This window comes from Colletotrichum orchidophilum (genome assembly GCF_001831195.1).
Source record: "Colletotrichum orchidophilum strain IMI 309357 chromosome Unknown Scaffold_53.1, whole genome shotgun sequence".
Taxonomy (NCBI): Eukaryota; Fungi; Ascomycota; class Sordariomycetes; order Glomerellales; family Glomerellaceae; genus Colletotrichum; species Colletotrichum orchidophilum.
In genome coordinates this window covers 68,943-139,174 of record NW_019173009.1, presented here as the reverse complement: position 1 = coordinate 139,174, position 70,232 = coordinate 68,943, and the positions used below count along the sequence as shown (strand labels likewise).

The window sequence follows — 70,232 nt, the reverse complement described above, 5'->3', positions numbered from 1 at the left end:
AACGACTATTTATAAATAATATTAAAATACTATAACGATACTACTAGACTATAAGGTCTAATTTTAATGCTTTTAATATTTAAATCGTACCCTAAAACTACTATTTCGTTACCGCTATCGCTTAATATCGTTTAAAAAGCATAAGTAATCGAAAAGGTAATACGAGCTTTATAAAATCTAAGGGTAAAAAAGTAAATTAATAAAGCCTTAGCGGCACGTAATAGGCCCGATATATCGTAAAATCTTAATATCTTATTAAACTTAAATATATAGGTTTAAAAAGATATTATAAATAAATAAACCGGACTATATAAACTAATCTCTATTAATAAGCGCTCCTATATAATTATAAAAAATCGAGATTAACTATTTAAAATTGTAATAACGGCGATCCGACTATATAACTAAATAAATAAAAAAATAATCCATAAAGAAAAAAAAAAAGAGCTAAGGAAGGTCGAATAATTACTTCTTATCTAAAAAGGCAAAGACTAAATCGACTAATTAAAAATCGTTCTTAATAAAATCGTCGTAACTAATAAATTAAATAATTAATTATTAAATCCGCCGCGGCGGCGGCGAGGTCGGCTTTAAAAAAACTTAATTCCACAACTCTTTAACTATAGCGGATTAATTAATAATTATACCGATATTTTCTATTTAGCTAAAAAAAAAATAGACTTTAAACTAACTTTTAAATTATAAAAAAAAAGGATTATTACTGTAAAAAGTAAGCCCTATAAGGCCTTAAATATTGTTAAAATAAAAACCTTATAAAATTAAAGCGTATATCGCTTCGTTCTATATAATTTAAATAAATACGCTAATCTATAAATTTTTAAATTATATATAATTCAAAAAATTAAAAACAAAGGAACTAACGTACCGTATAAGAAATCTCATTACGTAATCTAAAAATATAACGACGTTAAAAAAATAGAATTATTTACGTAATCGCCGACGGTTTAAAAAAGTAATTAACGGTTAATATTAATTTTAATCCCTTCCCTTATTAGAAACGGATATTATATATAAAATAAAGATATTACGTAAACGTATATATAATCCGCTACTAATTTAATATAAAAGATCTTTACCTACCTTTTAAAAAAAATAATTAATAAATATCCAAAAGGTACGATTATTAAAATACTTAAACCACTATATAAGCTAGTAGAATTAGGAACTTATTAATAAACGACCTATTACGATTTCTATATTAAATAGCTAAATATAATTATATTAACTTACGATCTATACTTATTAATCTCTAATTACTTAAAAAGACCTTATAGGATCGTTAATATATAAACTAACGATACGTTAAGCATATTTAATATCGAATTTATATAAAAAGAAAATAAAAAGCTTAAAAAAGCCGGATTTACTGCTAAATTAAAAGAGATCCTTACCGCTAATTACTTACTAACGTTTAATAACGGGATCTTTATAATTAAAAATAATACCGTCGTTTTTTATTAAAAAAGATAAAAAAAAAAATTACTTTCGTTAACTCTATATTATATAACTAGTAGAAGAGATATTAAGTAAAATAAATAAAAGGATTGTATATTATTAATATTTATTAATTAAAAGTAATGTTTAATACCGTAAAAGCAACGCAAGCTACGGATCTAACTAAAAAAAACGTTATTATACTAAATAAACGGCTAAGCTAATAAATAGCAAACCTAAATCGTAAGCTAACTTATTATTTGTTAAATCTAGCCTTTATTAAGCTTTATATTTTTATTAACGGATCGTTCGCAAATAACGTAAATCTAACCTTTTAACTTAAATATATTATTATTTTAATAAACGAGGCCATAAAAAATAACTAATTCACGATTTACGGTAATATCGTCTATTATTTATTAATTAAAAATAAAAAAATAACTAGAAGCGTTTTAACCTTAGAGGTCTATAAGATAATTCACGGCGTCGACTTCGCCCATATAATCTCTATTACGTTTAAACGAATTATAAATCGATTAATTTTACTTATAATATTAACGATTGTTTATATAAATTCTTATTTATTATACGAATACCTTATTAAGTTAAGAATTACTAAAAAAAAAAGGCTAATAATAAATATTATAACCTTACGGTAATTATATAAGCGACGTAAAATTCTTAAAATCCGTTAGATTAACGGTAAAAATAATTTAATAAACGTTTTCACTAAATAAAACCTAAACCTAAGTCTAAAACGATTTATTAATAACGGAATAACTACGGTACGTATAAAAAAATAAGTTATATATTACGACCTAATACGTATTACTAAACCAGGGCCCTGCCCCACAGGACCTACGGCGGCTACTATACTATATATATAATAATAAGAACTTAAATAGCCTCCCTTAAGATAAAAAAATAATAAATAAATTATATAACTATAATTATATAATAAAATAAAAAACGGACGCCCGTAAATAAATAAAACAGGCGATTATAAAAATATAAAACGGACGACCGTTTAATAAACGGTTAGATAATAATAAATAAGTTATAATAAAGGATATATTTATAATTAAGACTTATATATAAGATAGCCCGAGCTAGGCTCGAGGATAAACTTCTATAGCTTTTTTAATAATTAATTCTTATATTAAATTTAATAATTGTTTTTAATTACCTTTATTAAAAACTTACTTAATAAAACTATAATTAATTACTAAAGCTTTATTTATTTTACGATTTATAAATAATAGTTTTATTAAAATTATTTTTATAACGATTATTATTTATAAATATTATAGCCCTGACTTTGATTAATATAAACCTTATTACGACTAACTAGCCATAATATTTTAATTACTCTTATTTAATAAGTCGACTTTATAAAAACTTATTAAATAATACGAATAATATTTATTTAACTTTTTTTTAATAAAAATAAAAAGCTTTAAGTTTTAAATACTAAGCTAGCTTAAGCCGAAAGAAATATAAAAATACTTAACGTTAAATATAATTTTAATAAAGACGCGGTCTTTAATAAAATAATATATATTTAAATACGCTACGTCGTTAATTAAAATATTTAATATAATAAAGAACTAATGGACCTCTTTATTATTATTATTACTTAATTAATAAAAGCTTAAGTTAAAAACGACCGCGATATTATCGAAATATAAAAAATACTTAACATTATATTTAAAAAATTTAAAAACAAACGTTAAAAAGTTTTAAACTTTACCAATTAAATAAATACATTTTAAAATACTATTAATATCGTTACTACCCCTTTTAATAAAAGATAATAAAAGTTTAAACTTAATATATTTATTATTTTTAATAAAACTTTTAAAACCTTAAAAAGATTTTTAATTTAAATTAAAAACTTTTAAAACTTTTATTAAAAAGATTTTAATAACGAAATTAAAAAAATCGTATATATCGTTAACTTTTTTAAAAAACGAGCTTTTAAATAATTTGAACTTTTTTAAAAAAAGTATTTTAAAAAAAAGACCTTTAATGAATATTTTATTAAAATATAAAATATTTATTATAACTTCGATAGGTTTAAAAAAGCTTTTAAATCGTTTTTTTAAAATCTAAATAAAAAATAATAAGCCGAGCGTAATATATTATAACTTTGATAAATTAAATTAATAAAGGACTACTTAGCCGAGTTTAAACGCCTTAATACTTAATTTAATCTTATTAATAATATTAAAATTTTTATATTTTATTAAGGATTAAAAGATAAATTTAAGAACGAATTTACTAAGATTAATAAATTAAACGATTTCTTTTAATATACTAAACTCGTAATTAAAATCGATAACTACTTTTATAAAAAAAAAAAAAAAAGAAAAAATAATAATAAAAACTTAATTTAAGACGTAAATATTAATAGTAATTTTAATATAATTTTAATTAAAAACATTACTATAATAAGAATAATAACCTTTAATAAATTACTATTTATAAATAATATAGCGGACTTATAGACTTTAATATAACAAAACGAAACTAATCTTATTAAAAAAAAAATTTAAATATTATAACTACAATAAGCTAAAATATATAATTAAAAACTATAAATAGCCTAAACGAATTTAATAATAACCTATCCCTAAAAAATAAATTAATATTACCTTTAAAAAAATACTTTATAAATCACTCTTTTAAATTATATATTATAATAATAATTACCTTACCTACCGAGATAATAAAAAATAATTAAAATAGTACTTTAAAAAACCCTTTAATAAAACCCTTATTATAATAAATAAATAAAAAATAATTTAACATTTTAAAACTATTGAAAACTATAATAAAAAGTATATTTAAATATTATTAATAATATATAAAATAGTTAAAATATAACTTATTAACTTTCCTAAATAAGCGTAAACCCTTACGATAATAAAAAATAAATTAAAAAAAAAGATAATAATTAAAAATAAAAACGACTTACTTTAGCTAAAAAATAAAATCCTAGCTTATAAAATATAAATTTTAAATAAATCTATTTATATAATATAACGAATACTTAATAAAATAATTTAATATTATAAATAACGCCTTTTAATAATAAAAAATTATAATAAAAATTATATTCGTATTTTAATTAATTATTATAAAGCCGGCCGATTATTAAAAAAAAAACGATTAGACGTAAAAATAATACTCGCCCTACTCTAATAACGATTTTAAAAATAATTAAAAGTTAAAATAAAAAAAAACCTTTTTTAATTAAAATACAAAATTAATAAAAAAATAAATATTATATATTTAATATACGGACCTTAGATGTTAAAAAAACATTATTATTAACGTATTAAGGAACTAAGCGAGGCTTATTATATAATAAACGTTTATATTCTTTAATATTTAATTATAAAAATAGTCTTTACTATTTTATAATAACGATTATATAAATAATTTAAAATAATAATAAAAAATAATATATTCTATTTAAAATAAAACTTTCCTATATTTAAAAAAAATATTAAGTTAAATAACTTAAGTAAAAAAATTATTAACGATATATCTATAGAATTTAATATTAAAGGACTAGACTACGACCCTTTTTTAAATAATATTAATATATTAAACTATAAATAGCTAATAAATTAATAATTACTTTATAATTTAAATAAACTTTACGACGTCGCTTAACGACGTACTTAATTAGAAATCGATTATAAAATACTACTCAATATTAATAATTTTATTATTAAAAAAGAAGCCGATTTAAATAGGTAATTAAAATAATAAAAATCTATAAGCTTTTAAAAAGAATTAAATTAACTCACTAAGGACTTAAAAAACTACCTATATAACCGATATATTTTAAATATATAATTTAATATTAAAACATTTAGAAATTATAAATTATTTCTTAAGGGGAGAAAACCTATTAATAAAGAAATAAACAACATCTATAATATTATTAACGTACTATATTTACTTATTAAAAGATAAAAGCGCCCCGATTTAATAATTAACTACAAACGGCTTATAAAAAAAAAATATTAACTTTTAAAATATTAAAAAACTAAGTACGCTAATTATAAAGGAATAACGAAAAGCGGCTAAAATAAACAAATTTTTATATTTTATAACACTCTTTAATAAAAAATATTTATAATTTAAATTTTAAATAAATAAATACGATATAAACGCTATTATTAATAGCGGCGTTTAAAAAATCTTTATTTTACTAAAAATAGTAAATAAATATAAATTATTATAAATATAAAAAATAAACCCGTATACCTTACGAATAATAGAAAAAAAATAAATTAATTATAATAATGGATATATTAATTAAAAGACTATATACCTTACGATATATATTAATAATTAACTAAAATAATTAAAATACGATATTATAGAGATTAAAAATACCGACGTTATCCTAAGAATTTCGTAATTATAAAAATATAATTTATAAATAAATTAGAAAACCGGCTAACTCTATTAAATAGACTTAATTATTAAATAATTTAAAAAAAAAGGTTTAAATAAGTCTTATATAATACTTAATAAACGAAAATAAATTAAATATATCGCTTTTATTAAAATAATAAAACTTATTAAGATATTTATACTTAGTACGGACGATTAAAGATCGGACCTATTTTAAACTATATTTAAAAAATATTAGATTTATATAAAACTATTCGCTTTAAAAAAAAAAACAGGACTACTAAAATATAATAATTAAAATATAAAAATCGAATTAAAAAAAGGAATATAATTTAAATTCTATTTACTATATTTTATAAATTAATTTAAATACGACGAATTTAACGAGTATATTAATAATAAATTTAAAAAGGGTTATATTAAACTATTATCTTTTTTAATAAAAATACTAATCTTCTTTATACTTAAGAAAAATAAAAAAAAGCTTAGATTTATAATTAACTATAAAAAACTTAACGAAATCACTAAAAAAAATTATTATTTATTACCTTTTATTATAAAACTTAAGGAAATATTATATAAAGCTTAATAGTTTACTATAATAAACCTTAAAAAGGTATTTAATTAAATTAAAATTAAAAAAAAAGACGAATAAAAAACGGTATTTTAAACTTATAAAAAACTTTATAAATACCTAATTATACTTTTTAAACTTATTAATATACCCGTTATATTTTAAATAATAATTAATTACGTATTTAAAGAATATATCGATATTTTTATAATTATTTATCTCGACGATATCTTTATTTTCTCCTTTAACTTCGAAATATATAAAAAACACGTCTATATAATATTTTAAAAATTTTAAAATATAAAACTTTTTATTAAGTTTAATAAATATAAATTTTATATATAAAAAATAGATTTCTTTAGCTATACGATTATAATAAAATAAATTTATATATAAGTATTTAAAATAATAATAATTAAGAATTAGTTTATATTTATTAATATTAAAAACGTATAATTATTCTTAGGATTTATTAATTTTTATTAGTAATTCTTTAAAAACTACGCTAACATTATTAAACCTTTTAATAATTTAATAAAGAAAAATATAACCTTTATTTAAAATAAAAAATATAAAAAAGCTTTTAATAAAGTTAAAAATTTAATTACTTCGGAACCGGTAATTATAATTCCGGATTTAAAAAAACCGTTTAAAATTAAAATTAACGCCTTAGACTTCGTTATAAAAGCTATTTTAAAATAATAAAATTAATAAAAAATACTTTACTTTTATATATTTTATTTTAAAGCGTTTTATAAAGTAGAATTAAATTAGTAAATTTATAATAAAAAATTAATAATTATAATTAAAACGTTTAAAAAATAGAAACTATAGTTTTTAAAAATTAAATACGAAGTTATTATTTATATAAACTATAAAAACCTTACGAACTTTATAATAAATAAAAATCTAAATAAATAATAAATTAAATAAAACGAATTTTTATTAAAATTTAATTTCCGAATTATTTACCGAAAAGGTTTAAAAAACGGTAAAATAAACGCTTTTAATAAACGACTTAATTACGAAGTTACGGTCCCTAAGGAAATATAAATAATCCTTAAATACGACGATAACGGTAATCTTATACCTATTATAAAACTTTTTATAATAACTAAAAAAGTTAATATTAACTTATTTAAAAAAATAACTCCTAAACTTATTATAAAAATTTATAATATTTAAATATATAATTATTAAAATATTATAAAGATATAAAAACGGATTTATTAATATTATAATAAAACCGTTATAAAAGTAAAAGTTATTAAAGCTATTAAGAACTATAATATTTATAAAAAAAATAAAAATAGCCTTTATAAGCCTTATAAAGAGCTATAACCTCTATCGGTATTATTAAAAGTATAGTATTTAATCTCTTAAGATTTTATTATTAAACTATTAAAATCTAAAAAACCACTTACGAATATATAATACAATAATATCTTAGTTATCGTTAACCGACTTATTAAATTTATTTATTTTATACTATATAAAAAAGTAAATAATATTAAGGAATTAATATATACCTTCTTTAAAATAATTATTATTAACTACGGTTTACCTAAAAAAATAGTTTTTAATAAAAATAAGCTATTTATTATTAAATTTTAAAGATTTTTAATTTCGTAACTCGGTATAGATTATAAATTATCGACTTTTTTCTATCCATAAACCGATAAATAAATAAAAAAAATTAATTAAATTTTTAAAATATACTTCCGTTATTATATAAATTACGACTAAAATAATTAAGTAATATTACTATTAATAGCCTAGTTCGTATATAATAACGTAGTTAGCGAAAATATAAAAAAATCCCTTTTTTATTTTAACTATAAATTTTAATTAATTATATATAAAAAAGTATATAAAAGACTATAAGCTATAAAAGCCGTAATAAACGTAAATAAACTTAAAAAGATTTAAAAAAAAGCCTTCCTAAACCTCGAGTTTATACGGCAATATATAAAAAAATATATTAATAAATTAAAAATTAATAAACTAATTTTAAAAAAAAGAGATAGTATATATTTCCTTCGCTATAATATTAAAATAAAACAATTAAATAATAAATTAAACTATAAAAAACTTAAACTTTTTAAAATTATTAAAAAAGTTTTATTAATTAATTTTAAATTAAAATTCTTAAATACGATACGATATCACCCGGTTTTTTATATCTTACTTTTAAAACTAATACCTAAAGGCTTATATACTAAAAATCGTATTATTATTAAACTTAACGAATTAAAATACGAAGTCGAACGAGTTATCGATTACCGAATTAAAAAAGGATATAAAAAGTATTTTATTAAATAAAAAGATTATAAATATAAGGATAATATATAAAAACCCGTTACAAACCTTTAGAACTCCTAATAGCTTCTTAAAAAATACTAAAATTAAATTTAAACCTAAAACTTTTAATTATTACGGTATCTTAATCGATAATACTAAAAGTATTATTAGCTTATACCTCCCAGGCTACTAAAAAAACACTCTCGGTATTTTTAAGAAATTCTTTTAATATAATACGATTTTTTTTAAATACTATTTGCTTTTAAAAACGAAAACGTTTTAACTTAAATAATAACTTATTTAATTTAGCTTAAGCCTTTTAATAGGCTTTAACTTTTCTTTATAATTTTATAACTTTTTTTTAAAACCGCGACTCTTTTATTTACTTTTTATAATTAAAATAATCGGACTTTATTATTAAACGATTTACTATATTTATTAATCGGGACCCGTAAAAAATAGTCCTTAAAAAACTCATAAATATAAATAATATTAATAAAAGTATTATATAAAATACTTAAATAATAGTATATTTTATAAACATCGGAATTAAAAAGAATTAAATAGCGAATACCCCGAGAATAATAATTTAAATACGGTATTATTTTTATATTTTTATTAAAAAAACGAATAATATATAATAAATAGCGATAAAACGTAATTATTTATAATTTCGATTTTTTAATTTAATTTAATATAGTGTTAATATATTTTAACGAAAATATTTAACGATTTTTTAATTTAAAAACGAATAACTTATTTATAAGCTTAAGGATTAAACCTTTAAGGGGAGGAGTTAATATTATGATTTAATACGTATTATTAAACTAAGGCCTTATTTTATAAGACTTATAGCGGCTATTATATTATATATATAATAATAAAAACTTAAACGACCTCCCTCAGGATAAAAAAATTATAAATAAATTATATAACTATAATCGTATAATAAAATAAAAAATAAACGCCCGTAAATAAATAAAATAAATAATTATAAAAATATAAAATAGACGACCGCTCGGTAAACGGTCGAATAATAATAAATAAGTTATTATAAAAAATATATTTATAATTAAGATTTATATATAAGATAACTTAAACTAAACTTAAGGATAGATTTTTATAACTTTTTTAATAATTAATTCTTATATTAAATCTAACGATCGCTTTTAATTACCTTTATTAAAAACTTATTTAATAAGACTATAATTAATTACCGAAGCCTTATTTATTTTACGATTTATAAATAATAACTTTACTAAAGCTATTTTTATAACGATTACTATTTATAAATATTATAGCCCCGACTTTTATTAATACAAACCTTATTACGACTAGCTGGCCGTAACATTATACGGAAAAGGCCTAAAAAAGAAACGGAAAAGGAACTATAAATACTACTTCTATCGATATATTATATATTATCGTAAGATCGTTAAATTACCTTTCTAATCGTACAAAATTAATAATAAAAAAAAAATAGTTAGTATCGGATTAAAAGCCTAATTTAACCTCGAGTTAGCGCCAGCGTAAGGGCTATCTAAAAGTCTTTATATTAGCGTTTAACTAGCGATTTAACCAACGGTTGGAACCTTTCTTTTCTACTTCACGCAGAGATTAATATAAGAGTAATTAACTTTTCGTCACTACGGTTCGATCGAATAAATCACCCTATAATTACGTAAACCAACAATAAGTATAATATAATCTAATATAAAATAATTTAAATAAATACGTTAAGATAAGAAAATATTAATAAAAGAGCCTTCACCGCCTTTAGGACGAAGTATTTATAATCTATATATTTTTTTAAGCTAATAACAGTGTGTAGCTGTTATGCCCGTGTAAGAGTCATACCCGTATATTAATTGTTCATGCCCGTATATCAATTCCCAATACAAAAAGCCGATTCTTAAAATATAGTAAATTATTATAAATCCCCTAATTCCTAAATAGTTTTTCGTTTTTTAACCGTAATTAAAGCCGTTTATATTCCTAATCGCTTTATTATAACGACCTAATAGTTTCTTTTAAAATTTTATTTATAAATAAGTTATAAACCTTTTTTATATCTAAAAGCTTTTAAGCTTAACTTCGTATTAAAGTTTAAATACAGACTCCTTTAACTTTTAACTAATTTATTTAATATTTTAAAAAAAAATAAACTTTTTTAATTATACTTAATAAAAGCTCTAAATCCGGTATAGCTTCGTTATAATAATTTAGCCTTTTAAACGGCCTATCGGTAAAATTTCTTTTCTTAAGCCGATATATAATAATAAAATTATAAAATATTAAATATATATACTAACGAGCTTATTTACTTATAATATAGGTCTAACTTATAAACGAGCTTAGGTTTTAATAATTAATTAAAACCTCTATAAAAATAATAAAACCTTTTATATAATATCGCTAAATTTTAAAAAACTCTATAATAATATATATCTCTTAATCTAAAATCCTTTAATTTAGTTTAATACCTTTAAACTTCCTAAATTAAAAAATAATAAAATACTACCTCTTATTAAATTATTTTTAAAAAAAGATCTTAAAAGCTATGTAATTTAAAACGTTTATTTTTATCCTTATTAATAACTTACTAACGAAATATTTTAATAAAAGCGCTAACTAAAAAACTTATTAAAAAATCTTAAAAACGAATACTGCTCTTCTATTTAACTAAATATTCTTAGCTTTCTTATTATCTTTATTCTTTTTTAAAAAGTTTATAAAAAGCTTAATAATTTATAAATACTTATAAATAAACCTTTAATAAAAATTATAAAATCTAAAAAATATTTATACTTTTTAAAAAGTTTAAAATATAAGTTATAAAAAGATCGCTTTTACCTAATTAAAGGCTATAAAAACGCCCTCGATTAATAAAATAAATCCTAAAAACTCCACCTCCTTTTAATAAAAAATATACTTTAATAAATTAGTATAAAACTAAGCTTTCCGTAACCTATTTATAACTTAAAACAAATAATTTATATAAATATCCCTATTTTCCAAAAAAAATAAAAAATATTATCTAAATATATAATACAAAACATATTAATAAACCCCTCTAAGGCCGTATTAATATAACTCTAAAAAATAATTAACGCATTTATTAAACCAAAAAGCATAACTAAATATTTATATAACCTATAATAAATATAAAAAACTATCTTCCATTCGTCTCTTTTATAAATACGGATCCAATAATAAGCCTCTTTTAAATCCAACTTAAAAAAATATTATAACCTAATAATCTAATCTAAAATCTCTAAAATAAAAAATAAAAAATAAAAAATAACGGTTCTTTACTATAACCCTATTTAATCCCTAATAATCTATATATAAATAAAAACTTCTATCCTTTTTAAAAATAAAAATAACTAAGGCGTTAGCAAAACGCTTAAAAAATCGGATTCTTCCCTTCTTAAGCTCGGCGTCGATATACTCCCAAAATATCTAAAACTCATGAAAAAATAAATAAATAAGACCTTAAAAAGGTTTCTTTCCCTCTATAATCTTAATATAATAATTAATAAACTTTAATAAAACAAGCATAATAACCTAAACTATATTAAAATTATTAAAAACAAAAAATAATTTTAAAAATAAAGGCGGAAGGTCTAAACCTCTCGCCTCATTTTTATCTAGTAATAAAAGCAATTTTAATAATATAATAATAATATAAATATAAATAACTTATTAAGCCTTCTTAATAAAACGGAAGGACCTAAGGGACTCTTAATACTTCTATTTTATTTTAAACTACTACTATCGCTTAACCCCGCTAAAATAAATATCCTAATCTATAATAATAATTATAAAAAAAAAAATAAGGTTTCTATCTAAGCGAAAGTCCCGATCTATAATAACGTAAACTTAAGTAAAAAACCTAATAATCCCTCTTAAATCTATAACGGTTAAAAAAATAATATATACCTTATACATAAAAATATAAAACTACCTAATAGCCTTTAATAAAAAAGAGGTTAACTTAACTTAATTAAATCTAAATTCCTTTATAAAATAATATAAAACTAAATTACACTCGGTATCGGTATCTAAATTATAAAACGTTTATAAAATACTTTTAGCGCTTTTAGCTTATATAAGAATATAAAAACGAATATAAATCCCTAATAAAAAAAAAAGAATATAAAAACTCACTTCCCTCTTAAAGCTTTTTTTAAAGAATTATCCCCTATATTAACCCCTTAAATAACAGAAAAACCTTTATCTTTTCCTTATTTATTCTTCCCCTTATCTAAATAAGAATTAACTAAATACTTAATACTATTATAAATATAATACTATAACGATTTTCTATCTCTTCCTATTTAAAATCCAGAAGAGTTATTAATTAAAATCGAGGCTTATGTTATAAAACTAAAATTAAATTTACTTTTATTCCGGTTTTAATGCTTTTTATTCGGTTCTCGATCGTTATCGTTTTTATTTAATTTTCTTTTTTTTTTCTTAACTTATAACTTATTATATCTAATTAATAATAGCTACTATTTTAGCTTTAATTTTAGGGAAAATAAAGTTAAATTTATAAATACTTTACTAAAATTTATTTAATAACTTAATATAAAAAAAAAACACACGTTCCTTTTTAAAAAAAATAATAAACTCCTTTTTAAAAAATTAAAAATAAATATCGAAATTAATAAAATTTTAAAATTCTTTTTAATAAACCTAAATAATATCTTATATAATTTTAAGCTTATAGTACGTAACGTCCTATAATAAAAATCGAATCCATTTTAAAAAATAATTAAAATTAAGAGCTTTATTAACTTAATTATCTAATAACTTTTTAGTATATTAAAACTATTTTACTTAGTAATTAATATTTATATAATTAAAAATGAAAACAATTTTTATAATATCGGAACGAAATTTATAAAGCGTATTTAAAAAAACTTAATTAATATTTAAAACCTAATTATTTCGATAGTGAAAAATAGCTTTTTTTATAAACCTTTTAATATTTTTAATCTTAATTTCCTTATAATTAAAAAAAAAATTATTATTAAAACGATTTTATTAATTTAAAGCCTTAGTAATTCTTTCTATTAAAACGTTTTATTATAAAAAAACTAAATAAGATTATTATAAAGCTTTTTTAAATTAAGCGATCCGCTTTTTAAATACGGATTTAATATTATTACGTTAATTATTTAACCCCGCTTTTACCGGGTTTTTTATAAATATTCCGCCCGGCCTAATAGTAACATTAAAAAAAACCGCCTCCTCTAATCGTTTTATTATCTATATAAAATACTATTTTCATAAATAATCGTAAATAAAAGATTTAAAATTATAATAGATAGGTTAACTAAATATAAAATAATACTTTTAAAAAATAAGTCTTGTATTAAATAAAAGCTAAATCTTAGCCTTCCGTTACTAAATAATAAAAAGCTAGCTAAAAAGAGCCCCTTTTAGCTAAAACGGGGCCCGAATAGTCTATGGCGTTTTACGCCACACCGACCCTATAACAGTAGTGCTATAATCTGTTAGTCGTGTTTAATAAGAATATAGTTATAAAAACGAACTCAGTTTTGGTCATAGTGGTCTTTTGTTTCTTCTTCGACAAGGCTTCGTCGTTATTAATAGTCTACTTTCTTTTACTTTTACTTGTAATAAATAGTTACCTTAGTTTGATTGTTATTTTCTCCTTAATATAATCGTCGTCGGCGTTAGGTTCGGTCACGCTAACGTCGTCGTTAATATTGTTATCGTCGTCGTCGTTAATTACGTCGTAATTGTTAAATATAATAACTTTTTTATTAGTATAGTTAATACTCTAAGGGATAGGAGGGGGAGGCATATTATCGTCGTATTAAGCAGAAGGTGCGGCCATAGTTGTCGTTTTATGAGGTTTTGCTAATATATATAGTAGTAAGCCGAGTATAAATAGGTTATATATGTTTTAAAAAATTGCTTTAGCTTTAAATTATTTTGTAAGGCTATAATCCTTAAAACCCTTTAGTATAGGTAAAAGAGCTTATTACGACCTAACACGCATTGCTAGACTAGGGCCCTGCCCTATAAGACCTACGGCGGCTACTATACTATATATATAATAATAAAAACTCAAACGGCCTCCCTTAAGATAAAAGAATTATAAATAAGTTATATAATTATAATCGTATAATAAAATAAAAAACGGACGCTTATTATTAAGCGCTTTTATACGGTGAGAATAAAATAATATATTAATACCCCTTCCTAAGATTTTCCTATAGATTTCTTAACGAAATTTCTTAAATATATTATAGAAATTTTAGAGGAAACTTTTAAGAAATCTTGAGGATTTCCTCGTAATTTCTTTTAAAGAAACGGAGGAAATTTTAGGGATTTTCTTACGATTTTTTTTAAAGAAATCTTAAGGAAATCTTAAGGAAATTTTAGGCTTTTTTAAGTATTTCGTCTAAAGGAAATCTTTGGGAAATCTTAGGAATTTCGCGGCCTTCTCTTCCTTAGGTAACCGTATACGAAAGATAGGAAATCTAGTTATAGACCGTAATACTTATAAATAAATAAAATAAGCGATTATAAAAATATAAAACGAACGACCGTTCGGTAAATAGTCGAATAATAATAAATAAAATATTATAAAGGATATATTTATAATTAAAATTTATATATAAAATAGCCTAAGCTAAGCTTAAAGATAGATTTTTATAATTTCTTTAATAATTAATTTTTATATTAAATTTAATAATTATTTTTAGCTATTTTTATTAAAAATTTATTTAATAAGATTATGATTAATTACCGAAGCTTTACTTATCTTACGATTTATAAATAATAACTTTACTAAAGCTATTTTTATGACGATTATTATTTATGAATATCGTAGCCCCGACTTTTATTAATATAAACCTTATTACGATTAGCTAGCCGTAATAGAGCTATTGCTATTTATTTTGTAATATAAATAAAAAAAGAAAAAAAAAGTTTATAAAAGCGGCGGGTTAAAATATAAATATTAATTTAGTAGTTATATCTATATACGGAAAATATAAAATAGATCTTTAAATTTTAGAATATCTTTTACTATTCTTTATTAAAAAAATAACGTTTTATTAGGTTATATAAAATATTCTTTATTATATAAGTTTTATTATTAAATTACGATAATTTTATATAGAAGGTCTAGTTATTATTGGAATTCGTTACCGAAGCCTTTTAGTTATAATAAGAATTATAATTTACTTTTATTTAATCGTATATCAATAATTTTTTTAAGAAGGTTAGTTAGTAAGATATTTATTAATATAGGTAATACTCGTCCGTAGATATTAAATAATAATATTAGTTTAAAGTAGTTAATTGAAATTATGTTATAGATTTTGGCGTAGCTTAAGAGGTCTAATCGGTACACTAATCGTCTAATTTATTTTAAAATTATAAAAAAGTTAGCGTATTATCGTACGTATTTACGACTTAATACTGCGGTTTATAGTATTATATATCCGCGATATAAACGTAATATTATTCGTTATCCGACGTTAAAAAACTTTAATAGTTTTTTACGGTCGTAGTACGATTTAGTACGGATGGCGGCGATAGCGATAGTGTCGTAGGCTTTAAGTCGTGTTTCTAAGCCGGAAGGTATTTTATTAATCGTGTCTACGATGAGGTCGATAACGTCGTTTAGTATGAAGCCGAGAACTACTTTGTTTAGAGGTTTATTGGTAATAACGGATTTAGTATTGTTAATTTTAAACTATAATCATAGGATATTTTTAAGCTATTTGTTAAGAGACGTAAATATAATAATATATATTTATAAAGCCGATTCGATTATAAGATATATCCGCTTATTTTATCTATTTATTTATAAATAATAAACGGTTAAATAGAGTAGTCGGTTACTAATTCGTTTTTAAATATATATCTATATTATAAACAAAAATTTAAGATCTCTGTCGCTAAGAATGATCTTAAATAGACCTTAATTATATTACTATAAGAATTTAATTAAAAGGATTACCTATTTTTATACTATTATGTTTTTACGTCTAGGTATAAGACCGACTTATTTAAATATTTTATATATGGTCAAAAGAATATAATTATAGGAATTAATATAGAGGCATATAGAATTAATACAAAAGCATACACCTTACAGCGGCATATATATTTACTATCGTAATTAACTTAAAATTATAATATATTCCCGCAAAGGCGGTAAAGGTATTTATAATAATATTTCGATAACTTAATAACTCTAAAGCTCTTACTAAATAACATATACCTTAAATTATTCTTCGCAAGGTATTTATAAAGTCCTTAAAAGTAATAAAAAAATAAATAGATAATTATTTTTACTTTAACTTTAACGTTAACCTATAATAAATTATTTAAATAATAAATAAAACAATATAGTTATAAACTCTTTTATTCGCCGTTATTTAATATTATTTCCTATTTATTTTACCGTTTTTAAATATTAAATTATAACGGCTTTCTATTTATATAACCCCCTATTATCTTTCCTTTATTAAAAATATTAAACTAACTTCTTATCTATTATTAAAATTAATTTAAGGCTTAATTAGAGATTAAATAGCCGGCCCCTTATAAGCTCTTAGTTAATAATAATTTATTACGGCTTCTTAACGGGCGGCCTTACTTACGGCCGGTCGAGCCTTAATTATCCTGTATTACGGTGGTTTAGTATTAAGATTATTAGCCTTATTAAGGTAACATAAGCTCTATAAGAACTTACTATATTACGTTTTTTAGTTTACTATAGAGAGACGTTATAATTTTTAAATTTAAAATCCAATAATAAGGATTAAAAAAAAACGTTATTTAAAACCGCTACCGTAAGTAAACCTTTTATTTATTAAAAATCGACGATTTTATTATTTTTAAAAAAATCTTATAATAGTACGGGATATTTAGCTTAATTAATATAAAATAGTTATTATTATACTTTTTAATAAAGGATAAAAACGGCCTTTTTTTAAAAAGCATTACTTTACGTATAAGCCGGTATTACTTAATAATTAATTTAAAATATTTTAACAAAACTATAGTCCGAAGTTTATTAAAGTATTCTAAGCGGGGGCCGAGATAATCCCGGCCGGTAAGCACCTCGTTTTTTATATAAACTTAGCGAAAGCGTAGCTTTTAATCGCTAATTATGTCCTATATAACGTCGACGAGCTAATATAAATAATTAAAACCGTTAAAAAAGTAGCCTTTAATATTATTATTACTTAATTTAATATTAAAAGTAATACGAATATTAAAATTTTAATATTAATAGATAAAATAACGAGCCTATTATACTTTTATAAATAAGTATATTAAATATAAATACTATAAAATCGGGCGTTAGTCGTCGAACTTGTTACAAAACTTTCTCTATGCTTTTTTAAAAAATTACTTTATTTTAATAAAAATAATAAACTTTTATATAATAAATACCCTACGATAAGTATATAGGACAGTTTAATTTACCGTTATATTAATATAAGCGCGGTCTTTTTTACTAAGCTCCGTTATTATTTATATTACTAAATAAGGATCCTCTTTATTAAACCCACTATTATTATTATTATTACTGCCGATTTTAATTTATTTCTATTTAGCCTTAAGTATAATATTAAAATTAATATAATAAATATAAAGCTATTATTAAGTATGTAAAAACTCTTTACTAAATATAGCTTTTATTTACTTATTATAGTTTATAATAATAATTATAAAGCGACGAATTAAGTATTACTCGATTAGTTATTTTATATTTTTAAAGAGAAATCGGAAGCTTTTTAACCTTTCGTTATCGATAAGACTAAATACTATATTATAAATAAATCTAAAGCACGTTTACTTAATTATTTAGAATAGTAAAAGCTTAAAGCGATTAATATTATAAGTATTATTAAAGCTAATTACTTTTAGGAATCGCTTTTATATTTAAAAATAATAAAAAAAAGTCTAAATAAGCCTAATAAAGCGGTCCGGCTTATTATTAATCTACTTAATAATATAAGGAATTTATTGCTTATTAAATAACTTAATTAATATAACCGTTGGCGAATAACTATTTAGCTTTTCTTAATTTAAACGTACTCTAGTATTATAAATATCGCGCTAAGTAAATATAAAATCCGGGAATTATTTTTATATAATAGCACGGACGTTACGTACCTAAATGCTAATACGACGGCTTATATTTTTAATAAAATCCTTAATAAGCTAAGTAAGCTTTCGGTGTAAAGGGTAGGTAAATACTTTAAAGTTTAATTAATAATTATGTTAACTATAACAAAGGTCTAATAGGTAATATAAAAGCTATTTCTTTTCTTTTTACGCTTTTATAATTATTTATTATTAATAGCCGTACTTTTAAAACCTTCGTTATCGAATATTTATGCTTTTTAAAAGACCGGGTTTACTAAATTAATTATATTAAAATAAGTATTGTATAAGCCGACCTATCTAAAAAGTATATTTATATCGCTTTACGATATTAAATCCGTTAACTTTCGTAAATATATTAAATTAGTTAAAAAAGGCCTTTATAATAAGCTCTAGGCTATTTAAGATCGATAGGTTTAGGATAGCGTTTAAAAAAGGGGAAGAGGATTTCTTAAATTAAATATAATAAAAAGCTATAGTTTAGAAAGATAATAAATTTAAAAAAAGGTCTTATTATAAAAATAAATATAAAAATAGTAGGTTTATTTAAAAACCCTACGTCTCTTATTAATAATAACTTAGCTTATATTATTAAAAAAGGGCGGTCGTTAACTTTTTATTAATATTAATAATTTATTAAATAAGCTTAAAAATATTATTAAAATACTCTAAAATACGTTACTAAAAGTCTTAATAACTATTATCGAAAGACGATAAACTCCGCTTTAGCGAGATATAAAAAAAAATAATACGTTAAGTATTTTATATCCTTTTTAAAAAACGGTATGTAAAATAAAATATAGATTTAAAATGCTCGGTATTAGGAAGGGGGGCGCTATAACTAAGTAAGAATCGAAGTAATATAATAAATTAAAAAGAGTCGGTTTTATTAAGGAAACGGCGCTTAAAATAAAGTCTTAGTTTAATTCTAAAGTAATAGGGTTAATAGTAAAATAGTAGTTATGTTTTTTATAATAGCTCGGTTAATAAATCGCTAATTAAATTATTATATAATTAAAAATCGCTAACTTTATAAAATTAACTAATATTAAAATAACTACCGACTAAAAAAAAAGATAATAATATATCTATATATTAGCGTTTTAAAAAATATATTACGTTACTAAGGCTATATTCCGTAGCTCGGCGGCGTAGATTACACCGAGGTTTAGCTATTAAAAATAATATATATTAATATTAAATATAAAAACTACGATAATAAAAGAAATTTAAAATAAAGAGAATATATAGGAGTAGACCGGTAGAATCTAAATATATTAATAATAAAATTTTAAACTAATTAGGATAGTAGATATGTATACCGCTATAAGGTGCATGCCTCTGTATCAATTCTATATACCTCTATATCAATTCCTATAATTATACCTTTCTTTTAATATAAGCAAGCCTAAAATAAAATTAATAGTGATTATGTAATAAGGGCATAGGGTTAGCATAATCGGTTATATATTATTATATAGTCGGTATATCTTAATCTTTATTATTGAATAGGTTAGGTAATAAAAAAAATACTTTTTAATATTTTATATTAGTCGCGGTATATAATAGCCGGCTAATATAGTTACTATTTTATCGTAGCCGAAGTAATTTCTATCGTAAGCTGCTTTAAATATGTTGGTATAGTATATTCATAAGATATAAAAACGGTCTTATACGCTAGGCGTTATCTTCTAAAATAAGCCGTTGTATAGGATAAATAGGAGATCTGCTTAATTATTTTTTATTAAAGATAAATTATTACGGATAGTTTTAAATACGTTTTTAAATATCAAGTTAATTTCGTAACCATATCGGATTTTTTATTTAAAATCGGGGGCGATTTTTAATAGTATTATATTAATGCCGTTTTATGTAGCCAGAGGTATAACGTTGTGTAATTCCTATTAGTTATCGATTATTTATATTAGCGGTAATGTGAGTTGTTGTGCGTCGTCCGCAAGGAAGGCTAATTAGGACCAAGCCCACATTGCCTAGTCGTTAAGGGCGTTATTAAGCAAAATGTCGAGGCCGTTGTTAGTTGCTTTAAGTTTATTTAGTCCGGCGTCGGCTAGCAATTAAGATAATACGTCTGGTACGATGTGTTCCTTACTTAGTTTATATATAACGTAAATATTAAATTGGTTAATATATTTTATAGCTCTAATAAGTTTTTTATTATTAGTATTGTTCGCGGTTGAATTTGCGATGTCGGCTTGTTTTTAAAGTTCGATAATTATAAAGTAGTTTATAATAATTGTCGTGGTTAATTGTGATACCGTAATCTAGTATTTATATTTCTTAAGTACTTAGATAAATCCGAGCGTTTTTATCTTAGTTGGTTAATATCTTTTTTTTATTAATAATGGAGTTTGCGATAAGTAGGATATAAGTTAGATAGTTGATTTTGGTAGAGGTTTAGTAAGCTTGTTATTGTTGTTTACGATTGTCTTTAATATGTTAAAGTTGATATGGTAAGCTATGGCTTTAATGCCCGTGGCTATAGCGTCGAAGTTAATAAATAATAGTTAAGATGGATCGTGATGGTGTAGCTTGATTTTATTTAATAACTTACTACGGACTTTTTTAAATGCTTATTATTCGGTGTCGGTAGTTATAATAGAGATTAACGTTATCTATTTCTTGCGGCCGGGATCTTTATTAGTGATGCGTTTACCGTCTTTTATCCGTTGTTAGAGTAGATCCGTCTTGAGTTATTTAAAGGGTTTTATGATATTAGCGTATTATAATACGTTATTATAAAGGTATCCTGCGAGTTTAATAAACATTTTAAGATCGCGTAGTGTCGTAAAATATCAAAATCGTCAAATAGCGTCTAGTTTTTTAGTTATCGTCGATAGGCCGAAAGCGTCGACGTGTTGTCTAAGAATAGTTATACCTAGGAAAGCTAAGAAAGTTTTAAAGGGGTTGACGCTAATATTCTTTTCTTATAAAAGTTAAAATACGTCGGCAAGGTCAGTAATATATTGCTTAAGGGTGTCTAATCCAATTACGATATTATCGTAATACGATTAGGCTAGTATATTCGTAAATAATACGTCTATTTATCTTTAGATATATGCGTTACTATTTTTATATCCTATAATAATATAATTAAATATATATTATCCTTTTAGAGTGACGATAGTGAATACGTCGCGAGATTCTAGGTAGACTAGCTATTAATAGTAAAAGGAGCTAGCGTCTATAACTATTATATATTTTTTATATTTTATAGTATTAAAAATGTCGTCTTATAATCGCATAGGATAGCTATTAAATAAAACGATTTTATTAAGTCCTTAAATATTAATTACTATGCGGCCTTTTTGTTTTTTATCGACTTTATATTAAATAATAAAAACTAAAAATAAAAAAAGTACGGAATTTATTATATATGATAATCATCGTTATTTAATCAGCTTGTCTAATTATTTATAAACGACTTTTTTTTTTATTAACGCCGAGGTAATAGATTTTATAGGTTTTAAGTATTTCTTTTTCTTAACCTAATTTTAATATTACTCGCATCTACTAATCTTATAGGACGTTGGTGAAACCGGTGTTAATGAAAACGTCTTAGAAGTAGTCTAAGAGTGGTATAAATGCGTTAGCTTCGTTTATTCCGTCGTGTATCGTGATTCTATTAGGGTGTTTTTTAACAGGGTCGGTTAGAACGACGTTAATTAGCTTAGGTACAGCAGCGTCGTTGGTTTTGCCGTCGGCTATAGTGCCGTAGTTAACTACTAGGCTGCCGTCGTCGTTAATAATTTACTAACAGTAGGCGTCTTCTATAATAAAGTTAAGGGAGCCGACTCTGGCTTTAGCGGGAATCATAATCGGTTTATTAAAATTATTTACGGCTATAATATAGTATATATATTCGTCGGCGAGAAGTGTATATAAAATGAATTTATTATACAGAGCGGGTTTAAATGATAGATCTTCGTTAGTCGTCGCGGCGTAATAAACTAAAATTAATATAAATATATATAGTTATATTATTATTATCGTTATTAAATGAACTATCGCTCTCACCGGTGGTCGTGGTTTAATATTATAGTAAATAAGGATGGTTACTTAGCACGATTAGATCGTAGCTATTAAATTAAATAATTTAATATCGAATTTTTTTATCTTAAGAATATCTATACCTATGAGCATTTTTGCCTATAGTCCGTTGATAAGTAACACCTCTTGCGTAAACTTAGTATATAATGGTGTGTTATTGATATTATTTATGCCTTTAAGGAAAAATAAAAAAAACTATATAATCTCTTATTCGATAAAGGTTAGTAGCGATGCCTTTAATTATAAGTAGTTAGGCTTGTTATTATATTTATAAAAATAAGAACGTATTTATAATCTATTGTCGGTTAGTAAAGGAGCGGCTATAGCTTATATCGCTACAGACTTCTTTTTTTGTGTTTATATCGAGTGAAGTTATTAATTTTATTTGCGTAATAGTAGACTTTTTCGTTTTAAAACCTGTTTTAATATCCGGTTATGAGTTTATTATGGAGGTAATAATAAGGAGTTTAGTTTTGTCCTTAGATAAGCTATTCGTCGGCGACGTGTAAGTCGCTTTGTCCTCCGTTTTTACTGGGATATTATTAGGTTAGATTTTTTTATATCTTCGTTATTTAGTAATTTTAATATTCCGAGAAATACTTTAGCGGTCGGTGTTAGTGATCTATTATAAAGTGTAACTTTATAAACGTCTCGTAGATGTCTGAAGAGTTTATTACTCGATTAGAAATTATCGTTATAAGTTTTATATTTATATTTATTAATTAATCCGGTTGCGAAGTATGCCGTGTTATTAAACGTAAGGACTGGCTCGTAGTCGGTAAGGATGTGTTCTTAGCTATTATCGTCGTGTGTTACGGCCAGCTAGTCGTAGTAAAGTTTATATTAATAAAAGTCGGGGCTACGATATTTATAAATAATAGTCGTTATAAGAATAGTTTTAATAAAGCTATTATCTATAAATCGTAAGATAGGTAAGGCTTTAGTAATTAATTATAGTTTTATTAAATAAGTTTTTAATAAAGATAATTAAAAACGATTATTAGATTTAATATAAAAATTAATTATTAAAGAAGCTATAGAAATTTATCCTTAAGCTTAGCTTAGGCTATTTTATATATAAATTCTAATTATAAATATATTTTTTATAATATTTTATTTATTATTATTTAATCGTTTATCGAGCGGTCGTCCGTTTTATATTTTTATAATTACCTATTTTATTTATTTATAAGCGTCCGTTTTTTATTTTATTATACGATTATAATTATATAATTTATTTATAATTTTTTTATTTTAAAAGAGGCCGTGTTACGGTTTGTAACTAGATTTCCTATTTTTCGTATACGGTTACCTTGGGAAGAGAGGGCCGCGAAGTTCTTAAGATTTCCTAGAGATTTCCTTTAGAAGAAGCGTTTAAAAAAGCCTAAGATTTCCTTAAGATTTCCCTAAGATTTTTTTAAAAGAAATCGTAGGGAAATCCCTAAGATTTCCTTTATTTTTTTTAAAAGAAATTATAAGGAAATCCTTAAGATTTTTTAAAGGTTTCCTTTAGAACTTTTATAATATATTTGAGAGATTTCGTTAGGAAATCTAAAAGAAAATTTTAAAAAGAGGTATTAATATATTATTTTATTCTCACCGTACAAAAGCGTATAACAGGCCGTTTAAGTTTTTATTATTATATATATAATATAATAGCCGTTATAAGTTTTATAAGGCAAGGCCTTAGTTTAATAATACGTATTAAATTATAATATTAACTTTTCTTTTTAAAAGTCTAGTCTTTAAGTTTATAAATAAGTTATTCGTTTTTAAATTAAAAAATCGTTAAGTATTTTTATTAAAATATATTAATATTATATTAAATTAAATTAAAAAATCGAAATCGTAAATAACTATATCTCGTTGCTATTTATTATATATTATTCGTTTTTTTAATAAAAATATAAAAATAATACCGTATTTAAATTATCGTTTTTAAAGTATTTATTATTTAATTCTTTTTAATTTTAATATTTACGAAATATATTATTATTTAGGTATTTTATACGATATTTTTATTAATATTATTTATATTTATAAGTTTTTTAAAGATTATTTTTTATAGGTCCCGATTAATAAATATAATAAATCGTTTAATAATAAAATCTAATTATTTTAATTATAAAAAATAAATAAAAAAGTCGCGGTTTCGAAAGAGAATTATAAAACTATAAAAAAAAGCTAAAGCTTATTAAAAAGTTTAAGCTAAATTAAATAAGTCGTTATTTAAATTAAAACGTTTTTATTTTTAAAAGTAAATAGTATTTAAGAAAAGTTATATCGTATTAAAGGAATTTCTTAAGGATATTAAAAGTATTTTTTTAATAACTTAAGAGGCGTAAGTTAATAATATTTTTAATATTATCGATTAAGACGCTATAATAACTAAAAGTTTTAAGTTTAAATTTAATTTTAATACTTTTCGAAAAGCTATTAAAAGTTTTAAAAGTTCGTAATAAGTTCTTATATATTATTTTTATATTTATAATTTTTTTATTTAATAAAGTACTTTTTATATCCTTTTTTAATTCAATAATCGATAACTTATTTAATTTTATATTTTAATTTATTAAGTTCGATAATAAAATAATTTTTTAATATATAAGCTTTTAAATACCGGCTTTAAAAATAAAATATAAAAAACCGGGTAATATCGTATTATATTTAAAAATTTTAATTTAAAATTAATTAATAAAACTTTTTTAATAATTTCAAAAGGTCTAAGTTTTTTATAATTTAATTTATTACTTAGTCGTTTCGTTTTAATATTATAATGAAAAAGGTATATGCTATCTCTTTTTTTTTAAAATTAATTTATTAATTTTTAATTTATTAATATATTTTTTTATATATTATTATATAAACTTAAGGTTTAAAAAGGCTTTTTTTTAGATTTTTTTAAGTTTATTTACGTTTATTACGGTTTTTATAACTTATAATCCTTTACGTACTTTTTTATATATAATTAATTAAAATCCGTAATTAAAATAAAAAAAGGATTTTTTTATATTTTCGTTAACTACGCTATTATATATAAACTAAGCTATTAATAATAATATTACTTAATTATTTTAATCGTAATTTATATAATAACGGAGGTATATCTTAAAAATTTAATTAATTTTTTTTATTTATTTATCGATTTATGGGTAAAAAAAAGTCAATAATTTATAATTTATATTAAGTTATGAAATTAAAAATCTCTAAAACTTAATAGTAAATAGCTTATTTTTATCAGAAATTATTTCTTTAGGTAAATTATAATTAATAATAATTATTTTAAAAAAAATATATATTAGTTTTTTAGTATTACTTATTTTTTTATATAATATAAAATAGATAAATTTAGTAAATCGGTCGATAATAATTAAAATATTATCGTATTATATATTCGTTAATAGTTTTTTAGATTTTAATAATTTAATAATAAAATCCTAAGAGATTAAGTACTATACCTTTAGGGGTACTAATAATAATTATAGCTTTTTATAAAGCTTATAAGGGCTATTTTTATTTTTTTTATAAATATTATAGTCTTTAATAACTTTAGCGACTTTTATTTTTATAGCGGTTTTATTATAATATTAATAAATCCGTTTTTATATTTTTATAATATTTTAATAATCGTATGCTTAAGTATTATAAACTTTTATAATAAATTTAAAAGTTATTTTTTTAAATAGGCTAATATTAACTTTTTTAGTTATTATAAGGAGTTTTATAGTAAGTATAAGATTACTGTTATCGTCGTATTTAAAGATTATTTATATTTTTTTAGGGATTATAATTTTATAATTAGGTCGTTTATTAAAAATATCTACTTTACTATTCTCTAAACTTTTTTAATAAATAATTCGAAAATTAAATTTTAATAAGAATTTATTTTATTTAATTTATTATTTATTTAAATTCTTATTTATTATAAAGTTCGTAAAGTTTTTATAATTTATATAAATAATAATTTTATATTTAGTTTTTAAAAGTTATAATCTTTATTTTTCGAAGGTTTTAATTATAATTATTAATTTTTTATTATAAATTTATTAATTTAGTTTTACTTTATAAAACATTTTAAAATAAAATATATAAAAGTAAAGTATTTTTTATTAATTTTATTATTTTAAAATAGTTTTTATAGCGAAATCCGAGGCGTTAATTTTAATTTCGAACGGTTTTTTTAGGTTTAGAATTATAATTATTAGTTCTAAAGTAATTAAATCTTTAACTTTATTAAAAGCTTTTTTATATTTTTTATCTTAAATAAAAGTTATATCTTTTTTTATTAAGTTATTAAAAAGTTTAATAATATTAGCGTAGTTTTTAAAGAATCGTTAGTAAAAGTTAATAAATTTTAAAAATAATTATATATTTTTAACGCTAATAAATATAGGTTAGTTTTTAATTACTATTATTTTAAATACTTATATATAGATTTATTTTAATATAATTATATAACTAAAGAAATCTATTTTTTATATATAAAATTCGTATTTATTAAGCTTAATAAAGAGCTTTACGTTTTAAAATTTTTAAAATATTATATAAACGTATTTTTTATATATTTTAAAATTAAAAAAGAAAATAAAGATATTATTAAAATAAATAATTATAAAAATATCGATATATTTTTTAAATACGTAATTAATTACTATTTAAAATATAATAAGTACGTTAATAAATCCGAAAAGTATAATTAAGTATTTATAAAGTTTTTTATAGGTTCGGAATACCGTTTTTTATTCGTTTTTTTTTTAATTTTAATTTAATTAAATACTTTTTTAAAATTTATTATAATAAATTATTAAGTTTTATATAATATTTCCTTAAGTTTTATAATAAAGGGTAATAAATAATAATTTTTTTTAATAATTTTATTAAATCTTTTATAATCGATTATAAGTTTAAGCTTTTTTTTATTTTTTTTAAATACGAAAAAGATTAGTGCTTTTATTAAAGAAAATAATAATTTAATATAACCCTTTTTAAATTTATTATTAATATACTCGTTAAATTCGTTACGTTTAAGTTAATTTATAAAGTATAATAAATAAAACTTAAATTATATTTTTTTTTAATTCGATTTTTATATTTTAACTATTATATTTTAGTAATCTTATTTCTTTTTTTAAAACGAATAGTTTTATATAAATCCGGTATTCCTTAAATATAGTTTAAAATAAGTTCGATCCTCGATCGTCCGTACTAAATATAAATATCTTAATAAGTTTTATTATTTTAATAAAGGCGATATATTTAGTTTATTTTTATTTATTAAGTATTATATAAAACTTATTTAAACCCTTTTCTTTAAGTTGTTTAATAATTAAATTTATTTAATAAAATTAACCGGTTTTTTAATTTATTTATAGATTATATTTTCGTAATTACGAGATTTTTAAAATAACGTCGGTATTTCCGATTTTTATAATATTATATTTTAATTATTTTAATTAATTATTAATATATATCGTAAGATATATAATCTCTTAATTAATATATTTATTATTATAATTAACTTATTTTTTTTATTATTCATAAAGTATATAGGTTCGTTTTTTATATTTATAATAATTTATATTTATTTACCGTTTTTAATAAAATAAAGATTTTTTAAGCGCTACTATTAATAATAGCGTTTATATTATATTTATTTATTTAAAATTTAAATTATAAATATTTTTTATCAGGGAATATTATAAAATATAAGAACTTATCTATTTTAATTACTTTTTATCGTTTTTTTATAATTAATATATTTAGTTTTTTAATATTTTAAAGGCTAGTATTTATTCTTTTTTTATAAGCCGTTCGTAATTAATTATTAAATTAAGACGTTTTTATTTTTTAATAAGTAAATATAGTACGTTAATAATATTATAAATATCGTTTATTTCCTTATTAATAAGTTCTTTCTTTTTAAAAAATAATTTATAATTTTTAAATATTTTGATATTAGATTATATATTTAAAATATATTAATTATATAGGTAGTTTTTTAGGTCTTTAATAAGCTAATTTAGTGTTTTTTAAAAGCTTATAGATTTTTATTATTTTAATTACTTATTTAAATCGGCTTCCTTTTTAATAGTAAAATCGTTAATATTAAATAATATTTTATAATTAATTTTTAATTAAATACGTTATTAAACGACGTCGCAAGGTTTGTCTAAATTATAAAACGATTATTAACTTATTAATTATTCGTAATCCGATATATTAATATTATTTAAAAAAAGGTCGTAATTTAGTCTTTTAATATTAAATTCCGTAAATATATCGTCGATAGTTTTTTTATTTAAATTATTTAACTTAATATTTTTTTTAAATATAAAAAAGTTTTATTTTAAACAGAATATATTATCCTTTATTATTACTTTAAATTATTTATATAATCGCTATTATAAAATAATAAGGACTATTTTTATAATTAAATATTAAAAAATATAAGTGTTTATCGTATAATAAGCCTTATTTAATTTTTTAATATATTAATAATAACGTTTTTTTAATATTTAGGGTCCGTATATTAAATATATAATATTTATTTTTTTATCGATTTCGTATTTTAATTAAAAAAGGTTTTTTTTTATTTTAATTTTTAATCGTTTTTAAAGTCGTTATTAAAATAGGGCGAGTATTATTTTTATATTTAATTACTTTTTTTTTAATAATCGGCCGGTTTTATAATAATTAATTAAAATACGAATATAATCTTTATTATAATTTTTTATTATTAAAAAGCGCTATTTATAATATTAAATTATTTTATTAAATATTCGTTATATTATATAAATAGATTTATTTAAAATCCCTATTTTATAAGTTAAGATCTTATTTTTTAATTAAAATAGGTCGTTTTTATTTTTAATTATTATCCTTTTTTTTAATTTACCTTTTATTATTATAAAAATTTACGCTTATTTAAGAAAATTAATAAGTTATATTTTAATTACTTCGTATATTATTAATAATATTTAAATATATTTTTTATTATAATTTTTAATAGTCTTAAAATATTAAATTACTTTTTATTTATTTATTATAATAAAGGTTTTATTAAAGGGTTTTTTAAAATACTATCTTAATTATTTTTTATTATTTTAATAAATAAGGTAGTTATCGTTGTAATATATAATTTAGGAGAGTAATTTATAAAGTATTTTTTTAAAGGTAATATTAATTTATTTTTTAAGGATAGGTCGTTATTAAATTTATTTAGGCTATTTATAATTTTTAGCTATATATTTTAGCTTATCGTAATTATAATATTTAAATTCTTTTTTTTAATAAGATTAATTTCGTTTTATTATATTAAAGTTTATAAATCCGCTATATTATTTATAAATAATAGTTTATTAAGGGTTATTATTTTTATTATAATAATATTTTTAATTAAAGTTATATTAAAGTTATTATTAATATTTACGTCTTAAGTTAGGTTCCTATTATTATTTTCTTTTTCTTTTTTTTTTTTATAAAAGCGGTTATTAATTTTAATTACGAGTTTAGTATATTAAAAGAAATCGTTTAGTTTGTTGATTTTAATAAGTTCGTTTTTAACTTTATTTTTTAATCCTTAATAAAATATAAAAATCTTAATATCGTTAATAAAATTAAATTAAATATTAAAACGTTTAAATTTAATTAAATAGTTTTTTATTAATTTAATTTATTAAAATTATAATATATCGCGCTCGGTTCATCGTTTTTTATTTAAATTTTAAAAAAACGATTTAAAAACTTTTTTAAACTTATTAAAATTATAATAAATATTTCGTATTTTAATAAAATATTTATTAAAAACTTTTTTTTTAAAATACTTTTTTTAAAAAGGTTTAAATTATTTAAAAACTTATTTTTTAAAAAAGTTAACGGCGTATATAACCTTTTTAATTTCGTTATTAAAATCTTTTTAATAAAAATTTTAAAAGTTTTTAATTTAAATTAAAAATCTTTTTAAAATTCTAAAAGTCCTATTAAAAATAATAAGTATATTAAATTTAAATTTTTATTATCTTTTATTAAAAAAAGTAATAACGATATTAATAGTATTTTAAAACGTATTTATTTAATTAGCGAAATTTAAAACTTTTTAACGTTTATTTTTAAGTTTTTTAAACGTAATGTTAAATATTTTTTATATTTTAATAATATTACGGTCGTTTTTAATTTAAGTTTTTGTTAATTAAACGGTATTAATATTAAAAAGTTTATTTAATTCTTTATTATATTTAATGCTTTTTTTAACGGCCTTATATATTTAGGTATATATTATTTAATTAAAAACTACGTCTTTATCGGAATTAAATTTAATATTAAGCATTTCCGAATCTTTTTTAACTTAAAAAAGTTCGGTATTTAAAATTTAAAACTATTTATTTTTATTAAAAAAAAATTAAATAAATATCGTTCGTATTATTTAATAAGTTTTTATAAAATCGACTTATTAAATAAAAGTAATTAAAATATTACGGTTAATTAATTATAATAAAGTTTATATTAATAAAAATTAAGGCTACGATACTTATAAATAATAATCGTTATAAAAATAATTTTAATAAAATTATTATTTATAAATCGTAAGATAAATAAGGCTTTAGTAATTAATTATAATTTTATTAAATAAATTTTTAATAAAAATAATTAAAAACGATTATTAAATTTAATATAAAAATTAATTATTAAAAAAACTATAAAAATCTATCTTTAAGCCTAGCTCGGGCTATTTTATATATAAATTTTAATTATAAATATATTTTTTATAATATTTTATTTATTATTATCCGATTGTTTATTAAACGGTTATTTATTTTATATTTTTATAATCGTCCGTTTTATTTATTTATAAGCGTCCGTTTTTTATTTTATTATATAATCGTAATTATATAACTTATTTATAATTTTTTTGTTTTAAAGGAGGCCGTTTAAGTTCTTATTGTTATATATATAGTATAATAGCCGCCGTAGGTCTTGTGGGGCAGGGCCTTGGTTTGGCAATGCGTGTTGGGTCGTAATATCGTGATTGTGGTTTATATTATCGTTTTGCTGATCGTTATAATGTGGTTGTTCGCCTTGGTCGTTATCTTGGGGCTGTTCACCGTCTTTTTGTTCTTCGGACATATACGCCTGTGCATATGGTCGGCGAGGTTGACCGTAGTTGGGTCGTTGGTATCCTTGGTTGTTGTTTTGGCGGTAGTTGTTACGTTAACTGAAGGCCTTGGAGGGATTAGCGTTATTGTTGCTGTTGTAATTGTTATATCCTCTAGATTATTATTAAGGTGCTAACGATATGCGTAATTGGGGTGGCCGATATGGCTGTTGTTGTTGTTGCTGGGAGCCCTGTTATTGGTTGTTGTTTGTCTAACTGTTGACCTGGTTGTTGTCGGATATGTTCTGGGTCCTACGGTCGTTTCTGTTATACCTTGACCATCGGTTCGTTTAGTAGGTGTTGAACTCTGGTCGTCGACTTGGGTATGGATTTCCTCCTTGTCCTCCGCGTCTATGAAAAGCCGGTCTGGGCTGTAGAACTGTGTCGGCATGGTATACGGTGACTAACTGGGGTTATTGTCTTTAGTTGTTATTATTTCGTAATAGGTATCTATCTTTAGCCATGCGAATAAGAATGCTCTCACAATTATCTAGGCGGTTAAGGAATTGGGCCAGTGTAGTATTAGTAGTTAGTTTTTTAACTTAAGCTTAGATCTCGCCGTTAAGGGCTTCGAAGATGATTCTGAGTTGTGTAAATAGGTCGTCAATCTTAGCATTTCGTGTATTACGTATTATAGTCTAAACGAATGGTCGTATAGTAAATCCTTTACTTAAATAACGCAGAGTGAGTTTTCGGTTATATAATGCTATTAGTGCCTTAAATAAGTTTTGTTTAAATCGTTTTTGTAGTGTATCGGTGATGATTTTTATTTTATAGCTCGCAAGTGCTATCCGTTCTAAGGAGGTGAGTTCTATCGTATGCTAAGTAAATGCAGTACTTAGTAGACAAGCGGACCAAATGTCTCTGACGGCTACGTCGCCTCTGGTTATCACCAGATGTTTAAGACGGTTATAGAAAATGTGGACGTCGGTATAAGTAATGAATTTTATTCCCATAGCGATACCATATTTAGAGGGGTCGCGTGCTGTTAGGTCAAAATATCCAACTTCCTTAGGCTTAAGGATTATTGACTTACGGTTACTATTAGTTGGACTATTCTGTCGATTATTGTTATTACCGGCCTATAAAGCTAGGGCAACTGTAATAGTAATCTGGGTTAGGATTTCAGGGGTAAGACCTGCCACCAGGGGTGGTTAATCGCCGTCTTAGCTACCTAATATTCTGCCGATTTCGATTGACTCTTCGTTATCAAAGTTAGGTAGGGGGTTAAGGGTGTAGTTACTGAAGGAAGCAGTGATGCCTTTTAAATCAAAGTGAACTAACGTATCGTAATCGCTAAGAGTAGTCCGTGTGGCTATTGGGGCCGAAGGTGCCATAGGGGTTGCCTATTGTCGGATAGGTGTGGTAGGTGCGGTAGGCTCTGGTGTGCTTGGGCGGATGTTAGTTGACGTCGTTGGCTACGCTCCCGGTGTGAGAGGCTCGTCGATGATAATAGAAACCTTATAGACAGCTTTAATGGCTGTCTAAATTAATTAAAAAGATTCGGCCTAGTTAATCGGGTAGTCCAACTCGATCTCGCCGGATTTGTAGTTGCTGGATTGGTTGGCTTATCGAAGTACGTAAGCTACTTATTAGCGGTCGTCGTCGCTGATTCTCGTTATAAACGGGTAGCTTGGATTTGCTGTATAATAGCGGAGTAGTTAGCGCGCCTTAAGGTCGGCGGTCATTTATAAAGATTAAAAATTTACAAAATTATTTAGTATATAGTAGGAATTACCTTAATAAGGTCGGCTAGTAGGATTTTCACCCTAGTACTTTTCTTAGTCGATTTTTTAGTTATGCTACTAATTATTAGGGTACGCTTTTATATATAGTAGAAATCTTACTTTATTAATACTATTTTATAAAGTGTCTGCACCTTTATAGTACGAATGTCTATAGTGGTTTATATGTTGGCACTAACTGTCCACAGTTGGGTGGCACCTATCTCGCCAAATTTTCAACAAAAGAATTATGTAAGCAGAGTTGCACCGCTTGCAAAGCATGCCAAAGCACAGCCTCCTGCCTAATCACGAAACTCGCCCGAGAATTAAGAAAAGAGAAGTTATGCCGTCCCATGGCAGTTTAGGTTCGTTATCTCGGCTTGGTTAGCCGCTGGGTGTACGTGTCGATTTATATAGACCGGGTCTGATGACCTGCCTAGGTTGGCAGCTGAAGGGGCAAGTCAAGGTGCATATGTTGGTACCGAGTCAGAATAGGCACAGGACGATCTTCTACCGAGCCCCTCGGCTCGGATCTACCGCGCGGCAACGTAGGGTACGATCAGTTACTAAGCAGCTGATGCAAGGTCGGGACCAATTAGCCCCGGAGTGTGGATTTTAAAAGTGGCCCATGCAATTTAATGCTCGGATGTTATCAGCCGTTCCCCCCTTTTTCTGGCCTTGTGTTTGTGGACCCAACGGGCCAAATGTACAAATTCAGTTAAAGACTGGTGTGTTGGTGGCACATCACGAGGTGACCAGGATATTATAGTGGTATTTACGCTCAAAATATGGAGTTCTCCGTTTGCAAGCATGACCTAAACCGATCATGCGATGCATGGTCTACCGAGCAGTAATGGGATATAAGGAGCCGATTGGCCATCCTTAACGGGCTTATCCAGCATCATCATCTCTACCGCTCTCTTGCTTCTGTACCTATTCACGGCACTATTCCAATCGTTCGCCTTTCAAGATGCGTTTCTCCATGGTCAATGCTGCTGCCATTCTTGGCATGCTGAGCTCTGCCTCCGCCTCGCCTGTGGATGCTCGCTCCACCACTGTCACGAAGACCGTTTCTCCCAGCGACTACGGCTACATCAACTTCGTCGACCTCAAGAGCGACAAGGGATATGTGACCTTTACTCTGAGCTCGACGGCGGGCAAGGTCCTTGGTTCGTGGAGCGGTTCCACGCTCAACTGCGCTGGCACCGTTACCGACGCATCCGAGCACGAATGCTACAACGACCAGACCAAGTACTCCATTGATTGGTCGAAGAAGAGTAAGTCTTTGCTCCCTCTGAGACTTCATATAAGTCTCCAGGTTCTCCCCTCATGCGAAGGCATCGGTATACTAACAGGACTCGATGAACTAGCGATCAGCGTCAATGCCTCCACCGTTAGCAACTACGTTTTCTCTTACAGAGCCGGCACCACGACTCTCCCCTTCGATACGTCTGCTTGCGCTACCGGCACTTGCGAGTACACTGGTACCATCGCGGTTCCCATCACCAAGTTGACCACCTACTCCTACTACTCTTAAACGCGGGGGAAAGAGATGCAGAAAGCGAGTGGAGTCGGTTTTCTGTTCTGCCCCAAGGAATCCTAGTTCAGCTTTACTGTCTCGTATTCACTTCTAGAACGGCCCGGTCACCGATCATGTCGCTGCACCAGCTTGTTCTTAAGTGACATCTGATTAGTAGTTCCGGGAATGATGAAGCCACTTTTCTACCAGAACCAGCCGTTGTATCTCTGCATTTGTGATATTCTGAGCGGTGGCCGAAAGGCAGTCCCTAGAGGTGCAAGTGACGTATTTGTAAATGGTTGAATTCCTTAGCCACGGCCCAAGTTGAATGTAGGTCTCTTGAGCTCGCTTCATTACCAAATCATATAATTCTGTGATTGGTTAGTACTATCCCAATCTTATCCTAGGTACACTAGGCAGATCTCACTTTCGGCAACAGCCTGCTGGCTATACCCGATAGAGTTCTCTGCATGTACCTATTCCCAATGCGGCCCCTCTCCTCTGTCATTTTCTTGACTCTTATTTAAACGACCATGGACTTTGGTGCTGTTCTGGACGTGTTGTCTCGGCGCGCTAGCCGTGAACCCCAGCCAAACCACGGAGTTTGGGCACGAACCACCCTCTGAGAGCAAAATATCTGCGCAGCGTAAACTGTAAACTCGCACGTAGCCCTAGATAGTGTCAACGATGAAATCCATTGCTCGAAAAAGCTTCTCAAATTTGGGTTCGTGTGAGTTATTAAAAACAGATACTGACAACTTAGAAAGCACAATACTGTCCCTCCTCTCAAGCCGGCGTTGCCTGATTGACTCATAGGGTATGTCAATGTGTTGTTTTTCAGGTTAGTTGAAGCTTGACAGCAGTCGATGGTTACTCATACATGTCCTCGTTTCTCTCAGTAGACGCGCTATCATCGGCCTGCAACCCACTACTGCTCCCGAAGAGCGCGATTATGCAAGTTCCCGGAGATGGAGCTTGAGGTCTAACCGCTCTGCCTTGAGGGGGCCGATGTCCGACTTGACCTCGTCCAATTTAACATCTGCCGAGTGACAGTGCCACTAAATCTGGCCGCTAGAGCTAGAAAGAATCTCCAGCTTTCTGTTAATCTCCAGGACATCCTCGCTATTGACCAGCGTGTTTATAGACTGCAGTCCTTCCGTGTGACTCCGATCAAGCTCCCTGATCAATTACATTATAGAAAGACACCCAGTCCTATACCAGCATACATGACCAATGTGAAGTTCCATGGTGGTGAATCATACTTCTCAAAGGCCTCCAGCAAGCCAGAGATGTTGTGAAAGAAGCGCATGCGGGTCTGTGGTGTCAGTTCGAAATTTTGAGAAATTGCCTTGCTCAATGATCTCTTAGAAACTGACTTTCCAATGCCAGATAGGCGGCGTTCTATTCCTCGCAGCTCCGGGTTATAGTCATTGACATGGAGAGAAATGTCGGACAACGCAAGCTGTGGGCTGAGCAAAACTGAGTCGGCCTGATCCACAATGGCATTGGCCATATTCAATAAATCCAAAGAAGCCCACATATCCTTGATATATGAATCTGAATGCACCAATTGCTCCTTGCTTGCATGCTCCTTGAGTTTGTCGATGACCTGTATGCAGAGTGGGACGATGCCGACGATACCGGTCGCAACCCCAAGCGCTTCCATCTTAGCGAGGGATACCTTATGGAGACTTGGGAGATCAAAGACATGGAGGCAAGGATCACGCTAGTTTTAAGACTTATATCCCATCTGAGAGAAGCCGATGCAGCCAGTGTAACTGAGGCATGCAGCTCTCTTGCCCGCTTGGGAAGGGACCAATAACACGTGCCCCGACTAGTGTTGAGCTTACTTGCAGGCTGAATTCTCTCAACTGATGATGGTTTTTGTGTCTTCGATTTCTTTCATTGTCTAATTGAATGCTCTATGATTTGTCAGGGGAGGTCAAATGATCCATCGATAGGGGCTGAAAAGGCCTCTTTCTGCGTGTGATCAAGTGATTCGCCGACAAATTAATAATAGTTTATGTTGACAATTTGATTTCCTGAAGAAGTTCCCGTGAACGTTTGAAAGGACGCAGCAACCTGGTCAGCCACGACATGATGGGGGCTGTTGACGCGGACTCGAGGAGGGCATTGACGGATTCGTTCGCCGTCTTGGTGCCGTTGGCGAAGGTGTAGAAGATGTCTCGGTCGAAATGAGAAGGGAGTTTGTAAGTGATCTCGTACGGGATGGAAAGTGTGGTACTATTTTGTGCGTAATTGGTCTTCAGCAGGGAGCCAATCACAGATAGAGGCAGAGCGTGACGAGCCATCCTGTCTGTTGTGCTGGTGCTGAAGAGCAATAAGGGGTAATGCTGAAGAGCTGTCTTGGTTGGATGGTTTGTAGGGTATCTCATCGAATGGTTTGCGAGCTTACACGAAGCTACATAGATATCTTACGTCTAATTGAAGCTCTGAAGTGAATCGGGGCTTACAAAATGCCCGTTATCTTACCGACAGTGCTCAAAACATTCTTCATCAGGATGATTTCTCACATCCCAGCTCTGTGTGAATGGGGTCAGCTCTCTGAGGTGACAGGCAGTACCCAATCCAATACCCGCTGAGGGTTAGGGACAAGCCGTGCCGGCCCATGCTTCAGCCACTGGTGGCCGGGGCTCTTGAACATAGGTCATGGTGTCTTTTGTTGCGTTGGGTCCTAAGAAGGCGACGACGCACACCAGATCAGGTGTCTCGACCTGTGCTTTGTCATAAAGTCGCCCGAGAAATATTTCAAGGCCAACGCCAGTGATCTGTGGCAGGAGACGGGGCAATTACCTTAGGGGGCAAGTAAAGGGAAGCTGAGGTATCGGCCATTTTGTAGAATTCAAATCGAGCCAACCATTGAGAACAGAGGTGAAAACGTTGCAGCAGTGAGTTTGTACTAGACTTGAGCAACCCAACAATCGTTGATTAAGTGAATACAAACGCCACCTTACATGTTAACAGGTAAGGAAGCCAATAACACGATGCTTCGGCCAGCTAAACCGCTCCATACCCGGACACCGGCCGTATGTACAAATCCACGTACTCTAAGAAAGTCTTCTGACCGACCCTTTCCATCCTTCCGATTATGCTTAGACATACTCTGCAGTCACCGTGTTATATCGTTGATCTAAAAGGTGTCAGCGGGTGACTTTGAATGAAGGTACACATGGACTGGACAACTCACTGTTGTAAAGCAGCGTGTATGTGGTCGAAGCTGACAGGTAAACGGCCTTAATCTTGCAACTTAACTCGTAGTACCACTGTCCATCAGAGCCCTGCCGGCGAGCGAGCATGTGCTCCGGGATGTGGCTGACGTCAGCCTCCACGTGAACAAGCATGGAAATATTGTCATCCCGAGCCACGAGAGCTAGACAAGGCTAACGATCTACATAGATATCCATCTTAATCTTCTTAATTCGACCCTAGCTAATCAGCCCGGTCTAGATAAAAAAAGTATAAAAAGGCTCGTTCTCAGAGACGGTATCGCCACGTTAGATGAACTACTCTATGGTATAAACCTTATAGCATCCGTCGAGACCGCACCAGTATCGCTTATTCTCAAGATAGCCGTAGATCTTGGCGTCGTACCTCATACGCCATTCGGTACCATAGTACTTCCAAGCCTTACGGTTCTGGACCTTAACTTGGGTAAAACGATCCGGGGAGACCTATACAAGACCCTTCATAACGGCTCCCTACACAACAGCTTGCCAGGCATTGGGTGGTTACATGATCTAAATGTTTCTATCGATGGCATTCCGTAGACGCTCTTTCAGGTAGTTAGATACACCAAATCCGCCGACTAAAAAGACAGCGCGAATCAATACGTTACTAGCCGTAATCTAGTCCTTAACAAGCTTAATACATTCCAAAACAACCGGCTCAAAAATTATCTATAAATCGGATGCCTTTAGAGCAAAGCGGCCTCGGTTAATTCCAAGCTCTTTGTTGTTGTTCAGGCCTCCAATGGGAATGGTGTACGTCTCCTCTGGGGAAGCGCCGAGGGTGAACTGACGCTTGACCTGCGTGGTGTCAGTCAGATGTAAGCTCTCCTGTGAGACTCATCAACCCACCTTCTTCTCGAACTGCTCCATGGCCTCAGCCATGACATCGTCGTCAAAGCCCTCCTCCTTGCCAAGCTTCGCCCTCAAGAACTTGGCGAAGCGCATGTTGAGGAATGTCGAGCCACATAAGGCACCAGATCCTGGAGCAGCCTCTTGGACCTCCAGGATCGGCTTCAGCCCAGTGATGGTGTAAGAGATCAGGTCGACAGTACCACCACCTGCGTCAACGACTACCACGGTGTCGCCGATCTTGAGACCATAGGGGTCAAGGCCGTGCAGAGCATAAATGGCGGCAGCTTCAGGCTCAGAGACGAGGTGAATCGGCGCATTAGTGCTACTCAAACCTGAAGCCTTTTGGCACGCTTACTTCGTCTTCTCCTTAGCAAGGTCGGACCAGATTACGGGCACCGTAACGACGAACTCCAACAGGGTCGTTTTAACGACTTACTCGCCCAGCTTCTCTCGGAGGGTGTAAAACAGGTGATCGCCGAGAGATAAAATATAGTCCGTCACTAGCTTGTCGACATTGCGACCTCCCCTGCCCTCTGCGGAGACAGCCTGACCCATGCTCTGGAGGGAAGGGTCGAGGTCACTGTTTTTGGTCATTCAGCGTACAGCTTTGACAGGCAGAAGCAGGCACTCACAGCTTGAACCACTCGACGACTTCGTCTTGGGTGCATTGATGGGGATAGAGAAGCCCCATTGAACCTCGTCCCCACTGTATCTGAGCTTAGTAGGCACCTTGTCGGAGGACTCGCCCTCGTGGATCGTCTTGCTGATGGGCCATGTGGTGATGGCGGTGCGCCGATCGGAGCGTTGGGTCTCAGCCCAAGCTACTCCGGAGTAGGTGGTGCCGAAGTCGATGCCGACGATAATCTTCCGCTCGCTGATAGCGAGCTTGTCGAAGCTGTCCATGATAACGGGACTCACGGGGGCTACGGGGTATCTCAAGGAAAGAAAAGGGTATCGCGGGGAAGTAAGAGATGAGGTGCGAAATGAGGAAGTCTCGCGAATGAAATATGCAGTGCCAAGGAGGCCAAAAACGGCTGAAGGTGAGCAGTTGCCAAGAATGGTGTATGAGAGGTTGATGAGAAAGAATGGGCCTCGACTTTGGTTTCTTGCACGCTGGGCCTGGCCCGGCTGGATATGCCACACTCGACGTGAAGGTTGAGCCGGGGAAGTTGCGGGCTGTCAAGAGGAAATGTGGCGAGGAAGAATGAGAAAGATGATATCCGAACTGGGGAGTGATTCGGCCTTCCCGGGGGAGCAAGAGATATCTGGATGTTGGTCAGCAGGCCAGGAAAATCGGCCTTGAAGAAGCTCAAGTGGAGAGGTGTAGATGGCCAGATCAGCAAGAGGCTCCGGCTGAACCTGCTCCTGCGGCAAGTACCTTTGGCAACGAGAGGTACTTGCATGTTGAGCTGATGAGGTAGGAGTACCTGCAGCAAGAAGCTGTGTTCTCCAATGCACCTTCCGCAGTGGAGGGAAGGACCTAGCAAGGCAGGAACCCGCCGGCTCTTGCTCTGTCGCTGGACAATTCCGTGGCTCAGAAGTGGGGCCGGGAGCGCCACTCACTGACACCAGGTTACTGTAGTGATCTCCGGCCACGTCAACCTCGATCGACCTTTCTGCCCGTCGACTCACCCATCACCCGTCACCCGTCGCACCCATCCACCACCAGCCTCGCCGTTGGTCCCCATTTCCGGCCCTTCCACTGTCCAGTGCCTTGAGAGAAGGGAACAAGAACCTTCGTCCCCAGATACCACCATAGGCAATACGTCCCGGCCATTTGCGTCCCCATGCGCCGTGAGACGGCCTCCCCAACCGCAACTGGGCTCCTCCCACCACAACGGACGTGCCAACGTTGCTCTGCGGGGTCCTTCCCTGACCGTTGGGTGTTCCAACATGTCGTGCGACTGGGCTAGCAACGCTTCACCCCGTACTCCCCTTCTCTCATCGGTTGAACGACACGGGGCCCGACCACAACCACGAGGCATGACACCGACTGCCTGACGTACTACCTGGTCGCCTCGTCCGGGGGAACATGGATATCGTCCGCAACCGCACCCAATCCCGCCGGGCGCCAGACTCGTCGCAGTCTCCCATTCTCTCCACACCTGGTCTCTAGACCGACAAACGCTACTGCACTGCATGCTACAAAGCATTCATCCGTTCAAGTCCATTGCGTCCCGTCCTCCGCCCGGAGCCTGTACGCTGCGCTCGGCATGCCTCGGGAGCCATTTCGCGGTCCTCGTCGGGAAGGTCTTGGCCAATGGCGGTGACCCAAATTCAGATCTGCAGACGTAAGAGAGAGATCTTGAACCAGCGCAGGTGAGGTTCGATGGGAGCGGAGCCGTAGCCTCTCGTTCCGTGGATTTACTTTTTCTCGGTCCATGTTTACCCGCCGGCCGCTTGGCCTGACAATTTGACAGAGCGGGCTAGTCACACATCAGCCAGACCGCTCGTCCGCCTGTTACGGCACTGTCCGTCAATTGAAGCCAGAAAGAAGTCTAACCTCGTGGTTCTGAGCCAATTTCTCAATTCCTCCGTGGGCTGATAGTCAAACCGCAAAGTCGCCATTGGCCGGAAGGCTTTGGCGCCGTGGCAGACGTGTACATACATACAAATACAGCCCGGCCTCGGCTTCTCAATACCAAGACGCTTCTCAATACCAAGACCACGACCACATCACCACGCCATGGGCGGTATTAATCAGGCCCTCCTCGGTCAGCCCTTTCTGCTTCAGAATAACCGCCCGAAGTGCTTCGGGACGCAGGCATCTTGGGTTCACTGCTCTTACCAGCATCTCCGGTTCACCCTTAACGGCAATGGCTTGGGGCCCGTTCCCTTCGCCAGCTGTGCGAAGCAAGCGAATCCCGTTGCACCCACAGGTGAGCTTGGTGTAAAAGAAATTCGACACAGAAACCCGGTGCTTCGGCCAAATCCAGCGGCCAGAGATGCACCCCACACACTGCATGTGGATCAATGTGTGCGTGTGTGCGTGTGTGCGTGTGTATGGTTGGAGATTACGGATATTCGTAAGGCAATGACCGACTGAGTGGGGTGAGTGAGTGGGTAAGTGATGTGTGTAAGTGAGGTGCGTAAGTCGAAATGTCTCGTCAACTCAAATCACGCTCTCTCTAAACCTCGTGAGCCTCAGTAGTCCCGTACGCAAGCGCTTGCGATATGATAAGTAGGATCCCTACTCTCTCCATCATTTTCTCAACTCTCAACTGTAGGTAGTTTCTTCTTTTTTGCACCTCCATCTCAACCCACCGACAGCCTCCGTCCTCCCATGCTCCCCCCCAACTCGACCTTGCCTCACTTGGTATAGTAGCTTCTTTACGAGGATCTTCTGCCCAACACCCAGCGAGTCCTACTCTCCTTCGGAATGGCTACCCAGAAAGATTTAGAATAAAAAAGGAAAGTGAAGAGACACTGTGCAGCTTCAGATGGAAATGCAAATGCAAATGCGAGAAGGACTTTCCTCAACAGAGTTAGCACCACACATGCATGTCTCGCGAATCCGGGGAAAGAGCAGCAGCAGCAGCAGCAGCAGCAACCATCACCACTTCTTTACGCACTGTGGGTTCAAGAGAGAAAATCACAAAAAGCAATAGTGCTCGGCGACGAAGCCGACGCCGCCGCTGAAGCGCGAATTCGAAGAACACGATTGGTTCCTACCCATCCTCCGGGAGTACCGTGGTCGATATTGTACAAGTACCTTATGTCTCGCAGGCCGCCATCGGCCGACGATCCAAGGGATGACTGAAACATCTCGTCTACCATCTCTTTGCCTAGTGCGGGATGAGCCCAGGAACCAACAGGAACCAACAGGATTAAGGTACGCCTGGCATATTCCTCCCTGCGTTATCGATCGGCTCCCGAACCATCATCTCGGTTTGCCCTGGTCTACTAGTCTGGTATCATCTTTCGACCGAGGCTCCAAGGGGGACGCGATGTTCGCGTTGGGTCGCGTGACGGATTGATCTTCATCATTTGCATAGTCGGTCTCTTGACTTGTTCAGCAGCCATCGTCAAGGAGGCAAGAAGAAGTCGATGTCGACTTGCCCTTGGCCCCTCCCCTCCACATCGTCACGATCTTCTATTGACTGACGGGACATCCACCAAGTGTCTCACACATTTCAAATTACTCCTGGATGAATGAACTACGCAGAGACCAACACTGCGTCTCGCGTTTGAATTTCAGGGGCTATGGGTCTCGCAAGCTATGAGATGACGTAACGAACGATTGTCCCGAAAACCACCAAGCCGTGTATATCCTCTGGAGGCCATCCTAACTGCCACGCAATGCCGTGCCACCACATTTTTCGTCAAGTCGTCATAGCAAGTCTCGCAGTTCGGTTTGACACTCTGACCGCGCGCACACTCCATGCCGAAGCAGCTAAGATGCGCGTCTAATCTTCGTAAACCTCTTCGTACGTCTCCTCGTACTCTTCTCTGGCCTCCTCGAGACGCTCGTGGTCGCTACTGCTGGCATCCGAGTCTGCAGCGGCGGCGAGAGCCTCCTCGTACTCCTCTCTGGCCTCCTGGACATCTTCACGATCGCTGGAAGAGACGGAGGAGCCATCGGCGTCAGTGGCAGGGAGCACACCAGGAGGAGCATTGGGGTCGTTGTAGGAGTTTGCGTAAGGATCCTGCTGGTAGCCACCGTACTGCGGTTGAGGTGCAGGGGCGGCCGCGGCCTTGTGCTCGTCATCCGAGTCGTCTGTGCAGTAATTGTAAGTGGTTTGACCTCAAGGAAGAACGAAAAGCAGATGTCATATTACAAAAACATCCTTGGGGTGTTGACTTACCGAGTGCATTGGCAATCAAGGCGCCACCAACGGCACCGACAGCGAGACCGCCGGCAGCTCCAAGGAGCATACCGCTGCTGCCACTCTTCTTCTCCTTATCCTTGGTGCCGTACGGGTTCTGGCCGCCCTGAGCGTACGGGTCCTGGCCATAAGGAGCTTGACCGTAGGGAGCGGGGGCGCCGCCGTACTGAGGCTGGCCATAGGGGGCAGGAGAACCGCCGTAGCTGGGGTTGCCGCCGTAGGGAGCGGGAGCGCCGCCGTACTGGGGAGCGGGGGAGCCGTAGCCGTTACCCTGGTCGCCGAAGCCTCTAGTGTCGGAGGAGGGGTGAGGGGGAACGGGAGGCGGGGCGTAGGAGGAGCCGCCCTGGCCGCCGGTAGGAGGGGACGGGTGCTCCCACTGGGAACGGCCGGTGCTCTGGTCGACGTAGAACCAGCGGTTGTTGTTGGTGTCCCACTGGACCAACCAGCCGCTCGAGACGGAAGGAGCGGCCATGGGGGGCGCGGCAGACTGGGGAGCCGGAGGCGGCGTCTGGGCGTAACTGGGCTGGCCGCCGTAACCGTGGTCCGGGCCCGATTGAGGCTGTGCCTGCGAGGGGTAAGGATAGTTGGAGGGAGGAGCGCCGCTACCGTAGCCGCCGTACTGTTGCTGCTGGGGGGGAACACCGAAGCCGCGTTCGCCTAGTTAAATAGAAGCGTGAGTCAGTAACCTTAACGCAACGACAACGATGACGGATTTGTTGGATCTATATGATATCGAGAGGTCAAAGAGGCAGAAGATGGTTCGGTCAAGCGAAGACGATGAAATAGGCAGGGCCGTAGTGACAAGGTAGGAGGGATGAGTACATGATTTATGACCGTTGAATAAATCTGGAGACTTTATTCTCTTTTCCCTCATTCCGTTCGTTGTGGTGTAACTGTGAGAGACTGAAGCGGAAATTCTTTACTCACCGGTCTGAGGCTGCTGCTGGTGCTGTTGCTGCTGGTACTGTTGGTGCTGATCGTCCTTCTTCTCGGCGGGCTTGTCGTCGGAGAAGGAGGTCTTGAGTTCCTCGAACTCCTTGGTGAGTTTCTTGAAGAAAGACATGGTTTATCTCTCGGTTGTTCGGTTAGGTGTAGAGCAAGGTTGGTAGACTTGGTACGGAGTATCTGTAAGGTAGCGCAGTGGGATATGTGAGGTGAGTTGGTGTAGGAACAGCGCAGAGAGGACGGAAGAGACGGCAGAGGGCCGAGAAAAGGACGAGGAGGGGCAAACGGTTGAACAGCGTGGCACGCTTCGTCAGCCCTTTTTCTTTTTATTCTGATGGGCGGTCAAGGAGGGAGATGAGCTTGAAAGAAAGAGGAGATGCGGCGGGCAACGGGAAGGTTCCAAGTCAGGAAAGCGGGATGGGGAAGCCAAGGAGATTTGACGAGATGGGTGGCCGGTCGGGTTGGTCCACGGTCCACGCGAGATGCTTTGGACAAGACTTTTGGGCACTTGTACTGCGGAGGGCGACAGCGGTATGAGTGGATCACCGGATGCTTCGCAGGTTAATTCTGGGGTGCGAGACGTGGGCGCGGGCGCGGGCGTTGGGCGCGTGAATGAGTGTGTGAGGCGTGTAAGGCGAGGCGAGGTGAGGTGCTTCTGCGGCCTGTCTGTGTGAGGGCGCCGATGGGTTCCCTCCCGGCGCAGATTATCCAGCGAGCCGCGCTTTGAATACACTTCACACCTCACACATCAGACTGCAGAGAGCAGAGACGGCACCTCATACTGCGGGACTTTCAGATTGGGCCAGTCAGGGAAGGAACGGGCCGGACTGAGGTTGGACGAAGCTACCTGCCCGCCGCAGCTCAGGTGGGGGTACCTGCTTCAGGACCCCTCCTATTTCACATTAGACTTTGGACGGAAGTCGCAGTGAATGAGAGCGACGACCCTGGAGTTTGTTTGGCCGAGGCCACAGAATGGCAGTGACGTTCAGGTTCGATGAGGTTTCAATTCACTCGTTCTTTCTGCCGTCTATCCTTATTTTGTCGGGTGGTCTCTCTCTCTCTCTCTCTCTCTCTCTCTCTCTCTCTCTCTCTCTCTCTCTCTCTCTCTATCTACCTTGCATACCTTATTGGGGGGTAACATCAAATTGCATTTACTAAGTAACCTGCCAAACAATGTAGCGTACGAAGAGACTCGTCATTTTCCTTGTCGTGATATGAATACTTGCCAGGTACGTGGGATGAGGTGCTCGCTGGCGGGGAAGTAGTGTACTGTAGTAGGCGGTCCACGAAGATGGCGTTGTGGCAAGCCGCAAGTGCCAGGTGAGAGGAGCATTGTCTGGAGAAACACCTGATTGAGCGAGGCCAGTGATTGGCACACATCTGCGCAGACTTGGTAGGCGTGGTAGGGCAGGCGCTAGGTCGGTAGGCCAGGGTCCCAGGGCAACCTATCCGGTAAGGTACTCTATACCAGAAGAATAAGGTAAGGTACCCAGGCAGGGTTTCAAGATGGGGCTCAGTCGGCCCCTACCTTATCCTGAGGTCCCCGAGCTGCTTTGAGCTAGTCATCACTCGCCTCCGCGTGCTGCGTGAGTGAGTGTGTACGGATAGCTCATCAAGTCATGACATGACATACGCGTGTATTGTGACTGAGAGAGTGAGTGAGAGCAGCAGGAGGTGTGGTGGCAGGCCAGAGAAACATGAAGCACGTCTCGAACTCGACCTGCCTGCTCCTGATGCTTCTGATGCTTCTGATGCTTCTGGCTGCGCCGCCTCGCCGCACCCGCGCTCCGCCCTGTCCGCCGCGCTCCACCCAACCGGTTTAAACAGGCGTTTCTGGACCCCCAATTCGGCTTAGCTTTCCACCTGAAGCTCTCAACCCTGCAAATCGAAGTTTCTACCTTACTATTGTATTGCCTTCCGGTGCCCGCGTGCGAAAGAAACGGTTGGGTCTAACCGCCTATGGCAAAAATACCACTCGCAATAAAAAAGCTAAAGAAAGATGTGTCACTGTGTCATGTATTTCCTACCTTACCGATATCTTACTTTAATGCCACCTCTTGCATATCCGGCATGTCTTCACAAACACTTCTGCAGATGCAGACTTGCCTTCCAGGTTGCTCGTACCGGTCCGGGCATGCAAATGGAATGGTGAGTGGGCTGACCTGCCGGCTATGCGGGCAAACAAGTCGGCATTGAGAGAAAAAGAAAAGAAAGGAAAAGAAACGAGTCCTATGGCTCGTGGGTCAAGTCAACCATCGGCGAGAACTCAATGCAAGAATCGTCAATCGCAGCTGTTCAGAGCTCAAACGAGGAACCGCATGAGCATCGCCCTCCTTCATGTCTGCTGCGGCTCATTGTTCAGATGACTGACTGGATGACGGTTTCAAGGGTCTGGTGCGCCCATCCCCTCGTCGTCCCAGAGGTGAAGGAAGAGAAGAAAAAAGTGTTTCTTTGTCCCGTCCCAACGGGCTCGGCAACGGGATCTCAAGAGTGAGAGACTGCCCATTTGTTCGTCAAACCGCCATGCCGAGCTGAGGAGCTGCAGAGGTCCTAACGCTTTTGGACGGTGGACGCGTACGCCTGCCAAGAGGGAAGGAAAACCTTGGCTTCTTGGCTTTGCGGTCTTTTGGTGCCGTCATATCCACCCCAGAGCCTTGTCCATTCGAAGAGGTGCAACCAAAGAGGATCACGAGGAGCAGAAATACTTGCGGAAGCAGCAGTAACAAAATGATTCACTACTTCGTACCCAATCGGTATTAATGTTGGACGAAGGTTGGCACTGGTGGCTGTGCTGTCCATACCTGGTCATCATGTACTATTACAGGTTGTACAGCCACCAAACGGTTTACTCTGTACAAAGTAACTCTGTCCGAACACATAGAAAGACACTATCAAATTAAACAAACCCCCATCTCACACCCCTGCTCCCGGCTCCGCCCTATCAACTTGTGCAACGGCGACTCTCTATCCCATGTGCACACAATGCCCAGAAAACTAACACCAGGTGCCACTGCCGAGAGCCCGGCATCCCGGCCGAGACCCTCTTTTTGCTCGTCGTCACTCGAACTCTTCGCTCCTTCCGGTGGCCAGTTGACCACCACCTCATCCCCGGTCCCTCGCCCCCTTTGTGTTTCCGAACTGGGCTGGTATTGGATTATGAGCCACATGGCGACTTTGGGTGATGCACTGGACCCCTTCGCGAACAGCGATCCGCGGGCCCGAGAATAGGACCCTGTTTTTAAGGAGACACTGGGAGACACAAGGGACCAAGATACGGACGGCCCGAAGGGGAACAGAACGAGCGAGAAGAAGAAGAAGAAGAAGAGAAGGAGGACGAGGATGAGCCTTGAGTGAACCCTTTTCGCGTTATTCCCTTCACAGGATGTCCAAGGATGGATCGCAAATATCTGAGGCGTAACGCTTCTTGGGTGAATGGGTTACCTTAAGATGGGTATCTTAAACGTTACGCGCGTGTATGTAGGCCGGTTGTCAGCGAATCGCCCGTCGGAGACATACCCGGGAGCGAGTGAGAGACGGACAGATAGACAGACAGACTGAGAGAGGAGAGCCACTCAGTCTACTTTCAGGTCATGTCCTGCGCCTCGACGAGGTATGATCCCAGCAGGACCTGTTGAACCCAAGTAGGTAATTAACATTGACCGAGGAGCAGAAACATAACCCACACCCCATCTCATCTCATCCCATCCCATCCTGTCCTATTTCCTTCTCTCACATCCCGCACATCACACCCACACCCCTTGCAACTTCCAACCTTCATTCTCTTTCCCTACTTTTTCTTTCCTCACCTTTGCGCGCATTTGCAATCCTCGATTCTTCTTTTGTCGATTAATCAAACTTCCTAGTCACAGACCACCATGTCTCAATACCCTCCCCAGCAGCAGTAAGTCTCCAACTCACCTGTCGCGCGCGCCTCCTTCCTTCAACGACATAGGCTGGCTGGGCTGGCCTGAACCAGCAGCCAGCCTCACCTTCACGATCTCGTGAGAAAACCCAAACTGACACTCCCTCTCCTAGGCCCTACTACGGCTCTCCCCCGCCTCCTCAGGGCGGCTACCCTCCTCAGGGCTACCCTCCTCAGGGCTACCCTCCTCCCGGCCAGCAGCCCGTAAGTCTACCTTATCCAACACCGTCGACGGCCTCCTCGCTCCTCGATCCCGACGCTCTGATACTGACGCCGACTGCAGATGTACTACCCTCCCCAGGGCCAGGCTCCCCCTCCCCAGGAGGAGAAGAAGGATGACAAGGGCTGCCTCTACGGCTGGTAAGTCATCTCCCAATCAACAAAAGAGTCGGTCTTGCGACAATCGCGCGCAAAGATCTTCTGCGAAAGACACACACTGACCACCAAAAAACAGCATCGCCACTCTCTGCTGCTGCTGGCTCTGCGGAGAGACCTGCGAGTGTTGCCTCGAGTGCCTGACCTGCTGCTTCTAATCCATCACGCCAAGCCAAAGCCAAAAAAAAAAGTAAGCAACGACAACAAACGATGAATCGAGTGCAACCGAGCAACAAACCAACAAACTTTACACATAAAGATACCACTACCTAGATGGCCCATCGACCATCACACACAACCAACCCCGGAACGCGATCACGGCCTTAAACTTTCTGGGTTTGGAGAACGGGGGATGGATGGGGACGGGGACGAGGGTTGTTTACTCGGCGGAAAGAAGGATGTTTTTTTTTCTTGAAATTCCCCCCCTTCGCGATGCGGCTCTCTTCACGCCTACCAACAGCGCGCCCCAGTTTGTTCTCTGAGCATTGGGAGATGCAGTAGCCCTCCCTTTCACCATTATTCCTCTCACAGTTACCCACATGGCGATTGCGTTTCGCCCATTTCCTTATCGTCTTCGGTAGGGAGGCTTTCAGGCTTTTACCTGGCGAGGGGGACTCGACGTAAGCAGTCACCTCTCTGCCAATAGCAGAGTAAATACACAAAAAACCCTATCCGTCAGTTGTGTTTCCGCATCGAGCCCAGGGTTGAAAGTGTAAATCTGTGTTAATCAATGTCTTGCATTTGTTGTGTCATGTGTGTGATTGCGATGTGTATTGCCAAGTCGTTTTCCTCCACTTTCAAAGCACCCATATCCTCTCACTGTGCCTTATGAGGAAAGGGTATCAAGGCGGCAGTGTTGTGCTTTTCCCCCACCCCCACCCACTGGACCCAAAACCTAAGAAAGATACGCGCCTAGAACCGTTTGTCGCTGCTCGCGTTTGCAGAATTCAATTTACTTCTTGCCGTCTTTCGGGGCCATGAGCTGGACGAACTCCTGATCTGTTGTGTTTTGCAAGTGCATGTCAGCCGCAATCCTCCGAAAGTGATGGTGCTATTTAAAGAAACATTGAGTGGGGGCGGGGTGGCAAGCGAAATGTGAATGGGGTGGTGATGCAGGGCCATTCCGGTGGGCGAAAGATGCCGCAGTACACGTATTGATGCGATCGCGACATGGGTGCGCAGAATTGGGGTTGCCTACAATCAATAGAACCGTTGCCATCGAGATCGGCATGTCTAATCATCTCCTCAATCTCCTCATCGGTGGCGCGCTGGCCGAGGGACAGCAGCACCTGGCGCAGTTCCGAGGGCGAGACGGAGCCGCTGTTGTCCTTGTCAAAGACCTTGAAGGCGGCGACGAGCTCAGTGTTGGTATCGGTGTCCTTGCTTGACGGTGCGGGTGCCTCGCTCATGAGCTGAAGAAATTCTGTGGCAGCTGTCAGTCGCTCAGGTTCAAAGTTGCCATGGCGAACACCATAGCGATCATGTTTCCAATCGCGCTACGACTAATGATGGAGGCCCACCTTGGAAATCAATGCCGCCGTCGTGATTGGGGTCGACCTCGGCGATGAGCTCGTTGACCTCCTTGATGCTAGGGTTCAGTCCAAGAGACTGCATGGCGATCTGGAACTCCTCCGCGTTAATGGCGCCTAGACTCGCAACCCTAGTTAGCTGGTTGAGCTGATACTCCAGCAGGAGTGGCAAGCCTGGCAGTGTGATTTGGTATCGGGCGACGAAGGATTTTCGCGTGAGGTCGGGAGTACTGACCGGTGCCATCGCGATCCTGTCAGGAAAAACCCACTGTTAGCAACAAGTTCGTCCCAAGGAGGACAATGCACATCAATGCCATTGTCGGGATAGGTGGGTGCGAGGCAGGGTTCTTGCGACTTACGAAGATGGAAAAGACCTGTTTGTAGTCTTTGTACTGCTCCTCAGTGAGGCCGTAGGGGGGAGGAGCCTGCATGGAGACAAAAGTCAAATGTCAGTCTCTGATGCCGACGAAAACACAGCCATACACCGGAGCTGCGACGTGAGAGGCAGCATCATGGGTCGCGGCGGAAACGCACCATTTTTGAGTTTTGCGGGGTCGAGAAACGAGCGTGTGTCGTGGATAGAATGGGATATGGACGAAGCTACGGCGAAATTCCGGGCGATTGGCGACGGCTGCGCTTCGATTTGTCGGTCGGTTTGTTTCAAGCAGAAAGGATCGTTTGTTGAAGTTTGAGGGAAGAGTTAGCAGAGGTTGGGAGGTGGGAGGGGAGAAAAGCAAGAGTCGCGGAATGGCAGCCCCTCGTTCTCTCGCCTGGCCTCAGCCTGATTGAATGGTTCTACATTTTAGTGCTGGGCTACCTTGCTCCCACCTCTGTTGCTGTGAAGGGCAAGGTACCTGCACATGAATGCCGATGGGCTGGATGCCGATACCGAGAGCCAGCCCCTCGCGCAGCAGTGGCTTGAGACTGAGCTGATGCTGGTTGCTCCGTCCCTAGCTTCGTATTACTTTATCCTGGTCAGTTTGTAGCAACAAGAAGCCCGTTCCAGGTCCAGGCTGCGACGCCAGAGTGAGGTAAGGTTGACAGATGTCCGACAGTCGCCCGCTGAACTTGCGTTGGTGACATTCTCCTATCGAAGATTCCCCTCCCAAGGCAAGCCCATTCCCTCCCTAAGGCTCACTTGCACCTGAAGGTACCTACATAAGGTACCGACCCACCTACCCTGCCTGAGCACCTTGATCACAAGCAGCATGGGAGGTATGACGGCCGGCTGCCCTACGGCACCATCCAGCGCGAGCGTGGCCTGGGAAAGTCTTGGCGCCCGAGTCTATTCCCGCCCGCGGACCTGCAAGCATACGCGGCCGCATCCACATCGCCGTTGCTCAAAGAGGGTTAGACTCGCTCTGTCCGGTCCTCTAAACTGGAATCCGGGCGGGCGGGGGCCAACAATAGACAGACATGGCAGCGTGCGTAGGTACTTTACACGCATGCAAGCGCAGCGATGGAATCCCTCCGCCTTCCGCTCTCTCTTCCCGTCAGGCTTGGTCTGGGCATGTCGTCCCTTCTCCTCTGCTGTGCGCGGGAAGGGGAGGAACTGACAGCCGCTCGGCCTTGGCAGACAACGGGAGTCTGGCGACCCATAGCAGACCATTATGCACCTAGCTAACCCCCTGCTCCCTTTTTAAGGTAGTCTTGGTAGTAGGTATACGTGATAATTGGGTAGGGACATTGCGGAAGCTGCTGCTGCTGCTCACAGGTGACTGGCGTTGTACCGAGCTCACCTCACTTTACTGGACTCATCGGCAGTGTTTTCCTGAGACCTGCAGTTGAGCGTGGCTCGGACTTCTACCTCAAGCCCAAGTTTAGCCACCTCTTGAATCATGGGCAGTCCGTATCAGCCTCGGAGGGCTTACCGGCTGTTGCTTTCTGTTGGATTTGACCAGCAAAATCTGCCTCGCACTCGTGGCCCTCCCACGAACCAGGCGAAAGGTAAAGCAATCCATGATGACTTTGACCACGGAGCCGGGCATGAGACCTGAGAGACTGGGGCTTATCACTAAGACGCGGGAGAAAGTATGAGAGCGCCGTACTTATGGACTAACCTACCTAGGTACGGGAGAGATGTCCAGATGATGTGGAACAAGTTTCTGGAACTCCTTCTTTCTCTTTCGAAGGCAGGTGTGAATCCCAGCTGAAAACTCCAAACACTTGCCCAGGAACAGACAAAACGTCGCGCCTTTTGTGCAACTGCAACCGAGGCCTCCTCCCTTCACCTTCCATTCAATTCACTTCCCCTTACCGCCCCTCCCACCCGTGCCTCCCCCCTCCAACCCCACTACTCCGACCTCAACCTAAGACGTCTCATCCTGGGCTGCCTCGCGCGTTGCCCCTCCTTCCCTCTCCTTCCCATCCCAAGCAAGCTTCCCAGCTCTTACATAGGTGAGCAGGAGCTTCCCGCAGTACCGCTCAAAAGAAATTGGCGAGGTACCCCGTACCTACCTGACGGACCCCTCCTCTTGCTGCCACCAACCAGACCACCCGTTTCTCTGCATATCGCACATCGCTGTCGCTTCTCACTCAACCCCACAGTCTTTCTTAACACCCTTCGCATTCCGTTAACAACAATTCCTAACCTCCCAAGTCCGAACCTCAGCAGCTCTCAAGACCTTCTTCTGTAGAACTTGCACCATCCCTGAATTAACGAAAAGTCTGCATTCAGAGGTATCAAAGGCTTGTTTTGACACGGCTTATTCGCTCATAGTGGGTTTGCTCCTCACCCCGCCCTTTCCGGGACACCACCTCACTCACAACTCACCTTCTGCTCCTGTGAAGCTTGTGTAAACCAAAAACGTCCTGCGCAACACTCTTCACCCCGCACAAACATAGCGTCAATTGACTCGGCACAATGTCTGGCTATCCAGGACAGCACGGCTATGGATCAGGCGGTTACGGCGGAGGCTATGGCGGCGGACACCAACAGGGAGGAGGTTATGGAGGTCATCAAGGAGGCGGCGGCGGCTACGGCGGATATCAACCTCCCCCCGGACCCCCTCCCTCGCACCACGGAGGCTACGGCGGCGGCGACTACAATCCGCCTCCCGGTCCCCCTCCGGGTCAGGGTGGCTACGGTTACAACCAGGCGCCGCCCAATCCGCACCCGGACCAGGGCTACATCGGCAGGTATGCACCCCCTTCTCATCCTCCGCCTCCGGGCCTCGATGTATACGGCTACCCTGTCAATTCCGGACACCAGGGAAGACCCCGTGAGTACCACACGCCTCGCTTCTTCGCCCTAGGCAAAGTGCCACAAGCACTGACTCATCTCAGAAATGCCAACGGTGAACTCCAACGACTGGGCTCACGGCAACCGGAACGCGCCGCCTCCCCCGCCTTCAGGCGCCCAGCAGTTTGGCCACGGTGCTCCCGACGGGTACAGCTTTCAGTATTCCACCTGCCAGGGCAAGCGGAAAGCTCTCCTCATCGGCATCAACTACTTTGGTCAGGATGGTGAGCTGCGGGGCTGCATCAATGACGTCAAGAACCTGTCGGCTTTCCTTGTAGAGAGGTATAACTACAAGCGTGAGGACATGGTCATTCTCACCGACGATCAGCAGCAGGCCATGGGCCAGCCCACGAAGAACAACATCCTCCGAGCCATGCACTGGCTCGTCCAGGGCGCACAGCCAAATGATTCTTTGTTCTTCCACTACTCGGGCCACGGCGGTCAGACCGAGGATCTTGATGGCGACGAGGATGATGGCTATGATGAGGTCATCTACCCGGTCGATTACAAGGAGGCCAGTCACATTGTTGACGATGAGATGCACCTCATCATGGTTCGACCCCTCCAGCCCGGCGTCAGACTGACAGCCATCTTCGACTCGTGCCACTCTGGATCCGCCCTCGACCTGCCCTACATCTACTCCACCAAGGGCGTTCTCAAGGAGCCCAATCTGGCCAAGGAGGCCGGTCAGGGACTGCTCAAGGCATTCACGGCTTACACCTCAGGCGACCTTGGTGGTGTTGCGAGCTCCATCTTCAGCTTTGGCAAGCGCGCCATTGCCGGCGACGATGCCTACGAAAAGACCAAGGACACGCGCACCTCTCCTGCCGACGTCATCATGTGGTCCGGCAGCAAGGATAGTCAGACATCGTGAGTAATCTGTACGATGAGCGGAGTTTCGAGAACTAAAAAAGTTGTTTCCAGCGCCGACGCTACCATTGCGAACCAAGCCACGGGCGCAATGTCGTATGCTTTCATCACCGCTCTTAAGAAGAACCCCCAGCAAAGCTACGTCGAGCTACTGAACAGCATTCGTGAAGTCCTGGAGGAGAAGTATACCCAGCTGCCCCAGCTTTCAAGCAGTCACCCAATCGGTAAGCCTCGCCATCCATTTGTTGTTCTTGGACGTCTTTGAATATTGTCATGCTAATCGTCGTCTAGACACGGATCTCCTTTATGTGATGTAAACCCTTCTGGTGTACGACACGGAAGCAAAAAATATAGCAGGGCACGCAAAACGAAAAGCGATGCTTTAAAGCGTAGTAATGACAAATTCATACAATGATTTAAAAAGACCCCTTTTTTACTCTTGCTGAAACGAAAATTTGATTCTATGGTGCTGGGTATCGTGCCTATTCCAGATTGACGCCCCCAAGGCAAGAACAAAATAGCCTATATCGAACGCCCCCCAAATTACCATCCATCCTGTTGAACCATCCCAGGGGGAAAAACGCTTCTACCTATGAAAACGTTCACCAACCATGTCAAACGCTCGCCGATGCTTAATGCGCTAAGCTCTTGTCGAAAGAAGCAAATTTCATCCCACCCCCCCTCTCCATCAATCCTCACCGAATGGGTCGTCATCGAGTAGGGTAAAGGTGGGAGTGGTCTTCATCCTCTTGTTGCCTCCTTCGTAGGAAGAATTACCGCCGCAGAGGTCAATAACCTCGTTGTTGTCGTCATCGTCATCCATAATATGTCGCTTGCGACTGACCGTGCCGGAAATGCGACTCCGGTCCGGTCTCACGTTATGAGACCGCGCCGTCAGAGCCCCTGATGTAGCCCTCGCTATACCAGATGCGCTGTGCGAATCTGGGCTCTCGTTCATCAGGCTAGTGAGCCTCGGGTTCTCCTGTTCAATCGCGTCGACAAGTCCGCTGAACCGCGACTTGGCCGCGGCAGAGGATGCCGTACCCGAGCCCACGATACTACCCAAGGCAGACCGCACTTCCCACGTCGAGCCGGAACGCAGCTTCTTGGCACGTTTCACATCCATGATCGCCGCCATGTAATCCGGCTGGTTGCTGCCGCCGCCGGCGGTAGCCGGTGATGGGCTGCTCGAAGGGCTTCTAGTTCTCACCCCGAGGCCCAGTCGACTGCTACCGCTGTTGGCACTGCCTCCTGATAACGCATTCAGAAGGGGTGAAGGCCTGGGCGTAGGACCTCCTGCCACGGCGTCTAGCCGCGGGGTTCTGGAGAAGCCGCTGGCCGTGCTCTGAAACGACAAAATGGGCTCTAAGGTGCTCGTCAGGCCGGCTTGCTTGTTAAAAGAGGACGCAGGTTCCCTGCTCGAGCCGCGACCTCCGAACGGCGCCAACAGGTTACGCGTTCTCGGCAAGCTGTAGTCCAATCTGCTGCTGCTGCCGCTACGGTTTTGAGGTGTCTCTCTCGGCGTCAGTCTCTTATCCAGTTTCGCCCGGAGTCGCGCCGTCGCTTCATCATCATCATCAAACTTGGGTGTAGACTCAAGCTTCATTCTGCCCAACTTTTTGAGTCGATCTCTCGCTGAGGTCCCGCTGGATTTGAGCAAACCACCTTGACTGGTGCTACTGCTTGGCGTGGCCTGCTCCTTGTTGACACTGGCACCAGACATGTCCCGAATATCTCTGTGACCCGAGCACTGAGCTAAACTAAGAGAAGCCGAAGGCTCCGGCTTCACCATGCCCGTTATGCTCCTATCCTCGATCCTTGGCGTTATTTGAGCTTGGACCATGTTGGTGTGTGATGTTATTTCGTCCCTGATCGGAGGTTCTTGGTAACCCCTCCGAGGCGTCTCTAAAGATCTTAGAGAAACACCTGGTGTGGATGACGAGCTTGTTCTAGACGATCCGGCAGCCAACCTAGTCGACGATGAATCTGAGAGTCTTGCCGAGGTGCCTTTGAGAGGCCTCTGAGACTCCGCATCTCCCAACTTCCACATGATCTCCCCCTTGTCTCCGAGGAAAGACAGCAGAACATCTGGGTCGAATTGCTGAACAGCTCTGGTCGCCTCCTGTCTCCTCAGTGCCCCGATCGTGCGGAGTCTTTCATTGGCCAATGAAGACTTGGTAAGCTGCATTGTCAAGCTGGCCTCGTTCCTACCGTAGATGACCACTTTTATGGGCTTCCCTTGATTCTGAAGCTGACTTTGTATATGGTCTACTATCATCCTCGGCTTCACCAAGTGAATGGTCTTCCAGCTTGGTTGATCAAAGTAAGAGTTGAGAGTCTCGCATTGACGACAGCATGCGGCCATTGGGGATATCAGCTTTGGTTCTTGCTCGATCCGACCTGAGACATCCTCAAAGACTGCACTCTCATAACGCTCAAAGATGGCTTGAAACAGGTGCTGGTATGCCGGCTTATCGGGATCCACTAGGTCCTGGAGGGTCCTAAGGAGTGGTAGCCAGAGACGTGCCAAGTGGATGGGCTCAATCTCAGTAACATGTTGAGCGATGTGTTCTGCAAGATTGTTTACTTGATCATCCATACCTAGGCGATCAAGATTTCTGAACAGTCCAGCAATCATTGTGTGATTTGTCGGGGTCAGCTTTGAATGGCCGACAATGGTTTCTTCCGTTGGTTCAGCAATGCACCAAGCCTGCCGAGCGGCCTTTGCTTCGGCGCTCTGCTCTTCATTCGCATTGCTGACCAGCTTGCCAATGTCCCATAGCGTTTTCAACTCGTCTGTCACGCCTGCGTGCTTTTGATAAAATGCAGTGACTTGGTCCAGAGGCAGCCTGTCTCTCTTTGCCACCTCGAAGAGTCTATTGAACAACCCGAGCATGAATTGGCTGTGCTGCTGGATCTCTCCATGTCTGCTCATGGCTGAATCCACCCTGTGATCCATTAGCATCGAAACATGTCAAAGGATAGGAGCTGTGCTCACATGTCACTCCACTTGTCAAAGTCCTTGAATAACTTCAAGAGGTTCACCACGACTCGGCCATGGGTTGCTGACACGGGGGATTTAAGTATGCCAATAGTCATCTTTCCGAGTTCCTCGACGCTTTTGCTTGAACTGTCGGTCACAGAATATGGAGGCAACTTATCGACTATGCTAGCAACTTGCAGAAAGTTGTTGCGTTCGAATAAGAAACTTCGAAGTCTAAGCTGGTGTTAGTCTTGGCTATTGATTGCAATCATTGAGCTTACTCGTAGAGCGCATTAGCTGCTGAGTAGCCATGAAAGCTCGCATTTTGGCATATCCAACTGTAGTCTACCAATGGTTCGACCGGTGTACTGGCGATGAGGCTCTGGAAAAGTTGATGGTTTTTGAAGACTAGCGAGGTCAACATCAGATCGCCCATGAGACCGGAATCGACTTTGTCGATGAGCTCCTGGCGGTTCTGAACCCTTGTACCCAGGATTTGTGTCTCTGGTAACTCATTACCTCGCTCGGGCCACACAAATCGGCACAGAGACTGGAGGACTTCAAAGTAGAATGCTGACTCTGGAGATGCTTTGCATTGCCGTAAAAGGTAACGCCAGATGCGAATGGCAGATTGCGATGGCTCGTCCATATTGACAAATTCCAGCTGAGTTCTGAGCGGTGTGATGATGATCGCCTGAGTATGATTAGAGAAGAGTCACACATACCATGATTGTTGGTCGCATCAGACTTACTGGGGCGAAGTAATAACCTAGGTCGCCACTAGTGCCTGGGATAATGTTCTGATACCATCTGGGGTTGGCTTCACGAAGTCTTCGCTCTTCGTCGAACAACTGCTGCTCGTAGGACCCTTGCCAAGAGAATATTCCACGGCGGGCCCTTTCCCAGGCGACGTTCCTTTCATCGAGGACATTGCCTTCATGGCAATCAACAGTTTCAGCAAGTGTGAGATCATCAAAGCTTCCAAAATAATGAATGCTAGGAGAGTGCTTGACATGTTGATAGGCTTTCCAGTACCCGTTCTGTTCAGGGAGTTGCGGCCCGACATTGCCATCTGGCGGAAGAGGGGCACGAACTTGGTACTGGCAGGTCGTTCCTGTGTACTTCATGACAACTGGAAGAACCTCGAACCCCAGTTGAGGGCATAAGTCGATAAGACGAGCAATGAGGGTGGAATCAGCAGTAGACATGCTCTGTCCCATAACCCAGCTCTCGAATTCCATGACATTGCTCGGTGGGTGGAAGTGATAGACGGCATGTTGACGAGATAACGACCGATCCTGAATCCTCAAGTCCCAGTGCTTCATAACATCAGTGAGCCGACTGCACGCAGTATCCAAGGAGTGACTGGAGGCTGAGTAATGGTCTGTGTCTGTCGTAGTGGGATGACTTCCTGTCTCTGACTTGATCGCGTGGGACGTGTCGGACCCACCACCTATCGCGTAAATGGCCTCAATGGCAGCAAAGAGCTCTACCCGAAGTGCACTGCTCAGCGGCGCACTGGTGCTGTGCAAGACGCCGGGCCCTTGCAGTGCAGGCTCCGGCTCCGACATGATTGTATTTTCATGTGTCGCATTTGCTGAGTTCTTGGTGATGCGTTTGAAGTGAATGACCCTTGAAAGGCAGTTCGGAAGGTCAGGAAAGTGGTTGTGGTGAAAGCCGAAAAGGAAAGGTGCGAAGAGCAAGTCGGCGCGTATGTGGGGTAAGAGGGAGGATACCAGAGCTGGCAGGGGAAGCAGCGGTCCCTGGGTGCTGAGACCCACTCCACGATCTGTCCCACTTTCCACCAACGGTTAACAGGTACGAGGTCAAATGTAACCCCTCCTCTGAAAGACTCTGAAAGACGTGAAATCTCACAAATGTGAATGGCCACGAAATTAAGGGCCTTTAAACAGGCAGTGCAAAGGCAATGCAACCTTTTGTAGAGAGATATGCATGTAATTGAAAGGCTGCATTCCAACCATAGTGGGTTGAAATAGAGAATCTCAGCTACGAATAAGTACTACAGCATTAGACGTACTGAAGAAAAACAATAAAAAACCCGAAAGCAAAAGAATAAATGGGCCAGTCGAAGGCCGAATGGGGACCATGAAATAATTAGAACCAGGGCTTCATGGACTAGTCAAGGCCCCTGGACATCAGAATCTCTCGAACCCTCATTCCCGGTGCTTGCTGTTGAAGACCGGTGGCATGGAGCTGACAATAAGACTGGAAGCGGTTTGATCTGATGTTACCCGTAGATAGAAACGGACCTCCTCTTTATCGTTCTTCCCCAATCAATCCCATCCCTATGGCAGTACTGAACCGCATTGTCGCACCTTTTTTATTCCGATGATTGTCCCAAGACTATATCGCGGTCACTTATTGAGGTTTTTTATTAAGTGTCTCTTCCATCCAACATAGGCAGGTTGAAGCCTTTTGGTTCTAGCATAAACTGCAGATAGCTACAGATCAACCTCGGGGTATAATCACACTTTCAAGATTTTGTCCTCTTCGAGATTTTAGCAGCACCATCCACTATTTCCATCGGCGCCAACCACATTCTTCAGGTCATGACCGAAGAGATACAAAAATTGGACCTGGCTCTGAAGTGCTACCCGTGGTCAAGGTGGGCGTGGAGGGCTGGGAGCTGACGAGGGCGGGCCGAGTCAGCCATCGAGCATGCCAAGTGGGCAGGGAGGCATTGGCCCTTGAAGAACGGTCCTAGTGTCGAAGAAGTTCATCCCAACTTAGTCGCCTTCATCCCGGGTGCCAATCGATGAGCTGGAATGATTGAGAAAAGCGACGGGTCGCCGCCATACACTAAACATCTTTGATCCATCGCAGAATTTCATCTCCATCCTTTAACATTTTTTTCAGATATCGAAGGCTCTCTCGCCGTAGCTCCTCCAAACCCAACCGGAAAACATCCAGCCACCCCAAGCAAAGGCCAGCGACGCCGTGAGCAACACGAGCGTCATCACCACAAGAACGTGGCCTCGTAGCTGAAACGCATCGTCGACTTCCATGCGCAGAAGTTTCTTCTGTTTGCTGTGATAGTAAAACTCCTCCCGCTCGTCCTTGGGACTCGGTGTGGTTGTTGGTGTCTTTTGGTCCTTGGCCTCTGCGTAACGATACTGCGATTTCCGGTAGAGGATGCTGTGGAGCCAGGAAGGCATCCAGCCTTGCCGGCCGTGATTTCTTGACCTCCTGATGGTGTATGTGAGGTCTACCCATGCCAGGGAGAGCAGAAAGGAGACGAGGATGATGGGTGTCATTATGACCTGAGTTGCGAGTGAGCGTCTGCACATCAATCACGAAAGATGTCATCTGGGTCCTAAGTCGGGCGAAAACCCCTTCACTTCTTCGGGGTAACCAGACTTCATTATACCGGATGAATTCAGGCGTGTAGGAGCTCACCTTGTAAATGGTAGACTGCTGGACGGCTCCAGCGTCGCTGCTGCCGCCTCGCTTGGCAGTGACTCTTGTAGCTGTTGTTGATGACGACATTGTCACGCTGGGTCGAAATGCTTCAATAATCCTCGACGATGGTTGACGGACAAGTATTCAACTGAACTTTCCGAGCTGCCACCAGTTATTTTCTGGCAATTTGACAAGAGCTTTACTCTTCGGAGATGGGTCAGATTGGGATCAGGATTTCAGAAAAGGAAGGGATTTAAACAAGTGACGGCGTGCGGAGATAGATATATGTCAGTGAGGTACCTGATCATCGGTCGCGTCGGTAGCTTCGGCGCGGGCCAGCACCGCCGCCGCTGCCACTACCTACCTAAATTACCACCGCCTCGGGATACGGGCGTGACGGAGTGTTCCCCACTTGGCGCATCTTGGGGATCAGCAGGAGAGCGCCCCCAATCGACGTCACATCACACCTCACTCAACACAAGCTGAAAAATTGCTGTGAAAAGCCCCAGAACTGACAAGCAACTTGTGCAGGGCATCGACCGATGTCCGATTCGCTCGTGCGGGCACAAGCCCAAAATCCTAGAGCTCTGTTGATCAGGGATGCCCAGTGCGCGTGGCTCTGCTCATCCAGAATCAGCCCTGCACCCACAGAGGCCGAGCAAAATGCAGAGCAAAGGGCAGAGACTCGGAATGGAACGCTAGCGACGCAAGCATTGTCGACGCCCCCTGCGTACCGTCATCTCAGCCACAACTGCTGACACAACTGTTTAGTTGCGTTGATGATTGGCAATCGTTTCACCCAGCTTCAGCTTCAGCTTCATTTTTTGCTATTTCTTGCCCTTTCGAACGTTCGCTCGTTTCTCCTCCGATTGCGATCTATGGAACTGAATCTGGTTGACCTTTTTCCAGGCACATTACATATTTCGTGGTCTTTTTGTATATCCTTTCCCAAAATGTTGCAGAATCTATCGAGTGTTGTGGATATCGAGCACTAAAATGTCCTGAGCGCCAACGCGGGTCAAATCATCCATTACCAGCGCAATCTTCTTCTTCTCGACCATGGAGCTGACAGCAACCCAGCCCTCCTCGTCCAGTGTTGTGATGGTCGGCGCCCGCTTTCCAGGGGTAATCTGCTTGGCGTCGGCCAGACGTGATCGCTCGATGTTGTATTGGCACAGGACAAATCTCTGAGCGGTAATGACACCGCGGATACGGGCGGCGATGAGCTCGATCAGCTCGTTGTTTGACGGCGACCGGGACTTGATGAGGCAGGCTTGGGAGTCGACGACGGTGTCAATGGCCTTGAGGCCGGCGGCTCTCATGGTCTCACCAGACTCTGGACGTAGATGTCAGCGCTTATTCCTTTAGACGCTGGCTGTTCCGGGACAACTTACCAACGAGGTCAACGATGCCATCGGCGACACCCAACGCACAAGCAGCCTCAACACTTCCACTGAGATCGATAATCTTGGTGCGAAGCTTCTTCGGCGAGGTGTTGCTGTTGCCATCGGCATCGACGCCCAGCTCCAGCTTGGCAAAGTGCTCAGCCGCCAGGTTGACAAAGCTGGTGCCGATGGTCTTGCCGACCAGGTCCTGCGTCGTCACATAGGGACCCTTCTCCGGGACCTGGGTCTGCAGCTTGCAGTGGCCGAAGCCGAGCTCCATGACCATCTCGCAGCCTCCAACTTTCTGGAGCTCCTCGCCATCGGCGTTCAGCTCGACAGAAGCCCTCTGGGCCTTGTTGCTGCTGATAATGCCAGCATCGTGCTCCTTGACCTGGTCCCAGCCCGTGATACCAAGATCGACCCGGCCCTCGCCAACAAATGTGGGGATATCGGCGGCGGGCAGGAAGATGAGGGCGATGGGGAGGTTCTTGACGAGGGCGATGTCGAGGCGGTTCTCGCGGCGGAACTGGATGTCGGCTCCCTCAAGTAGGTTCAGCGTAGCGGAGTTCAAGCGGCCCTCTGAGGAAAGGAGTCATGGTCAGCAATGTGTGCCTTTGAACATGAATGTCCTGGGTTGACTCACTCTTGGGCACAGCGAATAGGAGTCGGCCCTCTAAGCTTTGCTTCGTCATTAGCTTCTCTGCGAATTGGTCCATGATGGCTTTGATGGAGGGGTAAAAACCAACTGGTTCACCAAATCCATGGTAGGCAAGATATGTTGTGCAATGACGCGATCGATAATAGAAGAGGTGGAGAGAAGTCGCTCTCAGAGCTAAAACACTTCCAGAGGTTAGGTGGAAACGTCGGGTCGGGCGCGTTTGGAATGGAGCACAAGGTCGCAGTAAGGCCAATGGCGACGAGAATTGCTGCAGCGACAGCGGCGGGGGTTTGGTTGTACAACACAGGCCGGGTGGGTGCTCGGAGGGGTTGAGGCGGGAAAGCGAGCGTGATTTCGAGTCAATTGGTCTGGCTCGGGCGGTGGTAAAAGTTGAAGTCTGCGCGGTTTTGTTCTTGTTCGTCGCGGAAGCTATCCGTGGGGGGGTCCTGCACTTATTCGATTCTGCGGTGAGTCAAAGGCCGGGCCAAGACTCAAGAGAAAGAGGACGGAATTTTTGTGTGGTGGATTGATCCCCGCCGTCTTAGTGTGCGGCAGGCCGACAGACCACACCTCAGTCGTCACTCAGCACCGCGGGCCACCACCACAATGGCCTATATCGGAGATGCGGCTGGCGCAGGGAGCGCGAATGGATGGCGGGGCACGCCGTTGAACGCGGGGCAGTCCTTGGACGAACTCACGGCACATGCCGGAGGGGCAGGTGGCACCCGAGCCGTAGAGGAGGGCCCTTGCTGAGGTAAGGCAGTTGCATGGGCCAGATGAAGACGGGATGCAAATTACTTTGCCCATACCTACCGTGACCAACTGATAAACATGCCAACTTGGCTTTGAAAATGGAATCAGATTTTATAAATGTAGAAATATAAGTTTCAAATGGCGCGAAACGGGTCGTTGACTTTTTTTTTTGCCCTATGCCATTTATCAACTCAACCCACTATGCTATCAGGTAGATCAAGCAGGGCATTTCCAAATTTCATCAAATGATATCAAATATTATCTTCATCAGAGTTTGATCATTTATCGAGGTCAAAGAGGTCGTTCCCTCTTTCCCGCTGAACCAAAAATTTTGATCGAACCAACTCCGTCTCAGACAAAATCCCGTTCTGGCTGGGCCTCCACCAAGGATCCAAGGCCGCAGCTTGATGTGCGTACTCAAAGTCGGAGCTGGACCCTAAGTCACAACGCTCCAGTTGCACCAGCCCTCCACGAGTCCGGTCCATGCAGAGAATGTTGAGATCCTGGCCATCGTTGGTGAACTCGACACCTCCAATCTCCCCAAAGATATCAAACGTCTGCTTATGGGCGAGAGTCTGGATGTCGATGATGTTGACGTAATCGGCTTCCTCGGCTGCAACGAGAACTTGAGGGCCACTGCCGGTGGGAGAGAATCTCAAGCTACGGACACCTGCCATCTCAGAGCGAATCGTGGTGAGTGGCTTGCTGGTACCGTCCGAGTTGGTCCACATTCGAGCGTCCCAGAGCTTCACGCTCATGTCTTGGAAACCGGTTGCAACAGTCCAGCCATTGTCTGACCAGTCGCACGCAAATCCAAAGTCCCGGTGGCCTCCCAACTCTTGCAATATCTCACCAGTGTCCGCATTTGCAATCAAGACGTTGTAGTTATCACCGACCATTACACGCAGACGACGATCGGCGGACAGAGCGGAACAGTTGATGGGACAGCCGTATTGCGTATCCAGAACGAACTTTTCCGTGGCCACATCCATGACACGGAAGCCTTGGTCGTTGGATGCAAAGGCAGCTAGCGGTGCGGATGAGCTCCTCGAAGCATGGATCTGCAAATGATTGGTTATACCACTGACGTGGCTGGTAATTTGCCCCTCGGTATACTTCTTGTCCTGGCTGTAAATATTTCGCATGCAGTACTCTCCATTGAAAGTACCCGCAATCAATATACCACAATTGGCATCCAAGGTTGAAATCTGGACACCAATCATGTCGTTGAGGTCCATAGCCACTTCGCTCTCGCCAGATACGGGGTTGATCTGGTGAACGGCTCGCTGGCCCGGGTAGAAGGCATGGCTCCGTCCAGTACATGCAAGAATATTGCGCAGCTGGAAATGAGCCAGGTGGACGTTTTGACGGATATCCATGCGACGGAACTTGAAGAAATCTTCGGTATTGCGTATGATTCTGTCTGGCAGATGGGGCTGCGATGGTTGTGTTAGTCTCAGTTTCGGATTCACGAGGTTTCCAAGCGGCGACTTACAGCCCAGATATCTGAATCCGTCCTGTTAGTATAATTCTTGTAGTCCAGGCATCTACGCTCTCGAGCATTCTTGCGCGTCACCCCCAAGGCTTCCCAGTTGATGCCCTGCGCATCATATGCGTCACCCTCCAGATCCGAGTATCGCACGCGCGAAACATCCCTCGACACCTGTGCATTTATTTGACGAATGCCAGGGCTAGGACCTCTAGACTGGAAGCCGTTACGCCAGGCCCAGCCCTTGAGGAAGTCGGTCAGGCCGGGATTTTCTGGGCCGAGAGTGCTCGGGTTAGGATTGCTGAGGGCCGGTGGACCTGCGTTTTCCCATGCTATCTCATCCTCGCTGGGAACCGCTGCCTGAAACTGCTGGAGCTGCTCGGCAACGGGTGGGTAGAAAACATCGTCGTCATCGTCATCATCCACAGCTCCAGCATGAAGCATGGGATGGAAAGGAGTCGTATCAAGCGGGGTAGGGTGGTGAGCTCCTATCGGATCGAGGAATCCGTGCCCGGCCGCAATCGAAATGTTCCAGTAGTTCACCATATGAGCAGGGGGGCCCAAGGACGTGTGTTGGTCTTGTGGCGGATGTGCGGGATGCTCGATGTGGTGATTCCCGGGAAATGACTGGGGAGGGTCCGTTTCGGTCTCGGTGTCGGGCATAGGGGACAGAAGGCTGGTGACTGTCATGACATGGTCCAAGGGAGCACCTCCATCGCTGTCGCTCATGTCTAGGTCGTCATCCTCATCTTCAACATCATCGTCGTCGTAGTCTTCGTAATCGTCGTATTCGTCGTGTATAAATGAGCCGGGCTCGTGGTAGTAGGATGGGGGTATCACGGGGAATGCCTGATTGTAAGCAGAGTATGAGGGTTGCCCCTGTGTCGGCGGATCGTGAGACTGTGGTTGTTGTGGTTGTTGTTGTTGTTCTAGTTGCTGGCCGGGTTCGCGATGGTGGTGGTATTGAGGGTGTTGATCGGGGTAAGCATCAACTGTAGGCGGGGCCGACCCAAGGGCTTGGTGATGGTTCGAGGCAACAGACGTCGCCTGAGCCTGAGAAGGCTGGGATGCCGTTTCTGAAGTTCTCGGTCGCATTGTGCTCTCTTCAAGTATATGCCGTAGCCAGTGATGGCCGAGCGAAGAACATCGAGGGTTGCTGCACAGCGAGGACAAACACCCGTGGTCGGGTCGGATAGATGCGTCCTCTCTTGTGGTTGCGGCTGCCGAGTGGAAGACGGGCGGTTGTCTCCCTCTAGGGCCGACACGTCTCTGGGACAAGGCGGCAGTCAGTATTTCCAGTCAGACGCCAAAATTGTGCAGGATCCGTCTCTTGCTCCTCCCTGTCCTGATTCAAACACACTAGGCGTGATCCCAATCGGCGCCGAAGAAGAACGGTGTGAAATGTCTTTGTTGCAGGCGGTAACGGTAGGGAATTTAAGCCGGCAGCTGAACTCGAGTAGATGGTGGAGGCCAGTCAGCAGACCAAGAAGCCAGCGTTTGGGCAATTCGCAAAGATTCGAACTGCTCCTTACGGAGGTTGTTGGTCGTCGTCTGAGCGAGCGGATGGGAAAGACGAGGACGCTGATCTGGGAATTTGGAACTGGGCTGGGAATGCGGTCAGGCGGAGAGGCGGCCAGATCGAGTCCAGCAGTGGTGTTGTAGCAGGGCGGGAGCGGGTCTAGGACCCGAGCGGGATGTCTTTAGCTGGGATCCCAAGGACGAGGGAGGACAACTCCGACAGTGTGTATGGGAGCGCCGGATGAGTGTGGGCGCTGGCGCTGACGCTGGCGCTGACGCTGGCAAGCAACAATAGGAAGGAAAGGTTAAAAAAAAAAAAAAAAGACGCGCCAACCAAATGGAGCAGAGCAGCACCTCACTCAGCCCGGCCCAGCCCAGCACAGCAGCACACTGCAGCGAGGCGAGTTGGTTAAGTTGCATCCCCTGGGGACAGGCACTACGGTACCTTATGGGTAGGTAGGTACTTTGCCGGCAAGGGAAAATACTTGGTCTCACGAGGATTATGTGCCGCGCTGAAGGTACTCGCGATTACCCACAAGTCGATATTCCTTCGGTCTCCGTCCTTGGGTGCTGTGACAGGGTCTGATCCTTCAGCTCTGCTACCAACTTAACGATCACAAGTTCAATTTCGGACCCTCGATAAATAGAACCACCCACCACCGCCCTTCACGGTCACATTGGAAGCATCTGCAGTGTGCGGCATTCTATCCCTTGACCACGGAGCATGGCACCACCTATTGTTCTTCCGATCCAATGCGGTTTGCCGCCTCAATGCCTCATTCCTGAGCAGATGTCAACAATGGTCAAGCCACAGCAGCCGAGAGGTATTCAAAGGAGCCACGAGCGAGACACTGAGCTGGGTTGCTGAGGTGGTTTACGAATCGAGGAGCACTGGCGACTGACACCTCCACCCACCGATGCCCAGGGGGGTGTACACCCACTCTCGCCAGCCAACCTCGTCCTACCGACATGGACCCCAGTCTTGTCTTGCCTCTTGGATCACTCGGCCGCGAGCTACTTACAAAGTATGCCTTCGCCTCTTGCTTCCTCGCAAAGACTGAGAGAGCGAGCCGCTGAGAAAAGGGGCACTCGGTCTGGCAAGCGCCTGGGCAAGAGCCGCCTCGCAGTGTGCGACGAGCGATGCTATGGGACGCCACCTCCCAATATCATATGCATGGCTGACTATGACTAGAGAATGGTGTGCTCGGCTGGCTCCTTGGGACTGCCTTGCTACGAATACTGGCCGAACACGCATGTACCGCTCTGCCGCTCTGCCGCTCTGCACGGGAGCTCCCACCTGGCTTGGTTCACGGGGTCCTGCCACCTCGTGTCGCACAAGAAGCCGCATTGCTGGATTGCTTTCCAAAAGGATTGTCTTTTGTAAGGCAAATCGCCGCAAATAGAAGGCACCGGGGTGAGGCAAGATGGAGGTGCCGTGCCCTTCTCTTGTTCATCCCCACACCTCACCTACTCCCTCGTGGGCCTGCACTGCTCCTTCGACTTCGTCTGACGTCACAGCCGACGTGCCGTTGTGAAGGGTCAACAATAGCATCTAACGGCTTCGATCCAAACTGCCTCTCTCGCTGTACTAGCTTCGCCATGAGCAGACGCAGGGAAGCCACCCACCTCGCCATTGGGGTCCCGACCTCATTTTAGTGCGCGAATAAACCTTTGACCTGCCGCAAGCCTCCTCGACACCACAGATCCTCCCCCGAGATCCAATCAAACACCGGTCGCAATCCGATGGCCGGTTTTGCCATTTCAAAAAGGATCTCAACCCAGCCCTTCTCGTGTTCAGCCTCCCTCCGTCGGCTTACCAAGGCCATTCTCTGGCATTGCTCACCTCGTACGATCAACTTGTGGCAATCGTATTCGATTTTGACGAAAATCGCATTTTTGGATGTGCCTCGCCTGGTCTCGAATACGTGCGATGTGATCTGTCACCCGGGGCTCGTCTCTGACCCTGGGGGGAGGGGGACTCGGGTCTGGACATCCCGGGATGCTAGCCCACTCATGTAAGTCGTTGAATTAGGCAAGCGACCCTCTGACTAGACCTTCACCGACTGCCAGCTGGCATTTGCGAGAACGGGTAAAAGTACTACCACCTTTTTTTTTTGGGTGGTTGCTCGTCTTCATCCCCGCTCACTACCTCGTTCCATCCGGGTGTGCGAAGTGTCGGGTGTTGTCAGGGTAGGCCTGACAGCTGGCTTTGATTATACTTCTCGCAACGTCCCAAATCCTCCAAGTGCATCCACGGATACGAATAGATAGTACGGATAGGCATGCTCTTTGGCTACCGGTACGCATTTGCCAGACACACCTACACGCGGAGTGGGAGGATGACATAAACCGGGAATCCAGCATCCTACCCAAAATCTGACCCGGGTGCAACCTCACCAGGATTTATAAAGCCGCATCCGCGTACCGAAAGAGCCCGACTGCATCCGGATCCTTGAAAATCGAACCTCCCCGCCAGCCCGTCGACCATTGCAACCCACCCCCAACCACGCGCGCGTGACAGGAGGGCCGTTAGGGGATGATAAGTCACATTCGACAGCATGCGCTCCCCGAGTTTCAAGCATCCACTGCTAACCCAATTCCCTCCATGACTCCGGTTCTCAGCTCCGCAGTTCTTTTCTTTTTCTGTACTCGACATTGCCCGTTGTCTCTGCCTGGCCGGTCCCTTGCCTGATATGTACGGATACGCAATTCCTTGAGAGACGCAGCAGGGGAGGGCCGTTGCTGCCTCTCTCGCACACGCTTGGTGCTTACATAGTACATGCGAGTGCACACGGCCTATCAGCTCCGGTCAAATCACT

The 70,232-nt window shown here is 38.0% G+C and overlaps 17 protein-coding genes across 17 annotated transcripts, besides 2 other annotated features; 6 read left to right on the top strand and 11 right to left on the bottom strand.

The window, feature by feature from the left end:
- Positions 1-6,331: 6,331 nt before the first annotated feature.
- CORC01_06868 (uncharacterized protein) lies at positions 6,332-6,478 on the top strand (the record flags this gene model as incomplete). The annotated part of the gene is made up of 1 exon (XM_022618506.1): positions 6,332-6,478. A coding segment is annotated over one exon (147 nt), but the record flags the coding sequence as incomplete, so codon positions are not given.
- A 1,449-nt stretch (positions 6,479-7,927) lies between these two features.
- CORC01_06867 (uncharacterized protein) lies at positions 7,928-8,077 on the top strand (the record flags this gene model as incomplete). Its single annotated transcript, XM_022618505.1, has 1 exon — positions 7,928-8,077. A coding segment is annotated over one exon (150 nt), but the record flags the coding sequence as incomplete, so codon positions are not given.
- A 9,549-nt stretch (positions 8,078-17,626) lies between these two features.
- On the bottom strand, positions 17,627-17,764 carry CORC01_06866 (uncharacterized protein; the record flags this gene model as incomplete). The annotated part of the gene is made up of 1 exon (XM_022618504.1): positions 17,627-17,764. One exon carries the CDS (start codon positions 17,762-17,764, stop codon positions 17,627-17,629), a length of 138 nt encoding a protein of 45 aa, XP_022474983.1.
- Positions 17,765-22,513: 4,749 nt separating this feature from the next.
- Positions 22,514-22,524: a sequence feature (Short protein (CORC01_06865, OHE97830.1) was converted to a misc_feature.).
- A 189-nt stretch (positions 22,525-22,713) lies between these two features.
- Positions 22,714-22,771: a sequence feature (Short protein (CORC01_06865, OHE97830.1) was converted to a misc_feature.).
- A 2,806-nt stretch (positions 22,772-25,577) lies between these two features.
- On the bottom strand, positions 25,578-25,757 carry CORC01_06864 (uncharacterized protein; the record flags this gene model as incomplete). Its single annotated transcript, XM_022618503.1, has 1 exon — positions 25,578-25,757. A coding segment is annotated over one exon (180 nt), but the record flags the coding sequence as incomplete, so codon positions are not given.
- A 2,052-nt stretch (positions 25,758-27,809) lies between these two features.
- Positions 27,810-27,965, bottom strand: CORC01_06863 (uncharacterized protein; the record flags this gene model as incomplete). The annotated part of the gene is made up of 1 exon (XM_022618502.1): positions 27,810-27,965. A coding segment is annotated over one exon (156 nt), but the record flags the coding sequence as incomplete, so codon positions are not given.
- A 6,885-nt stretch (positions 27,966-34,850) lies between these two features.
- CORC01_06862 (uncharacterized protein) lies at positions 34,851-35,417 on the top strand (the record flags this gene model as incomplete). The annotated part of the gene is made up of 2 exons (XM_022618501.1): positions 34,851-35,157; positions 35,251-35,417. The coding sequence occupies 2 exons, from the start codon at positions 34,851-34,853 to the stop codon at positions 35,415-35,417; spliced, it is 474 nt and encodes a 157-aa protein (XP_022474980.1).
- A 3,095-nt stretch (positions 35,418-38,512) lies between these two features.
- Positions 38,513-38,761, bottom strand: CORC01_06861 (uncharacterized protein; the record flags this gene model as incomplete). Its single annotated transcript, XM_022618500.1, has 2 exons — positions 38,513-38,550; positions 38,608-38,761. 2 exons carry the CDS (start codon positions 38,759-38,761, stop codon positions 38,513-38,515), a joined length of 192 nt encoding a protein of 63 aa, XP_022474979.1.
- A 555-nt stretch (positions 38,762-39,316) lies between these two features.
- CORC01_06860 (uncharacterized protein) lies at positions 39,317-40,402 on the bottom strand (the record flags this gene model as incomplete). Its single annotated transcript, XM_022618499.1, has 4 exons — positions 39,317-39,445; positions 39,497-39,821; positions 39,936-40,079; positions 40,149-40,402. The coding sequence occupies 4 exons, from the start codon at positions 40,400-40,402 to the stop codon at positions 39,317-39,319; spliced, it is 852 nt and encodes a 283-aa protein (XP_022474978.1).
- Positions 40,403-43,905: 3,503 nt separating this feature from the next.
- CORC01_06859 (uncharacterized protein) lies at positions 43,906-45,388 on the bottom strand (the record flags this gene model as incomplete). The annotated part of the gene is made up of 3 exons (XM_022618498.1): positions 43,906-44,216; positions 44,305-44,982; positions 45,253-45,388. The coding sequence occupies 3 exons, from the start codon at positions 45,386-45,388 to the stop codon at positions 43,906-43,908; spliced, it is 1,125 nt and encodes a 374-aa protein (XP_022474977.1).
- A 3,757-nt stretch (positions 45,389-49,145) lies between these two features.
- CORC01_06858 (uncharacterized protein) lies at positions 49,146-49,725 on the top strand (the record flags this gene model as incomplete). The annotated part of the gene is made up of 4 exons (XM_022618497.1): positions 49,146-49,171; positions 49,306-49,396; positions 49,476-49,552; positions 49,647-49,725. The coding sequence occupies 4 exons, from the start codon at positions 49,146-49,148 to the stop codon at positions 49,723-49,725; spliced, it is 273 nt and encodes a 90-aa protein (XP_022474976.1).
- A 794-nt stretch (positions 49,726-50,519) lies between these two features.
- Positions 50,520-51,633, bottom strand: CORC01_06857 (uncharacterized protein; the record flags this gene model as incomplete). The annotated part of the gene is made up of 6 exons (XM_022618496.1): positions 50,520-50,566; positions 50,766-50,990; positions 51,088-51,213; positions 51,332-51,347; positions 51,456-51,521; positions 51,631-51,633. The coding sequence occupies 6 exons, from the start codon at positions 51,631-51,633 to the stop codon at positions 50,520-50,522; spliced, it is 483 nt and encodes a 160-aa protein (XP_022474975.1).
- A 323-nt stretch (positions 51,634-51,956) lies between these two features.
- Positions 51,957-52,450, top strand: CORC01_06856 (uncharacterized protein; the record flags this gene model as incomplete). The annotated part of the gene is made up of 2 exons (XM_022618495.1): positions 51,957-52,070; positions 52,304-52,450. The coding sequence occupies 2 exons, from the start codon at positions 51,957-51,959 to the stop codon at positions 52,448-52,450; spliced, it is 261 nt and encodes an 86-aa protein (XP_022474974.1).
- A 1,509-nt stretch (positions 52,451-53,959) lies between these two features.
- CORC01_06855 (caspase domain-containing protein) lies at positions 53,960-55,524 on the top strand (the record flags this gene model as incomplete). Its single annotated transcript, XM_022618494.1, has 4 exons — positions 53,960-54,317; positions 54,382-55,207; positions 55,262-55,431; positions 55,499-55,524. The coding sequence occupies 4 exons, from the start codon at positions 53,960-53,962 to the stop codon at positions 55,522-55,524; spliced, it is 1,380 nt and encodes a 459-aa protein (XP_022474973.1).
- A 371-nt stretch (positions 55,525-55,895) lies between these two features.
- Positions 55,896-59,761, bottom strand: CORC01_06854 (uncharacterized protein; the record flags this gene model as incomplete). Its single annotated transcript, XM_022618493.1, has 4 exons — positions 55,896-58,155; positions 58,206-58,424; positions 58,472-58,884; positions 58,943-59,761. 4 exons carry the CDS (start codon positions 59,759-59,761, stop codon positions 55,896-55,898), a joined length of 3,711 nt encoding a protein of 1,236 aa, XP_022474972.1.
- A 1,302-nt stretch (positions 59,762-61,063) lies between these two features.
- Positions 61,064-61,697, bottom strand: CORC01_06853 (uncharacterized protein; the record flags this gene model as incomplete). The annotated part of the gene is made up of 2 exons (XM_022618492.1): positions 61,064-61,471; positions 61,608-61,697. The coding sequence occupies 2 exons, from the start codon at positions 61,695-61,697 to the stop codon at positions 61,064-61,066; spliced, it is 498 nt and encodes a 165-aa protein (XP_022474971.1).
- Positions 61,698-62,575: 878 nt separating this feature from the next.
- Positions 62,576-63,711, bottom strand: CORC01_06852 (ATP phosphoribosyltransferase; the record flags this gene model as incomplete). Its single annotated transcript, XM_022618491.1, has 3 exons — positions 62,576-62,946; positions 63,005-63,574; positions 63,639-63,711. The coding sequence occupies 3 exons, from the start codon at positions 63,709-63,711 to the stop codon at positions 62,576-62,578; spliced, it is 1,014 nt and encodes a 337-aa protein (XP_022474970.1).
- A 973-nt stretch (positions 63,712-64,684) lies between these two features.
- CORC01_06851 (WD domain-containing protein) lies at positions 64,685-66,990 on the bottom strand (the record flags this gene model as incomplete). Its single annotated transcript, XM_022618490.1, has 2 exons — positions 64,685-65,842; positions 65,902-66,990. The coding sequence occupies 2 exons, from the start codon at positions 66,988-66,990 to the stop codon at positions 64,685-64,687; spliced, it is 2,247 nt and encodes a 748-aa protein (XP_022474969.1).
- Between the last annotated feature and the right edge of the window lie 3,242 nt (positions 66,991-70,232).